The sequence below is a fragment of the Sphaerodactylus townsendi genome, linkage group LG02 (genome assembly GCF_021028975.2).
Source record: "Sphaerodactylus townsendi isolate TG3544 linkage group LG02, MPM_Stown_v2.3, whole genome shotgun sequence".
Taxonomy (NCBI): Eukaryota; Metazoa; Chordata; class Lepidosauria; order Squamata; family Sphaerodactylidae; genus Sphaerodactylus; species Sphaerodactylus townsendi.
This window is the reverse complement of record NC_059426.1, coordinates 164249708-164307081: the sequence shown is the minus strand read 5'-3', so window position 1 is coordinate 164307081 and position 57374 is coordinate 164249708. Positions and strand designations below refer to the sequence as shown.

The 57374-nt window shown below is 50.3% G+C and overlaps 2 protein-coding genes across 3 annotated transcripts in view; one reads left to right on the top strand and one right to left on the bottom strand.

The window, feature by feature from the left end:
• Positions 1-6920: 6920 nt before the first annotated feature.
• On the bottom strand, positions 6921-45475 carry LOC125426386 (ATP-dependent RNA helicase TDRD9-like). Its single transcript, XM_048484643.1, has 10 exons — positions 45378-45475; positions 45153-45259; positions 33760-33860; positions 29703-29924; positions 29333-29455; positions 28270-28350; positions 23619-23786; positions 16681-16784; positions 8119-8180; positions 6921-7039 (listed from the first exon to the last, which is right to left on the bottom strand). Exons 1-10 carry the CDS (start codon positions 45473-45475, stop codon positions 6921-6923), a joined length of 1185 nt encoding a protein of 394 aa, XP_048340600.1.
• A 10077-nt stretch (positions 45476-55552) lies between these two features.
• RD3L (RD3 like) overlaps positions 55553-57374 on the top strand; it is a 4196-nt gene continuing 2374 nt past the window's right edge. Inside the window, exons 1-3 of one of the 2 annotated variants that reach the window (XM_048485821.1) lie at positions 55553-55726; positions 56661-56774; positions 57295-57374. The exon at positions 57295-57374 is cut by the window's right edge and continues 227 nt beyond it. In XM_048485821.1, coding sequence (XP_048341778.1) covers positions 57303-57374 — 72 coding nt within the window. In that variant the 5' untranslated portion in view covers positions 55553-55726; positions 56661-56774; positions 57295-57302. The remainder of the gene's footprint in view (positions 55727-56660; positions 56775-57294) is intronic. The other variant, XM_048485820.1, reaches the window with a different exon arrangement.

Here is a 57374-nt window from a genome sequence, read left to right as displayed (position 1 = left end):
GGGGTGGGGGGGGGGGGGGGTGGGGGGGGGGGGGGGTGGGGGGGGGGGGGGGTGGGGGGGGGGGGGGGTGGGGGGGGGGGGGGGTGGGGGGGGGGGGGGGTGGGGGGGGGGGGGGGTGGGGGGGGGGGGGGGTGGGGGGGGGGGGGGGTGGGGGGGGGGGGGGGTGGGGGGGGGGGGGGGTGGGGGGGGGGGGGGGTGGGGGGGGGGGGGGGTGGGGGGGGGGGGGGGTGGGGGGGGGGGGGGGTGGGGGGGGGGGGGGGTGGGGGGGGGGGGGGGTGGGGGGGGGGGGGGGTGGGGGGGGGGGGGGGTGGGGGGGGGGGGGGGTGGGGGGGGGGGGGGGTGGGGGGGGGGGGGGGTGGGGGGGGGGGGGGGTGGGGGGGGGGGGGGGTGGGGGGGGGGGGGGGTGGGGGGGGGGGGGGGTGGGGGGGGGGGGGGGTGGGGGGGGGGGGGGGTGGGGGGGGGGGGGGGTGGGGGGGGGGGGGGGTGGGGGGGGGGGGGGGTGGGGGGGGGGGGGGGTGGGGGGGGGGGGGGGTGGGGGGGGGGGGGGGTGGGGGGGGGGGGGGGTGGGGGGGGGGGGGGGTGGGGGGGGGGGGGGGTGGGGGGGGGGGGGGGTGGGGGGGGGGGGGGGTGGGGGGGGGGGGGGGTGGGGGGGGGGGGGGGTGGGGGGGGGGGGGGGTGGGGGGGGGGGGGGGTGGGGGGGGGGGGGGGTGGGGGGGGGGGGGGGTGGGGGGGGGGGGGGGTGGGGGGGGGGGGGGGTGGGGGGGGGGGGGGGTGGGGGGGGGGGGGGGTGGGGGGGGGGGGGGGTGGGGGGGGGGGGGGGTGGGGGGGGGGGGGGGTGGGGGGGGGGGGGGGTGGGGGGGGGGGGGGGTGGGGGGGGGGGGGGGTGGGGGGGGGGGGGGGTGGGGGGGGGGGGGGGTGGGGGGGGGGGGGGGTGGGGGGGGGGGGGGGTGGGGGGGGGGGGGGGTGGGGGGGGGGGGGGGTGGGGGGGGGGGGGGGTGGGGGGGGGGGGGGGTGGGGGGGGGGGGGGGTGGGGGGGGGGGGGGGTGGGGGGGGGGGGGGGTGGGGGGGGGGGGGGGTGGGGGGGGGGGGGGGTGGGGGGGGGGGGGGGTGGGGGGGGGGGGGGGTGGGGGGGGGGGGGGGTGGGGGGGGGGGGGGGTGGGGGGGGGGGGGGGTGGGGGGGGGGGGGGGTGGGGGGGGGGGGGGGTGGGGGGGGGGGGGGGTGGGGGGGGGGGGGGGTGGGGGGGGGGGGGGGTGGGGGGGGGGGGGGGTGGGGGGGGGGGGGGGTGGGGGGGGGGGGGGGTGGGGGGGGGGGGGGGTGGGGGGGGGGGGGGGTGGGGGGGGGGGGGGGTGGGGGGGGGGGGGGGTGGGGGGGGGGGGGGGTGGGGGGGGGGGGGGGTGGGGGGGGGGGGGGGTGGGGGGGGGGGGGGGTGGGGGGGGGGGGGGGTGGGGGGGGGGGGGGGTGGGGGGGGGGGGGGGTGGGGGGGGGGGGGGGTGGGGGGGGGGGGGGGTGGGGGGGGGGGGGGGTGGGGGGGGGGGGGGGTGGGGGGGGGGGGGGGTGGGGGGGGGGGGGGGTGGGGGGGGGGGGGGGTGGGGGGGGGGGGGGGTGGGGGGGGGGGGGGGTGGGGGGGGGGGGGGGTGGGGGGGGGGGGGGGTGGGGGGGGGGGGGGGTGGGGGGGGGGGGGGGTGGGGGGGGGGGGGGGTGGGGGGGGGGGGGGGTGGGGGGGGGGGGGGGTGGGGGGGGGGGGGGGTGGGGGGGGGGGGGGGTGGGGGGGGGGGGGGGTGGGGGGGGGGGGGGGTGGGGGGGGGGGGGGGTGGGGGGGGGGGGGGGTGGGGGGGGGGGGGGGTGGGGGGGGGGGGGGGTGGGGGGGGGGGGGGGTGGGGGGGGGGGGGGGTGGGGGGGGGGGGGGGTGGGGGGGGGGGGGGGTGGGGGGGGGGGGGGGTGGGGGGGGGGGGGGGTGGGGGGGGGGGGGGGTGGGGGGGGGGGGGGGTGGGGGGGGGGGGGGGTGGGGGGGGGGGGGGGTGGGGGGGGGGGGGGGTGGGGGGGGGGGGGGGTGGGGGGGGGGGGGGGTGGGGGGGGGGGGGGGTGGGGGGGGGGGGGGGTGGGGGGGGGGGGGGGTGGGGGGGGGGGGGGGTGGGGGGGGGGGGGGGTGGGGGGGGGGGGGGGTGGGGGGGGGGGGGGGTGGGGGGGGGGGGGGGTGGGGGGGGGGGGGGGTGGGGGGGGGGGGGGGTGGGGGGGGGGGGGGGTGGGGGGGGGGGGGGGTGGGGGGGGGGGGGGGTGGGGGGGGGGGGGGGTGGGGGGGGGGGGGGGTGGGGGGGGGGGGGGGTGGGGGGGGGGGGGGGTGGGGGGGGGGGGGGGTGGGGGGGGGGGGGGGTGGGGGGGGGGGGGGGTGGGGGGGGGGGGGGGTGGGGGGGGGGGGGGGTGGGGGGGGGGGGGGGTGGGGGGGGGGGGGGGTGGGGGGGGGGGGGGGTGGGGGGGGGGGGGGGTGGGGGGGGGGGGGGGTGGGGGGGGGGGGGGGTGGGGGGGGGGGGGGGTGGGGGGGGGGGGGGGTGGGGGGGGGGGGGGGTGGGGGGGGGGGGGGGTGGGGGGGGGGGGGGGTGGGGGGGGGGGGGGGTGGGGGGGGGGGGGGGTGGGGGGGGGGGGGGGTGGGGGGGGGGGGGGGTGGGGGGGGGGGGGGGTGGGGGGGGGGGGGGGTGGGGGGGGGGGGGGGTGGGGGGGGGGGGGGGTGGGGGGGGGGGGGGGTGGGGGGGGGGGGGGGTGGGGGGGGGGGGGGGTGGGGGGGGGGGGGGGTGGGGGGGGGGGGGGGTGGGGGGGGGGGGGGGTGGGGGGGGGGGGGGGTGGGGGGGGGGGGGGGTGGGGGGGGGGGGGGGTGGGGGGGGGGGGGGGTGGGGGGGGGGGGGGGTGGGGGGGGGGGGGGGTGGGGGGGGGGGGGGGTGGGGGGGGGGGGGGGTGGGGGGGGGGGGGGGTGGGGGGGGGGGGGGGTGGGGGGGGGGGGGGGTGGGGGGGGGGGGGGGTGGGGGGGGGGGGGGGTGGGGGGGGGGGGGGGTGGGGGGGGGGGGGGGTGGGGGGGGGGGGGGGTGGGGGGGGGGGGGGGTGGGGGGGGGGGGGGGTGGGGGGGGGGGGGGGTGGGGGGGGGGGGGGGTGGGGGGGGGGGGGGGTGGGGGGGGGGGGGGGTGGGGGGGGGGGGGGGTGGGGGGGGGGGGGGGTGGGGGGGGGGGGGGGTGGGGGGGGGGGGGGGTGGGGGGGGGGGGGGGTGGGGGGGGGGGGGGGTGGGGGGGGGGGGGGGTGGGGGGGGGGGGGGGTGGGGGGGGGGGGGGGTGGGGGGGGGGGGGGGTGGGGGGGGGGGGGGGTGGGGGGGGGGGGGGGTGGGGGGGGGGGGGGGTGGGGGGGGGGGGGGGTGGGGGGGGGGGGGGGTGGGGGGGGGGGGGGGTGGGGGGGGGGGGGGGTGGGGGGGGGGGGGGGTGGGGGGGGGGGGGGGTGGGGGGGGGGGGGGGTGGGGGGGGGGGGGGGTGGGGGGGGGGGGGGGTGGGGGGGGGGGGGGGTGGGGGGGGGGGGGGGTGGGGGGGGGGGGGGGTGGGGGGGGGGGGGGGTGGGGGGGGGGGGGGGTGGGGGGGGGGGGGGGTGGGGGGGGGGGGGGGTGGGGGGGGGGGGGGGTGGGGGGGGGGGGGGGTGGGGGGGGGGGGGGGTGGGGGGGGGGGGGGGTGGGGGGGGGGGGGGGTGGGGGGGGGGGGGGGTGGGGGGGGGGGGGGGTGGGGGGGGGGGGGGGTGGGGGGGGGGGGGGGTGGGGGGGGGGGGGGGTGGGGGGGGGGGGGGGTGGGGGGGGGGGGGGGTGGGGGGGGGGGGGGGTGGGGGGGGGGGGGGGTGGGGGGGGGGGGGGGTGGGGGGGGGGGGGGGTGGGGGGGGGGGGGGGTGGGGGGGGGGGGGGGTGGGGGGGGGGGGGGGTGGGGGGGGGGGGGGGTGGGGGGGGGGGGGGGTGGGGGGGGGGGGGGGTGGGGGGGGGGGGGGGTGGGGGGGGGGGGGGGTGGGGGGGGGGGGGGGTGGGGGGGGGGGGGGGTGGGGGGGGGGGGGGGTGGGGGGGGGGGGGGGTGGGGGGGGGGGGGGGTGGGGGGGGGGGGGGGTGGGGGGGGGGGGGGGTGGGGGGGGGGGGGGGTGGGGGGGGGGGGGGGTGGGGGGGGGGGGGGGTGGGGGGGGGGGGGGGTGGGGGGGGGGGGGGGTGGGGGGGGGGGGGGGTGGGGGGGGGGGGGGGTGGGGGGGGGGGGGGGTGGGGGGGGGGGGGGGTGGGGGGGGGGGGGGGTGGGGGGGGGGGGGGGTGGGGGGGGGGGGGGGTGGGGGGGGGGGGGGGTGGGGGGGGGGGGGGGTGGGGGGGGGGGGGGGTGGGGGGGGGGGGGGGTGGGGGGGGGGGGGGGTGGGGGGGGGGGGGGGTGGGGGGGGGGGGGGGTGGGGGGGGGGGGGGGTGGGGGGGGGGGGGGGTGGGGGGGGGGGGGGGTGGGGGGGGGGGGGGGTGGGGGGGGGGGGGGGTGGGGGGGGGGGGGGGTGGGGGGGGGGGGGGGTGGGGGGGGGGGGGGGTGGGGGGGGGGGGGGGTGGGGGGGGGGGGGGGTGGGGGGGGGGGGGGGTGGGGGGGGGGGGGGGTGGGGGGGGGGGGGGGTGGGGGGGGGGGGGGGTGGGGGGGGGGGGGGGTGGGGGGGGGGGGGGGTGGGGGGGGGGGGGGGTGGGGGGGGGGGGGGGTGGGGGGGGGGGGGGGTGGGGGGGGGGGGGGGTGGGGGGGGGGGGGGGTGGGGGGGGGGGGGGGTGGGGGGGGGGGGGGGTGGGGGGGGGGGGGGGTGGGGGGGGGGGGGGGTGGGGGGGGGGGGGGGTGGGGGGGGGGGGGGGTGGGGGGGGGGGGGGGTGGGGGGGGGGGGGGGTGGGGGGGGGGGGGGGTGGGGGGGGGGGGGGGTGGGGGGGGGGGGGGGTGGGGGGGGGGGGGGGTGGGGGGGGGGGGGGGTGGGGGGGGGGGGGGGTGGGGGGGGGGGGGGGTGGGGGGGGGGGGGGGTGGGGGGGGGGGGGGGTGGGGGGGGGGGGGGGTGGGGGGGGGGGGGGGTGGGGGGGGGGGGGGGTGGGGGGGGGGGGGGGTGGGGGGGGGGGGGGGTGGGGGGGGGGGGGGGTGGGGGGGGGGGGGGGTGGGGGGGGGGGGGGGTGGGGGGGGGGGGGGGTGGGGGGGGGGGGGGGTGGGGGGGGGGGGGGGTGGGGGGGGGGGGGGGTGGGGGGGGGGGGGGGTGGGGGGGGGGGGGGGTGGGGGGGGGGGGGGGTGGGGGGGGGGGGGGGTGGGGGGGGGGGGGGGTGGGGGGGGGGGGGGGTGGGGGGGGGGGGGGGTGGGGGGGGGGGGGGGTGGGGGGGGGGGGGGGTGGGGGGGGGGGGGGGTGGGGGGGGGGGGGGGTGGGGGGGGGGGGGGGTGGGGGGGGGGGGGGGTGGGGGGGGGGGGGGGTGGGGGGGGGGGGGGGTGGGGGGGGGGGGGGGTGGGGGGGGGGGGGGGTGGGGGGGGGGGGGGGTGGGGGGGGGGGGGGGTGGGGGGGGGGGGGGGTGGGGGGGGGGGGGGGTGGGGGGGGGGGGGGGTGGGGGGGGGGGGGGGTGGGGGGGGGGGGGGGTGGGGGGGGGGGGGGGTGGGGGGGGGGGGGGGTGGGGGGGGGGGGGGGTGGGGGGGGGGGGGGGTGGGGGGGGGGGGGGGTGGGGGGGGGGGGGGGTGGGGGGGGGGGGGGGTGGGGGGGGGGGGGGGTGGGGGGGGGGGGGGGTGGGGGGGGGGGGGGGTGGGGGGGGGGGGGGGTGGGGGGGGGGGGGGGTGGGGGGGGGGGGGGGTGGGGGGGGGGGGGGGTGGGGGGGGGGGGGGGTGGGGGGGGGGGGGGGTGGGGGGGGGGGGGGGTGGGGGGGGGGGGGGGTGGGGGGGGGGGGGGGTGGGGGGGGGGGGGGGTGGGGGGGGGGGGGGGTGGGGGGGGGGGGGGGTGGGGGGGGGGGGGGGTGGGGGGGGGGGGGGGTGGGGGGGGGGGGGGGTGGGGGGGGGGGGGGGTGGGGGGGGGGGGGGGTGGGGGGGGGGGGGGGTGGGGGGGGGGGGGGGTGGGGGGGGGGGGGGGTGGGGGGGGGGGGGGGTGGGGGGGGGGGGGGGTGGGGGGGGGGGGGGGTGGGGGGGGGGGGGGGTGGGGGGGGGGGGGGGTGGGGGGGGGGGGGGGTGGGGGGGGGGGGGGGTGGGGGGGGGGGGGGGTGGGGGGGGGGGGGGGTGGGGGGGGGGGGGGGTGGGGGGGGGGGGGGGTGGGGGGGGGGGGGAACCTGCGGCTCTCCAGATGTTCAGGAACTACAATTCCCATCAGCCTCTGTCAGCATGGCCAATTGGCCATGCTGGTAGGGGCTGATGGGAATTGTAGTTCCTGAACATCTGGAGAGCCGCAGGTTCCCTACCCCTGTTCTGGGGGAAGGGAACTACAGCCTGGAGGCAGCAGAATTTCTCGAGTCCTCACTAAGTGACCTTGGGACAGCCTGGGTTTCTGTAGCACAGCCTCTTTGAATGATGACAGAGTTCAGGCAGGGATATACATGAGGAGGTCACTTTCAGGACACAAGAGCTTTAAAAGCGAGAACCAGCTCTTTCACTTATGCCTGGAAACCAACAACTGAGCCATGATCTCTCCCCAAACAGGTTCTGTGAAATTACGTCCAGACTATCTTACCCCACTCCTCCCGTTCCATGCCACCCATGCAATTGAGATTGGTTACTCTAGGGCACAGGTGTCAAACTCGCGGCCCTCCAGATGTCATGGACCACAGTTCCCATCATCCCCTGCCAGCATGGTGCTGGCAGGGGATGATGGGAACTGCAGTCCATAACATCTGGAGGGCTGCGAGTTTTGACACCCGTGCTCTAGGGCATGGAAGAAAAGAGAGAATCCCATTCTGGCTCTACTGGGTCAGGGCGGCTTCTCCTTTGGATTCTACACCAAGCCTAAAGCAGATTCCAACCCACCTTCTATGGACCATATTTGTAAGCAGTTCGTGCATGTAGTTGATTTCTGCCAGACCTAGAGGATTGAAAAGAAACCCAATTTATTTCGGTTAAACATTGCCCATTTATTCTAAGCTACTAAAAAAAAGTCGCTACAGTCATCTGGGAGACACTCTTGAGTGCAAGCAGTTCTCGCCCCCATAAACATTCAGTTGTCCTCCAGCTAGAACTAAAGTTGTACTAGCTTTAAAAGGGGCTTGGACAGATTTAGGGAGGAGAAGTCGATCTATGGCTAACAATCTTGATCCTCCTTGATCTCAGATTGCAAATGCCTTAGCAGACCAGGTGCTCGGGAGCAGCAGCAGCAGCAGCAGCAGGCCATTGCTTTCACACCCTGCACGTGACCTCCCAAAGGCACCTGGTGGGCCACAGCGAGTAGCAGAGTGCTGGACTAGATGGACGCTGGTCTGATCCAGCAGGCTCTTTCTTATGTTCTTATGTTGCTTTGACGCTCCAGCAAAATGTCTGTATTGTGGCTTCCCTCTGCATTTCCCATTTCTGCTATCAAGACTGTATTACCTGTAGCACCATTTTCTGTAGCTCTCCCACAGTTGGCATAGGTCCACTATTCGCTGCATCTTAAAAAAGAGGCAAGAGATGTGGACAGCCATATCTAAATTTAGATGGCAGGGGGGACACACGTGTACAGCAGTGGCATACCATGGGGTCATGGGGTATCTCATGTCCCTGGACAAACGGCGCCAAGTCCCGCCCTCCTCCAAGCCTCCCTGCAGGCTGGCTCCTGACCTCCCCAGGCCCCAGAGAGAGCAGAAGCTAGCCTGCAGGGAGGTGGGGGAAAGGGCTCGGCGGCAGGCGGCCGCAGCACCCGCCTGGACTGCTCACTGCGGTGCCCCACCTTCCCAGCCTCCCTGCAGGCTGGCTTCTGCCCTAGAAACCAGCCTGCAGGGAGGCCAGGAGGGTGGGGCGCCATGATGGGGATAGAAGGGATATAAGAGAAAGGGGGGATATAAATCCAAACTCTTCTTCTTCCCTGTTTCAAGCCCTGGGGCATATACAAGAGTAACTATACTGAAGTGGACATTTTAATGAAAGCAAACAGGTGGCTGTCCAGGAAAAAAGAATTTGGGAACTCACCCGGCAAGAACACCAACACGCTGCCTCGCTGCGACAGAAGATCAAAAGACTGCTTTTCCATCCTGATATTCAAAAGTTACATCTTGCATTAGTTCCACACCACATTCCTTAGAGAACAGACCAGCTACAGATGCTAGCAAACATCCTGTTACTATTATTCAGTTAATTGAACAAATGACAAACATCACTTTGAAAGAATCCCCCCATAACCTTGTCAGTAGGAGAAGCATATTTACTCTATGCACGGTCGAAAGATTTCACAGCCAGAATCAACTGGCTGTTGTGGGTTTTCCAAACTGTGGGGCCGTGTAGCCTGGTATTTTTTGCTCATAATGTTTCACCCGTATCTATCGCAGGCATCTTCAGAGGCACGTTACAGTGAGGTTTGCCCCGCCCCTGAACTCCACCTAGAGCAGTGGTTCCCAAACTTATTTGGCCTACCGCCCCCTTTCCAGAAAAATATTACTTAGCGCCCCCTGGAAATTAATTTTTTTAAATTTTAATAACAATTAAACAGATATATATATAATATATAATTGTATTTATAAACCACCCCATCCCCTAAGGGCTCTGGGCGGTGAACAACAAATATTGCAAAACAATATAACAATAAAATTAAAATATCATTAAACATCATTAAAATATATAAAATTACAGCGTTCTGTATGAATCATTTGGCATCCAACGTTAAAACTATCAGTAAAAACCCCTCCCAGAGAGGGGGAGGCATAGATGTCACAATTCCCAAGTTGTTAAAGGGAGGGACAGGAGGGGCGCACACCATCAGCGGCTGGCCTCCCCAAAGGCCCGGTGAAACAACTGGTGGTGGCGAACCTTTGGCACTCCAGATGTTATGGACTACATATGTATTAATGTTTCTACCTGTGGCCATCACCGCCCCCCTGGATCACTGCAGCACCCACCAGGGGGTGGTGGCGCCCACTTTGGGAATCACTGACCTAGAGTTTGGATGCTGGACTCAGCTTGCGCAGGTTGAGCTTTGAGCCTGCTGTTTAAAGCTCAGCCCAACCAGAATGATCCCAGGCCCAAACTAAGTGCGGAATCTGACTGGCTCCAGCTTCATATTGCTGGCTCGGCTCCTAAGCTCCACCTGTTTGGAGCAGAGGCGAAGCTGGGCCAGAGTGCACCTGGTGCGCATTCTGTGTTTTCTGCACACACCCCTCTCCATGGCACCCTGCCCCTCCTGCTCCCCCCTTACCTAAATGTAGGCTGGGGAAATGGCCTGAGGTAAAAAAATTACAAAACTTTTTTCAGTTTCCACATTCTGGAGAGTTTAGTATTGTAAAACCCAGTCCTCAGTCAATGGGAAACAGTACCATTTTTAAGTTGTTATTTTAATTAAAATTATTAAGTTTTATTTGATATTATTTTAGCCTCTTCGCAAGCCACCCAGAGTGCTTTGTAAGTCAGACATACAGACAAGCTATGTGTCTTCCAAATAAATAATCTGTTCCTTTCTGCTGGTTTTTAATAGGGCACAAAACTCCGTCCTGACAAATTATGAAGCTAAATCCCTCTGACAAGAGATAGTTTCCAATTACGACCCTTTCTGAGGGCTTCTTGAAGAGAAACTACCGTTGGCCTCATTATACCGGAGTACCAAATAAATCAGTGCAAAGATCAGCAAACGGGGACCTTTCACTTCTTAGGAACTTATACAGAATGACACGAAATGCTACTAATATAGCCTCAGTTGTGTTTTAATTAATGGTAGTCCAGATGCAAAAAATGTTTAATTTAATGTATAAACTTTACACTTCGTAGCACAGGCACAGAGTTAGAACAAATGCTACTTTTAAAAAAAAATTACTGATGTGTTCTTATTTCCAATGCACAAAGACTTCAACAAACTACAGATCAAATGGACGGAAAAATACTGGGAGCATCACTCTGGGAAATGAGTGTAGTACAGAAGCATTCAATTCAGATGCCCACTCAGCTACTAAAGTCATTGGGTGATTGTTGGCAAGATACTGCTTCTCAGACTAACCTATTATTCTAAGCCCGTGGTGGCGAACCTTTGGCACTCCAGATGTTGTAGTTCTGATTCCCATCATTTGATCCAATTGGCCATGCTTTCAGCGGAGGTTGATGGGAATTGTAGTCCATGTCTCCTCTGGAGATACAAAAAAGAACCGCCATCGTCATTCTAAGCCAGTAGATCCCAACCCTTTTTCACTTGCATACCCCTTGGCAACCCATTTCCCTAAACTTGTACCCCCATATCAGTAAACCCATTACCGCATTTTTCTCACATACCCTCAAATGCTCTGGCACATATTCCAGTGTGGTGTAGTGGTAAAGAGAAGGTGGATTCTAATCTGGAGAACCGGATTTGACTCCCCACTCCTCCACCTGAGTGGCAGAGGCTTATCTGGTGAACCAGATGTGTTTTTGCACTCCTACATTCCTGCTGGGTGACCTTGGGCCAGTCACAGTTCTCTCCAAACTCTCTCAGCCCCACCTGCCTCACAAGATGTCTGTTGTGGGGAGAGGAAGGGAAAGGGGCTTGTAAGCCGCCTTGAAGAAGAAGAAGAAGAAGAAGAAGAAGAAGAAGAAGAAGAAGAAGAAGAAGAAGAAGAAGAAGAAGAAGAAGAAGAAGAAGAAGAAGAAGAAGAAGAAGAAGAAGAAGAAGAAGAAGAAGAAGAAGGAGAAGGAGAAGGAGAAGGAGAAGGAGAAGGAGAAGGAGAAGGAGAAGAAGAAGAAGAAGAGGAGGAGGAGGAGGAGGAGTTTGGATTTATATCCCCCCTTTCTCTCCTGCAGGAGACTCAAAGGGGCTGACAATCTCCTTGCCCTTCCCCCCTCACAACAAACACCCTGTGAGGTGGGTGGGACTGAGAGAGCTCCGAGAAGCTGTGACTAGCCCAAGGTCACCCAGCTGGCGTGTGTGGGAGTGCACAGGCTAATCTGAATTCCCCAGATAAGCCTCCACAGCTCAGGTGGCAGAGCTGGGAATCAAACCCGGTACCTCCAGATTAGATACATGAGCTCTTAACCTCCTATGCCACTGCTGCTCCTCCTTACAGGAGAGAAAGGTGGGGTATAAATCCAAACTCTTCTTCTTCTTCAGTCAGAAAAGAGGAAGACCCAACATGAGATGACCTGAGTCAAAGAAGGCATGGCCCTCAGTTTGTAAGACCTGAGCAAGGCTGTTAACAATAGGATGTTTAGGAGGTCATTCACAGAGTCATCATAAATCGGAAGTAACTTAGCACTTAAAACACACGTACTTGAAGTAAAGCTTCAGGAGGGTTCAGCTCCTTTTGGGTGATGTCACAAGCACTAGCCCATACGAGCCTGTAACACTCACACAACCCCACTCCGCACAGCATTTCAATCAGAACAGAGGTGGTTAGTGGTTTTCATAAAAGGGCCATGGAGACCTTTCTACAATATCTATTTGCTAAAGGACCCCTGTGCCTGTTGCAGAGGATTCTGAAATACACAGTAGAGCACAAGTTGGAATAAGGCACTGGCCAGGTGTGCCAGGTTTCTCCACAGTGTGAACTCACTCGTACAGGGAGGAACAGTAATAAGTAGGCAAGATGTCTTCCATAGAAGCCTGTCTATCCTTACAGTCTTTTCAAAAATCCTGAAGAGCAATCAAGGTTTCCTTGAGCATAGTCAGGAAAAAATATATAATAATAATAATAATAATAATAATAATAATAATAATAATAATAATAATAATAAGAAGAAGAAGAAGAAGAAGAAGAAGAAGAAGAAGAAGAAGAAGAAGAGGAGGAGGAGGAGGAGGAGGAGGAGGAGGAGTTTGGATTTATATCCCCCCTTTCTCTCCTGCAGGAGACTCAAAGGGGCTGACAATCTCCTTGCCCTTCCCCCCTCCCAACAAACACCCTGTGAGGTAGGTGGGGCTGAGAGAGCTCCGAGAAGCTGTGACTAGCCCAAAGTCACCCAGCTGGCATGTGTGGGAGTGTACAGGCTAATCTGAATTCCCCAGATAAGCCTCCACAGATCAGGCAGCAGAGCAGGGAATCAAACCCGGTTCCTCCAGATTAGATACACCAGCTCTTAACCTCCTACGCTACTGCTGCTCCAGTTAGACTAAAGAAACAGATAGTGCATGAAAAATTGTTGGAGCAGCTGTTAAAAGATCTAGAAAGGTTCTGTGTTGCGCTGAGAAAGGGTGGGATATAAATAAAATATAAATAAATAAAAATATGACCTAAGGTACATAGTCCCAGTTATAGAACTGTACCAAGACTGTCAAGGAACCACCATACTTTCACAGCTGTAACCTGAAACCTATTTGTTCCATTTACAGACTCTCTCCTGGTGCAGTGGTTAAGAGCAGGTGGACTCTAACCTGGAGAACCTGGTTTGCTTCTCCACTCCTCCACATGAGCGGCAGACTCTTATCTGGCAAACAGGATTTGTTTCCCTCTCCTGCACATGAAGCCTGCTGGGGTGACCTTGGGGTAGTAACAGTTCTCCCAGAACTCCCTCAGCTCTACCTACCTCACAAGGTGTCTGTTGTGGGGAGAGAAAGGGAAAAGGAGTTTGTAAGCCACCTTACAGTACAGGAAGGCAGGGTATACATCCAAATTCCTCCTCCAAGTCTTCTCCCAATTAGAGTTCAATTGAATGAAAACCAAGTGTAAGGCAGTAGCTGGCCTATGCAGTATTTTTGTTCACAACCATGAAATTAGATGCCTCCCAGAACTACATGGGGGAACGGGCAGGCTGTCTCAACCAAAAGGATCAAACATTTTCATGCCACGAAAGCGATCATTAGTACAGAAGGGGTTTTGTTTCAGTTTGCTGTTCCACGTCACGGCACAGAAACACAACAGCTGACATCTAGCACAAATTTAAAAAAATACACACAAAGAATGTCCTTCCAACATTTGAACTGTTTATAATTAGGAGACAGCTCTGCTTCCCCCGCCCCCCCCAAAAAAGAGACTTTCAATGAGTTACCTTATCCCTGATGCATCGTTTTATTACCGATCCACGAAATGCGATTGCTAGTTGGGACCGTGATTTTAAATTATTTCAGTATGAGGCTTTCGCATTTCTGTGCATTTCTACATAGATGAAAAGCTAAAGCTACAAAATGCTACGGGACACAACAAATCAAATTGCTTTAATCTGTTCCGCACTCTGAACTAACACTGCAACCTACACCTACCTCAAAGAAACTTCACATCAGAAGGGAACAAGAGAAATGACATTATTCTTAAACTGAACATCAAGACTTTTTTTGCTGCGTCTTTTTAAAACAGCTCTGTCCATTATAATTTTTCCATGCTACACACACATGCACAGAGTTCTGCCCTGCAGTAATAACACGACACTTTCATCCAATAAGGGTTAGAGAGCCATTCAAGCTGTCCTCGAGAATCTTTTCGGTATTGAAGACAAAATTTTAAGAACACTAAAATCCAAGCGCTGGTTGATCAGAACAGAATTCAAAGCAGCTGTGAGAAACAGGCACTGAGCAGGGGATAAATATCTGAACATTTCCTGGAATGGAAATAGCTAGACTGCAAAGATCTGTGTTGCCCGATTTGGACTTTAGTATGTTAAGATGAATTCTGAATTCATGGAAAAGGAATATATTTTATAGGGGCCACACTCCTTTGGTGCATTGAAGAAAGGCCTGTTAGGGCCCAGCCTGGTCTGAATGGGAACCCAAGGAAGAAGAGGGGGCAGTGCTGGTTCCAGATTCTCAGGCACTACTTGTAGATGCAGAGACTGAGCAGCCAGAAGTTCCTGCAAGACCAGGTCCTCAGGCTCAGGCAGAGCATTCAGGCTGGGATCCACAGCCAGGTCCAAACTCTAGAGATTCCCCAGCAAGAGCTTAGCTCTGGGACTCTTCAGCCCCTTGATACAGAGCCAGAGGGGACCCTGAGAGCTCCCTCACCCCACTTTTATCTCCAGACCCCAAGGAGCAATGCAGGAGGAGGCTACATGCTAGCTTACAGCAAAAGAGACACAGATATGGGGCGAGCTGGAGTAGATGCAGAGTCTTTTCAGGAGCCAGACTAAAGCAACTCAGTTGCAAGAGGTTATTGCACAAGGGAAGGGAGGCTGTCTATAAAAGAGAGGCTGCAGCTGAGCAAGCTTGTGGCAGCAACGTTGTGGTTTGGTTTGCAGGCTACTGTTTCTTGTCTTGTCTGGATCCCTGCTCTGTGCATGTTAAACGTCTGAACGTGCCAAGACCTGTGTGCGGACTATCCTTGGTTCCTGAGGGCCTGTCTATGACAAGACCTTTCTTCCTAACTCTTGATCAGCGTGGGACTTTTTAAACCAAATTAAAGATTCTCTTCTTTTAAAAAATCATTAGCTTTACACATAAAGCTACAACTACTTGTCTGGAACGAGAATGGAAGAGAATGGGCTGTTAAGCTTTGAATTCGGACATATTTTTGGAACAGAATGGGAACAAGGTGGGAAGTGATGCTTAACGGGTTTCTGGCTAGCAAAAGCCAGCTGTTCAATCACTGCAAATTACACAAGTTGATGTGGAGGTCCCAATCCTGTGCAACAATCAAGTAGGAGTTCCAAGTTCTCCTCCATTCCCACAGATGTCATGCCCAGTTTGGACCAGCGTGTTTGGAGGTTCAGTCTGTCTCCAGCACTGTTTTCCTGGCCTAAATCCGCCATGTTAGGAATATCTACATTTATCCTAGGGGTACTGGACAGATGCTGAAGCACCTGCTTGTTTCCCACTTGATCAACCTGTATATTTGTTTATGGATGTTTTACAACGTTCTAGCACAAACTGGAAGGAAGGAAGGAAGGAAGGAAGGAAGGAAGGAAGGAAGGAAGGAAGGAAGGAAGGAAGGAAGGAAGGAAGGAAGGAAGGAAGGAAGGGAGGGAGGGAGGGAGGGAGGGAGGGGAGGGAGGGAGGGAGGGAGGGAGGGAGGGAGGGAGGGAGGGAGGAAGGAAGGAAGGAAGGAAGGAAGGAAGGAAGGAAGGAAGGAAGGAAGGAAGGAAGGAAGGAAGGAAGGAAGGAAGGAAGGAAGGAAGGAAGGAAGGAAGGAAGGAAGGAAGGAAGGAAGGAGAACAACCCTTTATTCTGTTGTTCACTGACATTTTGGACTACAAACTCAGCGGCATGCCAAGCAGGCAGAAGGCACGCAAACCTATGTCTGGACATAAATACTTCAGAGTGCATCTGAGCTTCACATGAATACATGTTCTTCCACAGCACGAACAATAAAAAAATGCACACAGACAATTATTTTTTCCTTTGACATGCAAGTTTGCTACCTGCAAGCACTTTTGTTGGTTGAATTTAAGTTAAAGCAGAATATAGTAAAAGGGCAATAAAGACCCAGATACCGGTGACTTGCTTAATAAGAAGTTTTTCAAGCTAAAGGAAGGGTAAACATGGAGAATACAAACTCTAATCTATACTGTTGTATTTCTATGTTTGTCTCAGCACATGGGAAAAACTGCTAAATGGCAGGCCCGGAGCAAACAAGCTAAGTTATAACCTCAGACGCGCATGGTCCTGGACACGCTGTCAATGGCTACTAAACTGGCCAATGCCTAATCAGTTGGTCAGCTCATTAGAATAGGACCTCAATATCTTGTTTACGTACAAACAGATAGTGAACACTTTCATACTGTATATACTCGCGTATAAGCCGAGTTTTTCAGCCCTGTTTAAAGGCTGAGAAAAGCCCCCTCAACTAACTTGCAGAAGTCACCATTTTCTATCAATCCTGCAAGGAGGCTGGGAAGTAGGGACAACCTCCCTGCCGCCATTGCTGCCCTCCTCCGAGGGTGAAGGGGGCTTCGTCAAACCCCCGGAGGCAGAGGGAGCTCCTTATTTGGGCAGTGACATCAGGAGGAGTCACTGCCCAAATAAGGAAACTCTGCCTGCAAACTAGGTTTGAAAACAAAAGCCAACTTAATAACTTGCAGGCAGAGAAGCTACTTATTTTGTTGCAGTGACTCCACCTGATGCCACTGCCCCTAGTCAGCCTCCTTCTGCCTCCCGGCTTTCCACCCTCGGCTTATACCCGAGTCAATAAGTTTTCCCAGGTTTGGGCAGTAAAATTAGGTGCCTCGGCTTATACATGAGGAATTAGAAGCTTATGCACGAGTATATACGGTAATTGGTTAGAACATACATTTGCAATTCCCAACAACTTATTTATTTATATCCCGCCATCTCTCTAGCGACTCAAGGCGGCTTACAATAGAAACATACACAATAAATACAAACATTAAAACATCATAAAATCTAAATTTAAACAAATACAACAGATGGCGTGAAAATCCGACATGGGAGCATAAAGAAGCAAGTTCACACATCTCAGCCAGTAGAGGACCAGAGGGAATGTTAAAGGGGGCGGGGGGAGGATGTCCGGCTGGCTCGACATATATTCTTCATCTGCAGTTTGAACTGGCCAGATTGAAAACAGGATTGCGACTTAACTGCTGTTTGTGATAAAACTAGTCCCTGGATTCCATTTAGCACTTGGACAAAACTCTAACCTGCAGGCCACCAAATTCCATTGATTTAACACTAACAGAAGTAAGGACCACTTAACGACATCTTACCCGCTCTCCCTCATTTCCAGCTCATCAAACCACTGGATCAGACTGACTGCAGCTTGGTACATCTCTTTGGATATCAGTGGTTCTTCCACAACCATCTGGGGAATCTAGGGAAAGGAGAGAGAAACCATTTAAGTACTGGTTATTCACCGCCTTTCAACAGCACGATGAGCAGAAGCGGCTGGCAAAGACCAATGGAGACAGATTAACGAAATTGGGTGAAAAACTGGAGCGAGATGAAGCAGGAAGTTTGGGAAAGGCTTTGATAATAGAGGTAATAAAGGGAGGTGTTTGTTTTAAAGATTCCCTCCAAAGAGGAAAAGACACAAAGAATGGAATTACAAACTACTTGGGCCGCATGGAAGCTTCATGCCCCCACAGAAGCTTTTGTTATTTTCCTATTAAGTATCAGTATCCCTATAGTTATAATGGCTTTAGTTCCTTGTATAGTGTTCCAGGGAGAGAATTTTAGTTGGATCCTGCCCCTTCAAGAAATTTCCCTAGAGGCAGTCTTCCTGTTATTACCCAGTAATCTCCCTGTTTAACTCAGTCAGTCTAAGGTGCCTAGGGAGTTGGAAGGCTGTAATATATGTTACGTCTTTGGTGCACAGACTAAAGCGTGTATAATCTAGAGAACATAAAGTTAAGGTGTCAATAGAAAGTAGTATCCAGACAAAAGGCGGAAGGAACCAGGAAGAAGCATAGGCAAGAGGACTTTCTTGAGAGGAACCGAGAAAGGATAAAAGTCTACAGCTTCAAATTTGCTCCAGTCAAGCAAGTATTTTATCTTAGTCAGACCCTGGGAGGAGTTAGGGTCTCAATTCTTCTAAGCAATAAACCTTGTTTTTGAACTGTTACACCTTGCTTGTGTGTCTCCCAATCTGTTCCACCCAAGAACAGGGCACCTTTGGATTGTTTTACTTGTGGAACAGAACAGGTGCTCTCTTCCTCCATGCTTCTGAGATGACCCAAGGTGCCCTTTAAGACCTTCCATATCATGATTCCATGAACAGTAAAACAAACTTACACTGATTTATTGTACATTTATTCCTCATTGTATATTTACTCCTCATTTATTGTGTATCGACTTTATTGTCTATTTATTCCCCATATGCCTTTCCGGCGGCTACTGTTTAAAAAAAGCTTATAAATGGACTCACTGGACCAAAGTGAAAATGGAAGGCAATGCACTTTACAGAGATGTGAACTATAACATATCCGCATTCTCAGCAACTACAAAGCCCATGATGCAGTGGTCATTAACTCAAATCGATCTGTCAGCTTATTCTTCCTTTAAACAGTACACACTTATTTCAAAGCAGCGAGAGCACTATGTCGTGGCTCTTTATATAAGGGTTGCGTGTTCATCTTCTTCAAGGAATTTTCCACACTTCCGAGCAAAGCCATCAGTTGAAGTTCCTGGGCTTTGAGAGCTTTCAGAACTCATCTTCTCACCTGGCTGAAGCTCCTCTGCTGTCCCTGAATATGACAGAGCTGCCACACTGTTTTACGGAGGAAGGTCGCATTCTGATAAGAATCAAAGTCCACAAGTGTTAACGCAACTGTCTGAAGCAACCCATCCGAGTCAAGATTTGTTTCTGATGAACTCGGTTTCACCTTTTATGCAGTTTCCGCACCAAAACAATAGAAAAATCAGGGATGGATGACAAGGAAACGGAGAAAAACTCAGCAAAACTCTCCTTCCACCAAGATGTCCCAAACGCAGACCCCCCCATCAAGCCAGCTGCTCCATTCTCAGCCAAGATCATGGTCAATGAAACGGAAGTGGGGTGGATCCTTCTTCATACTACCAAACCGCAGGGCAGAGTGTGTTTATTATAAATTCAAATATGGATACCCCACTTTTCTATTTGCATGAAGTTTGAAGCCTTCCTCCAACTTAAATGACTCTTCCGCTGGAAGCAGAGCCACTTAAGATCGAGGACGGTTCCATGGAGAAAACCTGGTTGTTTACTGTAACTGGTGCTCATCTAGGACTTCAGTGCAGACACATACATGGGGGCTGCGCCTGTGCAGGCCAGCTGATTCAGAAGAATTCTTCTATCCCATAGCAACCTCAAGGCATGCTCCCCTCCCTGCATAATCAGTGACAATTCCTTCCCGCCCAAACTGCTGGATCCACAGCACTACGTATTCTACTGTCATATGCTTCCCAGAGCAAGCAATACTTATACTACATCCTCCAAATGCTCAAACCGCTTCACATGCACTACTAAGACTAGTCAAGGTAACACACATAAACAAAACTACTGAAGAAAATGGAGGCTGTACATTATTCTAGATCCTTCTCCCTAGAACTCAATTCATAACATACTTTTCTGCATTTCCACAATCTCCCCATCCTTTACCACTTCCTGCTAAACTTATATATGGTGAATTCTGTTAAATAGAGGCCAGTCAAATACATGGAAAGGGAAGTAGATACACAACTGCAATTTCCAGCAGTGACCATGTATTTCCCGTTCGCATCTTGGTTGGCACTTTGCAATTATAGTGACTGTAATGAAGTACACCACTAATATCTTTATTTTTTAGATATGGAAGCTGAGGGTAACTTGATGAAACACTGCGTGAGCTCCTAATTTGAACCAGGGGGCCTCTCCAGATTAAACTGTTCGGGGTACTGTGCAGTACAAGTCAACAAGAAAGAAAGGAAAGCACCTCGCAAATGACTCAAATGACTCAAATACAGGGCAACGCAACCTAGGACCAAATGTCTGTTAAGGAAGAACAGCGCAAGACAACAGACAAGGGGGCTCATTAACCAGAGAGGAACAGACTAGAATGTTCAGAGTTCAAGGAATACGTTTTGTTCATTTTTAAGTCACTACACTGAACGTTGCTATAATAATAGATTAGCACGGCTACTCCTCTAATGTCCAATGAACGTACCCAGAAGGAACTGTAGAATATGCGTCACTATGTTGTCCATAGGAAGAGAAAAAGCTCAGTACTGGTGAGAACTCCCAACTCCCAACTATTTAAAACCCTTTTATACTTCCTACAAATCTGAGTGTGGAAACCAAAGAAATATACCATAGGTGCAAATGAAAACAAATCGTGGGTATATGTACTTGTCCATCTATCAACAGCCAGGCCTAGCTTGTTCTTTTTTTTTTAGGGGCGAGAGCAGGCAGGGGACTGGAACACCAGGATGGGAAGCGTGGCAATTGGTGGGAAACGAGTCGTCCCCCCACCAGCTCCATCCTTAGCCAATTAGGTCTTAGCATTACTTTATTTATTTATTATATATATACACACACACACACACACACACACACACACACACACACTTTATTTATTTATTATATATATATATATATATAAAAAATACAGCCCTCCCCCGAAGGGCTCAGTTCACCCAGACCCAGTGCTTTGTCTGTCCTTTATAGCTTGCAATTTAAAAAAACTTTTTAAAAAATTAAAACAACTTTTTAATTTTTTAATTTGATTTTTTGTTGGAAAACACACCCATTTCTCATTACATCAGACACCATATTTACAAAAAAACACTAGTGTGGTGTAGTGGTTAAGAGCAGGTGCATTCTAATCTGGAGAACCAGGTTTGATTCCCCACTTCTCCACCTGAGTGGCGGAGGCTTATCTGGTTATTTCATTTCTGACAGAAGGAAAAGGGTTTATTTTGTGTTTCCTCAACGCAGACTTCTGCCCGGCTGAGCTGTGCCCTAGCTGAGTCTCTGAAGAACATTTTACTTTTTATTATAAGTGTAAGGTGGGAAAAAGCATAACGGGAAGAAAAATAAAGTTAGAAGTCATTGGTTATGCTACTGCATCAATATGATAACTGACAAAGGGGCTGCTCAGAGAAAGTCTTATCTGACAGTTTGAACTTTTGGGGGAAAATCTCAGGGCACTGGTGGGCAGAAGAAAGGCACTTCGGTGTAAGACAGCAGGCAATGGCAAACCACCTCTGAACACCTCCTGCCTTGAAAACCTCAGGAAGGGTTGCAATAAGTCAATGGCGACTTCACTTTTCACCACCATCCAATCTACTTTAATGACGTTAATTTCACCATTCTGATTACCTCAGCCATTCTGTTTTGCTAGGCTCATGCTCTGTCAGATTTAATCTTGCCACCGTGTGCCCATTTACCATTACTGCTTGCACAGATGCATAAATCATTATGTTCTTCAGTAGAAAAAGAATTCAGGTCCAAGAGGTAGACTAGAAGGTGACGGGCAGCATATCAAGTCTAATTAAATAAATAAAAATAAATAAACACAGCACTTCCAAGAACCACTTCGGATAACTTTTTACAAAAATCTTGCCCTGAAATACAAAGCTACTACGTAACACAATAATGACACAAGATCCTGAAATAAAGAAGAGGACCTAACTACACAAAAAGCATGATAATTTGCCATATTATAAAGTTGGAAAGTAAGATCTTACAAATAGGGAGCTATTTGACCTGCACCAGCTGCTCAGCATGAGACCCAGCTGTTCTTTGTATAACACAGCACAAGATCTGTCTTCGAGAACATTTACAAAACCATAAAAAATACGAAGAAAGAGTAATCAACTTTTCTGTTCCCTAACTGACATCAAAGCCATCTTTCACCTGGCTTTTTAAAACATTTTGCAACATAAGCCAATTTGATGGGGGGGGGGTTGATATGTTACAGCAAACAACATTTTTCTGCCTCCTTTTTCTTAGGAATTCCAAGGGGTTTCCTCCCCCTTCCACATATTCCACTGTTCCTGAATTGCCCTAAGGTATAAACACAACCGCCTGTACCATTATATTTGTTCTGCCCTGCTAAGCAAGCAAAAAGGATGAAACCAGGAAGGGCTGAATGAGGGGTGGGGGTGGGTGAAAATACAGTAGGAAGAGTCTTTTTAAAAAATCCTTAAGAGGATTAAAACTGAAATATGTGTGGTCCTAAAGAAAATCAAAATCAAAAATCAAAACTCCAGAGCACTTTTGTGATACTTGGGGGCCAAAAGGTACAAATTGCAGAAAGTGAAGTTGCAATTGACAAGATGTAACCTGACCGAAAGACTTCCTGGATCTCTTTCAGTGCGCCCCCCCCCCCCCCCATCCCCAAGAATCTTTCACAGACATCAGATTATATAATCTCCACCTCCACGGTGTACATGGGAGTTGACATATCACTAACATTTATACGAACACTGACAGGCAATTGTTATAACAAGAGGATTTCTTTAGATCCCCCCCCTTTCAGGACTGCAGGAGTCTATTAACATTCCTTTGATTGTCACCATGTGTGTAAACTATGGCATCTCCTGAGAGTATAAAAACCAACTAATTCTCGCCTCTTCTGAGGGTCCTTCCCTTCCAATAAATTACACCATTCACCGATACATTCACATTAAACTGACAATTTAGAATTTTAAGCACTTAAGAGGAAAAAAAAATTTAAGAAAAGGATAGAGAGGGCTGTTAACGTATAAACTTAATAGAATTTGCAGAGTAGCATTAAAGAGTCCAATACATAGTTTTATAAAAATGAATTTACTAGCTATTAGGGAGGGTTACATGGAAGAAAATAAAGAATAACATTCTATTCTGACACTACACTTGGTTACACTTTACTGCCTCGTGGTCACGTTGTGATGGCGACTCTAATGCAATGCCATTTGCTCAAACAAAGAAACAGACTTTACTTTATAACTTTCTGTCTACGTGACTAGGTGTGTCTTAAAAAAAAACCTCACTTCCCATGGTGTGTAACTGCACAGGGAGGACTTTTAAAAACCGGGAAGAAATCACTTCCCGGGGCAGCCGTTCACTTGTGAGCAGGTGCAATCCACGTTTCAACTAAAGAATTGCAGATAGCGCGATTCTTGAAAACCCGGGGGGGGGGGGGGGGGGGGGGAGAAGACTCGTATTTGGAGTGGGATCTGTGCGAAGGCCCCCCCAACACAGGTTTTATCCTGTGGTTAGCCCGGGTTTATTGGCCTGTGCGGATAGGACCTAGGGGCAAACAAAAAACAAAACAAACCCTGCACACTTAAAAAAAAACCACTTGGTTTTCAGCAAACCTCAGGAAAGGTGTTAGCAGCTGCCATGGTGCCCCTGAGGACCACGTTGGGAACTGTTGCTATCAAATGGAACAGTTAAGCCCTATTCAGGCAACAAACAAAATGGAAAGCTGCAAAGAGGACCTTGTGGGGAAGAAACGTGCCTTTAGTCCTTTCTCTGCCCACCAGACGGATACACACCATTCCTCTGCTACCACCCCTGTGAAGCTGCTTTAAATTAAAAAGAGGAGAGGAAGAGAAGTGATCAGGAGTTACAGCCATGCAGCTTCCACAGAACAACTAGATGTGTCAAAGGTGTGAAAGGATAAAGGTTGACATCCTCATCATCATCATTATTATTATTATTATTTATTACGTTTGTATACCGCCCTCCCGCAAGGGGCTCAGGGCGGTGAACATAGAGTACATAAACAGAGCACAAACTAAAATCAATAAACAACCAGGAATAATTAAGTTATAGCTCTGTACATATTAAAACCAAACCCCATTAAAACACAGCGTTCTAATTACAAAACACAATAGACGGCGTCCCACAACCTAAACCCCTTGGGGGGTGGGGACGGCAGGGTCCACTGGTGTTATAAAAGGAGGGGGGCTATCAGCATCCGGCCTCCCCAAAAGCCCGGTGGAACAGCTCGGTCTTACAGGCCCTGCGGAACTCAGCAAGATCCCGCAGGGCCCGGACAGCTGGAGGGAGAGCGTTCCACCAGGCAGGGGCCAGGGCTGTAAAGGCCCTGGCCCAAGTGGAGGCCAGCCGCATCATTGAGGGGCTGGGGACCACCAGCCGGGGACCACATAAGACAGAGAAAACAGAAAGAAGCACCCGGCTTAATTTTACAGTCAGTGACTGAGGGATGGGGGAGCAGAAATCAATGCTTGTTCTTTGCCGTACCCTGATGTGACCGAAAATCGCCTTCAAGTCGTCAAGGTAGTAATCCTCAATCGCATGGGGCTTGCCTTCCACTTCAAACACGTAGGCAGGACATAGCTTGTCACGAACTGGAACTGCAAAGTAGTTGGCAAATTCTTGGCAATTAATGGTTGCAGACATGAGAATCACCTGAAAAAAAAAATCGGAAACCAGTGAGCCTGAATTACAATGTTTCATTGAACTTCCAGGACAAGGCTAACGCCACAGGGGAAGAAAATTTGAATTGTCTTCTTGATTTAGAAGAAGAAGAATTTGGATTTATATCCCCCCTTTCTCTCCTGCAGGAGACTCAAATGGCCTTACAATATCCTTGCCCTTCCCCCCTCACAACAAACACCCTGTGAGGTGGGTGGGGCTAAGAGAGCTCCGAGAAGCTGTGACTAGCCCAAGGTCACCCAGCTGGCGTGTGTGGGAGTGCACTGGCTAATCTGAATTCCCCAGATAAGCCTCCACAGCTCAGGTGGCAGAGCTGAGAATCAAACCCGGTTCCTCCAGATTAGATACATGAGCTCTTAACCTCCTACACCACTGCTGCTCCAAATTAATATGGTCCAAATTAATATGAGAAAAAAATTGATAAGTGTAAGGTTTTTCCATGCCAGTCAATAATTGAGACTCTAGAACAGTAGTTCTCAACCTGGGGGTAGGGACCTCTTTGGGAGTCAAACGACCCTTTCACAGGGGTCGCCTAAGACTCTCTGCATCAGTGTTCTCCATCTGTAAAATGGATAAATGTTAGGGTTGGGGGTCACCACAACATGAGGAACTGTATTAAAGGGTCGCAGCATTAGGAAGGTTGAGAACCACTGCTCTAAAAGGGTTCAAGAGCTTTGCTGAACTGTGTCAGTCGCCTCACTGCAGAAAGCCAGAGCTGAAGAGCCTGGTTTCCACAGCCACATTTATCTCAAACTTTTCCCGCTCGCCCAGCCCCCCTCCCAACTTTTCAGTTTTACAGAACAACAGAATAAAGAGGTGAGAACAGCTTTGTTATGGGACTCAAGTATCTCAAGGACAAATTTTGAGTTAAGGAGTACTGGATGAATTGGTGGAACAAACGGTCAGCGAAAGGAATGGCAGGCAAAGATTTTTATGATATTTCAGGGCTTTTTCGACATGAGATGGGTTGACTCAATAAAAGGACGTCTGGAGATTGTTTTCAAGTGGCCGATTTCCAGGCACTTGTGTAATTGCTTTAGTGTACAATACGGGATCCAAGATACATCGACAACATGCCAGTATCAGGCCAGAGAATACCCATGGCCATATTCCGCATCCACTGCTGCCCAGTGATAGCAGCTGGCATGTCCGGTACCTATCCTTGCCAAGTCCCAAGGCCTACTGAGTCTGGTTTCTAAAGGCCTCCTGCCAACATTGGACAGGCAGGAATTTTGTTAACACAGTTGAATGATGTCTCCAGTCCTCTGATGCATTTTTATCCTAGCAACAAAAGCCTCAGTATAACTCAATTATGAACAGAGTCCTCTTAGGACTGTTTTGCCCTGACCTGAATGGCCAGGCTAGTCTGAGTTTTTCAGGTTTCGGAAGCTAAGAAGGGTCAGCCCTGGTTAGTACCTGGATGGAGGACCCACCAAGGAAGCCCAGGGTTACTACTGTCATGATGGTGCCGTTGGAGGAGAAATCGCTTTCGCTTTTGCAGGTGCAGTGTTATCACTTCTAGCTGTGACCTTGGAGTTCTGTGGCTGGGGAGAGGCTCCAGGCTGGACAATGCAAACTGTCTGCTTCTCAGGTGGGGGTGGGGATCTCACACTCATATTATCAAGAGTTTGGCACAGTTTTCGCCAGAACTCTTTTTCTATGTTCCTGACATGTCTGCAATAAAAGCCTTGAACTACTCAAGTGAACTGTTGTCTGAACGGGGAATCTGACAACTATGCAGAGACAAGCAATGACAAACCACCTTTGAACGTCTTTTCACTTGAAAACCCTACTGGGTTGCCATAATCCGCCTGCGACTAGACAGCGCTTTGCACACAGAGGACTGCTTTAGGGAGGACATGCTGAACGTTCTTGGCTATCCAGGAGAAGAAGAGTGGATTTATATCCCCCCCTTTCTCTTATGTAAGGAGACTCAACGGGGCTGACAATCTCCTTTCCCTTCCCCGCCCCCCCCCCACAACAAACACCCTGCGAGGTGGGTTGGGCTGAGAGAGCTCTGAAGAACTGTGAGTAGCCCAAGGTCACCCAGCTGGCATGTGTTGGAGTGCACAAGCTAATCTGGTTCCTCAGGTAAGCCTGGATGTATCCAGATTCATTTTTTCAGCGGGGAATCGAGTGATGTTGGGAGGTTTCGACCCAAGTGTCTTCCAACAAGAAAGTCAGCGGCTTCCAAAGAGGTGCTTCCTGCAGCTATTAGAAGAGTTTGGATTTATATCCCCCCTTTCTCTCCTGCAGGAGACTCAAAGGGGCTTACAATCTCCTTGCCCTTCCCCCCTCACAACAAACACCCTGTGAGGTAGGTGGGGCTGAGAGAGCTCCGAGAAGCTGTGACTAGCCCAAGGTCACCCAGCTGGCATGTGTGGGAGTGCACAGGCTAATCTGAATTCCCCAGATAAGCCTCCACAGCTCAGGCGGCAGAGCTGGGAATCAAACCCGGTTCCTCCAGATAAGAATGCATCTGCTCTTAACCACTATGCCACTGCTGCTCTGGGGAGAGGGTGGAAGTGGAAGGGTGGGCTTTACATGGCAATGAAAAAAGAAAAGCTCTCAGGACGTGGCTCCTCTATTCTCACATCCATAAGGGAAGGCAGACGATGTCCGTCCAAACTCTTCAAACACTTGGTCAGGTAGCTGTCTGTACGAACACAGAGAAAAGGCAGCTGAATCATTTACTACATTTTTATATCGCCTCTCTGCCGAAGAGCTCGAGGGTGTGTAAACTGGTCTCCCTTCCTCCATTTACCCCCACAACAACCCTGTGAGATAGGTCAGGCTAAGAGACTGCAACTGGTCTGACGTCTCCCAGCAAGCTGACACGGCAGTGGAGATTTGAAGCTGGGTGTACCAGATCCACGTCTGGTTCCACGTCTGGTTCCACACTTGCCATAGCTCTGGAAGAAACTCGTACAACCCCGCTCAGATTCCGCATTTGCAATTGCAAACGACCAAAAACAGTTCACAGATTGGTCCAGACACAACACACTCGCTATTTGAGGAGGAATCTTGACACGTTCGACCTGTTCAAGGTCTTGGGACCTTCGTACTCGCTGGACTGCATCTCCCTATATTGCCCCAGATGTTACCTTCTTGGTAGTCCCTGCCCCCAAAATTTCAGACCAGCCTCTACTAGAGCCAAGCCCTTTTCAGCCCTGGCTCCGGCCTGGTGGAACTCCCTATCAGCTAACACAAGAGCCATGTGGGATCTTAGTTAGTCCCACAGGGCCTGCAAGATGGAAATGTTCCATCATTTATACTTGCTATGTTTTATATGGAATTTTGTATTTGTATTATTATGCAGTTTATGTGCCCTGAGTCCAGCTTTGGCTGGGAAAGGGCGAGATAGCAAACATCATCATCATCATCATCATCATCATCATCATCATCATCATCATCATCATCATCAATCAATCAATCAATCAATCAATCAATCAATCAATCAATCATGAGGCACAAGATGAAGCACAACTCAGCGGCCAAGATGATCCACTGGAATTTATGCAAGAATTACAACATTACGGCAGCTGAAAACTGGTGGGAAGATTGTCCAGAGAAAGTCATTGAAAATGAAAAGGTCAAGATCTTGCGGGACTTTCGAATCCAAACGGACAAAGTGTTGGCACATAATACACCAGGCATCATAGCGATCCAGGACAAGATAGTGACCGTCACTGACATAGTAATACCTGCAGGGTCGATGAATAAGAACACGAGAAGGTCACTAAATACCACAATTTGAAAATCAAGATTCAGCGAGTATGGCACAAACCAGCTGGTAATCAGCACCCTGACTGCCATTCCGAAAACACTAGGGTGGCACTTGAAACATCTTCAAAAGGACAAAATCAACACCTATCCAAATCAGAAGGCAGTCCTGCTGGGATCCAAAGGAATAGTACGCCGATACATTACAATGTCCTAGGTCTCTGGGTGAGGCTCAAATTGTAATGAAAGGCCAACACCCAGCTAAAGAACTGGCAGCTGTGATATTAAACAATAACAATTGTAACAAACATTACAAAAATTATGAGCTAAAACACTCCGAGTTTCATATGAGACTTCAAGTCACCTCTAGTTTTATTTATTTATTTTATTTATTTATTCGATTTGGTAAACCGCCCTACCCCCAAAGGGCTCAGGGCGGTGCACAACAAACAACAATACAATAAAACAAATAGAATAACCCCAGTTAAAATACAAAACCTTAAAACTATAAAACTACGGCAGCAGTAGTAGCCTTCAATAAATAATTTGATTAATAATAGAAGACGTCTGGCACCCAACCCCAGTGATCAAACCCTGGGAAGGGAGGGGATTGGCAGATGGTCCAATAGATAGCCAGTGTGCAGGCTTTAGGATCCAAAGAGGTGATACTTGCATAGTTAGTTTGGAGGGTCAGATCAAGAACTGATCCAGTTCAAATCCATTTCCCGCTTACCTTCACAAATCGCGAATTGGTGTGCAACAGCTTCCGAACCACTAACAGCAAGAAATCCATCTCCTCTGTGCGCTCATGCACCTAAAAATGATAGCAGAGGACAACATTAGAAAGTGAGCTTGCTTTAATTCTCAGAGCCCAATTTAATACGCAGACCTCACCGTTTCCTGACCATGGCCTGGAATGACATTCATGCAAACCATAGTTAGCTTTAAACCAGAATCTGCAAATAAATAAACACTGCCTAAATCCCTGGCTAGAAAATTAACTGTGATGAGTGCTTTGGTGTCCTACAGATGTCAGTTTATAAATGCCCATTTATGCATAACAGAGGTAGGTAGGAGTTCAGGAGTTCTTCTGTACAAGGTCTGCACTTAATAACCTAAAAGCATAAAATCTGAGCTTGCAAGGGAGTGATTGTCACATTCCATTTGTCACATGTTCAATTCACCTGTGGCAGAAGGACCGGGGGATCCAGCCTTCCTGCATAGGACGAGGGAACTGGGCAGCTAGGTGGAGAAGAAGCACAGAGCTACTAGCCACCCAGTGGGCCGTATCTGGCCAGAAACCAGTGCTGCGGGATGAAGATGGCTGGTCATCTCAGCAGCCAGTGGAAGTAAAGGGCTACCACTGAAATTAAACAGGCAATGGGCTGGAATAAGTGGCAGAGGCTGGAGTAATGGGGTGGGCCCCACTGAAAGCAGATTTGGAAGGCCATCAATTGGAGTGGAGGCCAGAAGGCACAACCTGTTGATGGGGAAAATGAAATAAATCTCCTTGGGGTCTGTACTAGGAAGCACCGAGAGGCCTGATCTGGACTGATAGCTTCTTTGTTATGGAAGACCTGACATGGAATGGAAATGGTAACATCACCACACACGTTGCAAACCACACCACACATGAAAGCAAAGATATTTGCTTTCTAGGAACAAAATAGCTAACATTTGAAGACTGAAGCATTTGCCTGAACGATGTTCTTGTGCAGAGCATTGGAGAGATACATTTTAAGCGTTTTTAAGGAGAAATTTGATCCTTTTTTTCTTCCCCACTCCAAAAAACTTACTTCATCTATGAAGACATGTGTGAATTCTGAAAGGCTTGTGGCTCCAACTATTTTCTGAAGAAGAACTCCAGTCGTCACGTAAGTCAATCTTGTATAATTTGATGCCACTCTTTCTAAACCAACCTAGAAGATCAGAAACCACATTTTACTCCAAAGATCCTCAGAAGCCACCATGAACAGAAATGGAACACATGCAATATTCCTACTACCCACGTTTCAAAGTGTTAAATAAGAATCCAAAACTATCAAAACAATTTTTAGAGACGGAAGCCAGAGTCGTGTCACGAAGTTCTTGAGTCCACAGCACAAGGTGAATTTTCCATTTTGAGCACACTGTAAATTTTACATTTTACAAATCACACAGCCGTACCTGATATCCGACTAGCTCCCCCAGAGGCCATGACCGCTGCTTGCTGATCCACCTCGCAATACTGCTGGCACCAATTTTCCTGGGCTGCGTAACTGCAATATTGCAGTAGACAGAGCGTTGCATACTGCGATCCAAGACATACTGAGGAAGCTGAGTGCTTTTGCCACTACCAGTAGATCCGCGCACAATGACTACCGAGTTGTTTTCAATCAAGGAAATTATCTGAACGAAAAAGAAATTGTAAAAAGTGAACACTGTAACTTAAGGCATATCAGTAAGGAATGCAAATCTAACAAAAAGTTCCTACTCCATTTTTGTCCTTGCTGCGTTTGTACCCCTTATCAGCTCCTTTATCAAGAAACAAATCCCACAACGGGGTCCTCTTTGTCACAACCGCAGACTTGATCAATGAAGGAATCAATACTTCGAAAGTAGAATTCTCATTTATTGATGGCAAACGTAGAAAAGCTGTAGACGGAAATTGTCACGGCGTGGAGTTTCTGTAACCCTGCCCTGTATATATACCCTGCCTTACTGGTGCTTCACGCTGGACACTTTGCCTGGCTTATTCCTTACACTGTATTATACAAAGTACCAGTTTTACGCGCGTCTTTGTATGGAGTGTGGATAACGCGAGACAGGCCAAGTTGAAAGCAAGCCTAAGGCAAAACAATCTGTTTGCAGAGATCTATGAGTTACTCCAGTAATAATATAGTGAGCTCCCAAAGGCACCTGGTGGGCCACTGCGAGTAGCAGAGAGCTGGACTAGATGGACTCTGGTCTGATCCAGCTGGCTTGTTCTTATGTTCTTATGTTCTTATAACCTGGACGCCTCATAACAGGGACATGAATCTTTGATTATTCCACCCTGCCAGAATACTCCATTAACATAATGGAATCTGTAGAACTCCTGAACACCACACCTCGTTAAGCTGTTCTGATACAATGAATCCTGGAAGCCCCTGATACTGTGCTCTTGAGAAACCATTTCTCCAAACAATTGCCTCCTCCCTGCATTTCCCCCACCTCTCAGATACGATCCCCCTAACAACAAGATCCCTTCCTGATTCACTCAAGCATCAGCCAAATTTGAATACTTAAGGCAGAGACTTTAGGAAGCACCTCTGCATAAACCATTCAAGGTTTCACTGATATAATCTAGGACCAATTGGCCCCATTGTCCTGGGAAGTAGAGATAATAGATAGAGCTGTTAATTAGCTCAACCCCGCAAAGTCCCCCAAGGAAACCCCAAGCAGTTGCAAAGCAAACGTAAACCTAAGTTTGAATTTCCACTTTTACCTGTGCAAAGGGGTGTAAAGTTCTGCTCACTCAGAATCTCTCAGTGCTCATTTCCTAACCCTGAACCACCCTTGGTCAAGTTGGTGTGAGACACGATATATCGTCCTTTGCTTGGGTTTCTATGCTGGCATAGAGATCCTTGCCTTCTTCTGGAACTTCTCTGCAGATCTTTGGTAACGTATAAGTCCCCTGCTTCCCCAACTCCCATTCTATCATCCAACCTATCTTTTCCTCCCTATCTATATACTTAGTAACCGTGTGTATGAGCCTTAACTGTGTGATTGTTTGCAACCAAAACTTATATAAAAATATTTAAACTACAATTTGGTCTCTTTTGTGAATTCTCTGCGGATACGTTTCAAGCCGTTTCTGGTATACATAGTCTAAAAAGATCCCCTCCCAGCCTACCTCTTGCATTGCCAAGCCGAGTAATTCCCCATTGCTCTATAAAAATAAGTTCGTACACTGTTAAGCTAGGTAACAGTACATTACAACAGGCAAAGCATTATATCCCCCAGCACAGATATTTCTGGCCCACCACCCTCCCCCACTTCCCTCAGATAATTAGCATAGCTATGAACAAGATTTTTTTGGCATATACATCATCTCGGAAGAATATGCCAAGGAACAAAAAAAGGCAAACATGAGTTCAAAAATTTGCATGGGCATTATCACCCTCCTGATCACGACAGCCTAATCTTGGCTGACCTTGAAAGCTAAGCAGGGTCGGTCCTGGTTAGTATCTGGATGGGAGACTACCAAGAAAATTAGGATTGCAATGTGGAGGCAGGCAATAGCAAATTACCTCTGCTACTCTTATGCCTTGAAAACCTCCCAGGGGTTGCAATAACTCAGCTGTGTTGTGACAGCAAAGAATAAATAACAATAACCACATTATGGTGACAGAAGCCAAAACAGGGGTGTCAGGAAGGAGAAAATCCTTGAAAACACCCATTTTGATTTAGAGAGAGAGACTGACCAACCAACTGATTAAGACTCAGGATTTTTATTTAGGATTTTCCTGCAAAAGTTGGAAATCTGATACAGAAATCTGATCCCAATTTACCAAAAGTCTTGCTATGGGAAATTGTCAATACTCTGTGTGAAACCAGGTACATATGGCCTGTCTCATAATATCAAACAGCATATGACTGTTGGGAAGCCTGGATGCTGGGAGGCGCCCCGCCCGGTGAGCACACTCCCGGCCAGGAGTCCCCTCTCAGCTCGACATGCCGAGCTCACAGGTCGTTCACATGCCCACCCTCTCCTCCTGGCTAATGTGCATTGGGCAGAAACAGCTGACTTGCAGACTCTCTGGCTCCTGCGAATACATGCCTTCACTGACCACGGTGGTGCAACCCTTGCCTGTAATCCCCAGCTGGTCCCATTGTCTCTTACCCTGATAAGCTTCATAATAAAAGGTGAAGGGAGAAGGCGCTCAAAGAGAATGCTGGACGCCTCTCCCCTGCCGGACCTGCAACCCGTGTCTGTTGTCCTTCATCAGAGGCATATCTAGGCAAACTGGAGCCCGGGGACAACACCTGAGCTTGGCGTCCCCCCGCCCCGGCCCGGCATAGGTGGCCACCCTCCTTCACGACCAAACAATGATTTTTTGCATTAGCTCACAAAACACCCCCCACCCCCAACAAAACATACATGGCTCTCTCCCCATTACTTTCCTAATTGTGTCCTCACACCAACCCTGTGAGGTAGGCTGCTAGCCTGAGAAAGAGCTCCAAACCAGTGCAAGGGGAATTAACTTTTAAGCATGTAAAGCTCTCACAAGTCACCCCCATCAGAAGGTTTACCAAACCCAAACGCCAAGCATCATCTCTCAGTTCTGCTGCTGCTGGGCTCCCCTCGCTCAGCTTGCCTTTTTCTGTGCCTCAAGCCGCCGCTCAAGGCTGCCGGCCGGGAGAAGCGCTTCTGAGTAATGCCACACACACTTGAATTTAAGCGTGAATAAGGCACGGCTATGGGTCAGAGGGATGGGAGGCGGAGCTCCCCAGTCCTGTTCCTGGGAGCCCAGTGGGATTTCTCCTCCACCCCCTGGACACTCCAGGCCACCGTACAGAGTGGGCGGGGCTACAACAGGCACTGAGAGCAGGCTGCTTCAGTGCCTGCTTGCTAGGGCTTGCTCAATCACTCGCTGTGTAGGAGGATGTTTTGGCGCCCCCCACGTGACCTCAATCGATGCGCCTGGGGACAAGGGGTACCCCATGTCCCTAGGCAAGTACGCCAGTGTCCTTCATATGATAAGCCAAGGCATGCAGAACTGAGGAGTGTGCAAATTCTCACAGACTAACAATCCCTTTATCGGATAAATAAAGGTAGGATTCGCAGTGTGAAAAAGCATAAACTGTATTATTAGCGTAAACCCAAACAATCATGGTCAAGTTACATAACAGAGGGAAGGAAAGTTATGCATCTGTTATGAGACAAAACCTTTTCCAGATTCCTATCACAGATATGTCTTGCTGAAGGCTTTCACAGAAGGAATCAACTGGTTGTTGTGGGTTTTCTGGGCTGTGCGGCTGTGGTCTGGTAGTTTTTGCTCCTAATGTTTTGCCCAAATCTACGGCTGGCACTTTCAGAGGCATGTCATGGTAAGATGTGTTTCTCTCACAGCTAATCAAATGTCCTATGGGATCTCCTATCTCAAACAGTCAAATCAAGCCACACCTCAGTGGATGGGAGGGGAAACAGGAGTGGTGAACTTTACAAAGCCAAGATTCGAATCAAATGAACCCCACTTACCTCTTCTTTGTACCTTGAAATAGGCAAATTAGGGTATGTGTAATTGTCAACTGGTTTGCAAGCCACAATGTCCGATCCATTTGGGGATGGCTGAAGTGGAGCTGCAAACAGACACATGAATATATGCAAAAAAAATCAAGCTGAATCGTTTTGGGTAGGCACAACGGTTCATGCAAAACAATTCACAAAGACAAGGCCAGCAATGGACACCAGGAACAAACCAGCACGAGAGGGTGAAGTACATGTAAATGCCTTCTAACAAGCAGCCGTGTTCACGAGTTACAGTGAACACAAGCACAATCTCTTTCCAGCATATAAAAGATACAGATAGTCCCCTGTGCAAGCACTGGGTCATTACTTACCATTGGGTTGGTGTCACATCCCAACATTTACTATACTCTGTTTCACATAAAGACGTTAGTTCGGTCAGTTGAGGTACAGGGTCTAGAAAATTGCATGCTTCCGCATTAGAATATCGTCCCGAACTGATATGAGAAATGGGGTGCTGTGTAGTTTCCCGGCTGTATGGCCGTGTCAGAATCTAGAAAGTATGCTCTCCTGACGGCTCAAACGCAGACGTGGCGCTGGCATAACGCTTCAGAGGATCCACGGAGATGCCAGCCACAGATGCAGGCGAAACGTCAGGAGAGAATGCTGCTAGAACACGGCCATACAGCCCGGAAACCACACAGCACCCCAGTGATTCTGGCCGTGAAAGCCTTCGACAATAGATATGAGAATTATTGTTCATTTTTACATGCTGCCTTTGACAAAACCATTACTAAGTGAATTTATAACAAAATGGATTTGCACTTTCAAACGGATGGGAGGGGAGTAAGGTTAGGTGGGCACTAGGACCCAGGTGGAGTATTCTACAAAAAGGAAGGTCTGGCATGCTTTGTTCTGTGGTGGAGGAATATACAATCTCCTAACATCATTACATGAAACAGAGCATAGGCAGTTTATGTTTACCGGGTGGCTCACCACTGCCTTTCCCAGTCCTCTATACTTTACCCAAGGCAAGAAGGGTACTCATTTTTACCAGATTTGGAAGAAGGGAAGGCTGGGACACCTTTGAACTAGCTACCTGAAACCAACTTCTTGTGTCAGTGACTCAGAAAGCTCAGAGTGCGATGGAGCAGAGCTCTCTGACTGCAAAAGTAATTTCTGCAGCTTCATGCATTACTCCATACTATGGGGCCTCGGTCCTGTTCTATATATGCTTCACGATTTTTCCTTCACACACGAGGAAATAATTCTCATGCTAGCTATGTTGCCCAATGCACCTAACAGCTGAACCGCGGCAATTCTATAAAATCATAAGTCTTTATCCGAGTGGACGGGATCCCGGTTTCATTGGTAAAGCTCTTCCATACAAACAAATACACAAATGCATATATGAATTCACTGGAGCATGTGAATAGGGCTACAGACTCAACCATTGGTCAATTGCATTTTGTAAAGTTCACTCTGAAGACTTCTTCCAAGATCTCAGGCAGAAAAGGATCTTTCTTAGTACTGGCGGTGGAAAGTACTGTTAAGTCACAGCCAACTGATAGCCAGTGCGATGCAATGGTTAAGGCCCCTTCCACACATGCAGAATAACGCACATTCGATCCACTTTCACAATGGTTTGAAAGCGGATTTTGCTATTCTGCACAGTAAAATCCAGCTGCAAAGTGCATTGAAAGTGAATTAAAAGTGCATTATTCTGCAGGTGCGAAAGGGGCCTAATCGATTAGTAAGGGTATTTGCATAATGGTTTGCCTCATTTACAATCCATTTTATTGCTTCCTGCGGAGAGACATCCTGTGTCGGGGTGGTGTTCTGGGGATGGACTCTAGACCTTTTACCATTTTGGTCGCCTTCCTCTGGACACGCTCCAGCTGGGAAGGCAAAATGAGGGATTACTCCAACATAGCTATACTGACTAATCTTGTAAACAGAAGACCAAAACATGAATTTTATGAGAAATGGGAGTTGTAGTTTAAGTGTTATACCATACTGCCTTAATAATAGGTTATGGGAAGAGATCAGAAACACTATTAATTATATTAATTTTATGTATACTTTCTTTTTGCAGATATGTATTAATAGATAAGGAGCCGCGTGGCGTAGTGGTTAAATGCTTGCACTGCCACTCACACGGTCAGGAGTTCGAGCCCGCTGTGGGTTAGATATCCTGGCAGCTGGCTCATGGTCTACTCAGCCATCCATCCATTCCTTGGTCGGTAAATGAGTACCTAGCTCATAGCTAGGGGGAAAAGAATAGCTGGGGAAAGCAATGGCAAACTACCCTACAAAAACAGCTTGCCTATGAAATCACTGTTTGCAGTGGTACCCCAGGGTCGAACAAAACTGAAGGGGAAACTTTACCTTATTAATAGATAATTTAAGTTAAGTATGTATAATCATACCAGAATAAAGACTCTTTAGATTATTGTAATAGTTTACTTCTCTCTCTCGTATATGAAATTATATATATATATTTTTTTCATCTATTGATTTAAAAATATATGTAATAAAGATTATAGTTAGAATCAGTTATGCTATTCAAAAGATTGACAGTCAAAGTTGTTCTTACCCAGTATAGCCAATGCGAGTTCCTTTTCACTAATAAGATTTTGAATGCAGATCCAATTATACTCAATTTTGAGATGGATTGTATTTGATTCAGATTATCTAAGATGACGTTTTTATTATAATTATTTTTAATTATGACTGATGTTAACATTTGTCTGCTTTTAACTTTTTTCTTTTTCTGTATCTTTTCTTTTGATGAAACCATTTTTTAAAAAAGACTTGGGCTCATTCCGCACATGCAGAATAATGCACTTTCAAACTGCTTTCAGTGCTCTTTGAAGCTGTGCGGAATGGCAAAATCCACTTGCAAACAGTTGTGAAAGTGGTTTGAAAACGCATTATTTTGCGTGTGCGGAAGGGGCCAATTTTTTGTCACAGAGGGTCAGCAACCATACTTGGTTTTCACACTGACGTCTTCCTGTTCTCTACATCTGACATGGAATCAAATGAGACTGGGGAGCAGCCATAGTACCTTCTGTTCATAGAGTGGCATGGCCTTGTTCAGAGTTCAGCCTGTACCAGGTCTGGGATTTTTTTTTACTAAAATGAGGCTCTTCATTCTATAGCAACCTTCACACAATGCATTTTGCTTATCCTGGTTTAGAGGAAGTTATAAATAGCCTGGATCCGTCTCTGTTCGATGCATGTTTTCATAGGCAAGCACAGAAAACCTCCCACGTTTTGAATCGGGATTTAATTGGATTGTCACCTACTTGCTGAACATGCAACATTCGCGGCTCCTGCAGCATCCCAGCGCTCTGGCGACAAAACGAGGACTTTACGCAAGTCTGGCACACAGATAGGCTCAAAAAAAAATCTTCTGCCCCTGCTGACACAACGCTCGGCTGCTTCAATTATTTCACAATACAGATAGGATTAGACGGCAGAAGCGCTTGGTGGATTTTATCGGCTATTTTTTTTCAGCACCACTCACAGAGTGATTTCCTCTTTTGAAATGGGGAATACAAAAGGTCCGCTTTCATTTCGACACTCCGATTTTTGGGTGTCCTTGCTTGTAATAACTGCCCTGCAGCCCGAACATCAGGGTTAAGGGCAGAGGTGGGATCCAGCAGGTTCTCACAGGTTCCCGAGAGTGGGTTACTAATTATTTGTGTGTGCCGAGAGGGGGTTACTAATTGGGTCTGCTTTTCCGTTAGAAATTCCATTAGGTCCAAAAATCATAAAGTCCTGTTGTTTCCTATGTGGCTGGTTAGCGAAGGTCGAAAACGGGATCATTCTCCCTGTTGGGCTGTTTTAAAAACATGTTTTAGAAATATGGTAAAGTTCCTTGTTTAAGGAAAGTCTCCTTCTTTTGATTTCCCACAAGCAAAACAAAATTCAAGTATTAGAAAGTATTAAGTATTCGACAGGCAGTCCATTAGAGGAGAAGTAGTTGTTTCTGTTGGCAGTAGACGAGAGGACTTGCTATAATGAGTTTAAATTATGGACAGAAAGATACCAGCTGGAAGTTAGGAACTTTTTTTTACAGTAAGAGTTTTTTACAGTAACAAGAGAAATTATTAATGCCCCGTCCCTGGAATGCCCGGCCATGCCCTGTCGTGCTCCGCCCAGCCCCATTGGCGCTACGCCACTGTTTGAATCCCACCACCATGGGAACCTGTTACTAAAATTTTTGGATCCCACCCCTGGTTAAGGGGCCACGACAGATAAAAAGAATTCAAGGGTACAGATTTTTTTCAAAATGGTCATAAGCAGCTGCTCTTGGGCAGGGGGACATATGGAGTCAAGTGTCCCCAGGCTGCGGTCATTTAGGGGGGTGGAAAATTGCCCCCCCCACCACACCCTCTCCTCCTTTCCCCCAGGTCCATACACTGACTTCAAGACCTTGTGCAAAAAAACACTGTTTGGTTATGGTGGGGGAGGGCGGCCGCCCCATGGGGGGGGCGCGCGCAGAAAACTCAGATTTTGCACTGGGCTACATTTTTCCTAGATACGCCTCTGTTCTTTAGCAGAGAGGTCTTTCATGTCACCTACTGCCTGGTCCCTTCAAGGGGCTTTGAGGCGACTGAACTGGGACCTTTTCCGTGCCAAGCAGAGCCCTAGCACCCAGCCACAGGCCCTCCCCTAAACGCTTTTATCCCGCGAAGTGTGAAGGGCTAAAAATACGTTGGTATTTGCAAGTGTCTGTCGCAACCAGTCACGAAAGGGTTAACATTTGTTTGTATGTAAACAGGAGGCTGAGGTGATAATTGTAATGAACTGACCCGTTGATTAGCTTTTGGTCAGCTGAACAGACACTGCTTACATGGTAGTGAGCCCGTGCTTCAGAAGTTACAAAGCTAACTTGTTTTCTTTGTGCTAGCAAAGATGTACAGAACAGAATGGATGTGTAGTCAAGATGTAGTCTTAAGTGTACAGTCAGCACTGTGAATATGTAACAGAGCAGGACAGCATTTATTTGATTTTGTTCCATGTAACCCTATCCTTTACATTAGTAAACAGTTATATAAAGCAACACAAAGTATCTCTGGCTCTCTTCTTTCTACTGCACAGGTGTCAAACTCGCGCCCCTCCAGATGTTATGGACTACAGTTCCCATCAGTGGTGGGATCCAAAAATTTTAGTAACAGGTTCCCATGGTGGTGGGATTCAAACTGTGGCGTAGCGTAGCGCCAATGGGGCTGGGCGGGGCATGACAGGGGTGTGGCTGGCATTCCTGGGGCGGGGCATTCCTGGGCGGGGCTGTGGCAAGGACGCAGCCGCTGCGCCGGTCCTTGAGCAGGAAACGAATGCATGCAGGCGCAGGCTGCCACGCACGCTGGTGCACCTCCTGCTAGACTGCTTCAAGTTCTGCGCGCTACTGCTGAAAGGAGGGGCGTAACTAAGGCAAAAATCACCAATTAGTAACCCCCTCTCGGCACACACAAATAATTAGTAACCTACTCTTGGGAACCTGTGAGAACCTGCTGGATCCCACCTCTGGTTCCCATGATCCCCTGCCAACATCATGCTGGCAGGGGATGATGGGAACTGTAGTCCATAACATCTGGAGGGCCACGAGTTTGACACCTACTGGATACTGCTTAAGTATCTCTGCTAATTGAGTATCTCTTTGTATGCATACCTACAAAATACTATTTTGAAAAAACTGTGCGTATACCACTAAACAAGGAGGGAAAACGGTGTTGTAGTCAGTTCCCTCAGACGGCATATCATCTGGCCTTAAGACTGCTGAAGGTAACCAAAGGACACCCCAGCAAAGATTCAGGCCTGCAGGCAACCACCGAACTCTGTCCTCACAAAGGCAAAGCGACTGTCAAGGAAACAACCTCATGGCAACTCACGAGAGCACGTGGTATAGCACTGTACTCTCTACCTGCTTACCTCCCGGCAGAAATACTATAGAGGGTACCTTGTTTTGTTTTGTGGGACTACAACAGAAGATTTTTATCCATCTCTTCAAACTGGATGTGTGTGTTAAGCGCCATCAAGTCACGTCCGACTCATGGCATGCCTAAGAATCAATGACATATGTGAGCAGTGAGAACTTTGTTCCTGTATGCAGTGCACTCCGAGGATTGATATTAGGATTTGTGGAGAACTTAATAACATAAGAAAGAGGCTGCTGGATCAGACCAGAGTCCATCTAGTCCAGCACTCTGCTACTCGCAGTGGCCCACCAGGTGCCTTTGGGAGCTCACATGCAGGATGTGAAAGCAATGACCTTCTGCTGCTGCTGCTGCTGCTGCTCCCGAGCACCTGGTCTGCTAAGGCCTTTGCAATCTCAGATCAAGGAGGATCAAGGTTGGTAGCCATAGATCGACTTCTCCTCCATAAATCTGTCCAAGCCCTTTTTAAAGCTATCCAGGTTAGTGGCCATCACCACCTCCTGTGGCAGCATATTTCAAACACCAATCACACATTGCGTGAATGTTTCCTTTTGTTAGTCCTAATTCTTCCCCCCAGCATTGTCAATGAATGCCCCCTGGTTCTAGTATTGTGAGAAGGAGAGAAAAATTTCTCTCTGTCAACATTTTCTACCCCATGCATAATTTTATAGACTTCAATCATATCCCCATAACATGCACGAGGAGTCTGTTTGACTTCTACGGAAGTGTTGGGAGGTCCTTAAATGGTCTTTTCTGCTAAGTCAGAAGCTGTGAAACAAGCACTAACCAGGGTCTTGTCAAGTACTTTTAGTACTTCTGCACATGCAGAATAATGCACTTTCAATCCACTTTCACAATTGTTTGCAAGTGGATTTTGCTATTCCGCACAGTAAAATCCAGCTGCAAAGTGCACTGAAAGTGGATCGAAAGTGCATTACTCCGCATGTGCGGAAGGGGCCTAAGAGAAGCAGGAAGAACTTTAAGCCAAGTATGTAAAACTCAGCACACAAGACACAACAGGACAACGTGTGTTCCCCAAAGGACTTTGTAACCTGTAACAGTTATTCTAATGTATAATAGTTTTAAGTGCTATTAATCCACCATGTGTGCTACAAATTCTGTTGGGTTTAGAGTATTAATTTTCAATATATTGTAATTGAATTATCAGGATTTAATGATGCACTGGAGTGGTGTTTTTGTGAACAAATAGCGAGTTAACACTATATTTTCAAGTAGAAATTCTTAAATGTTAATTCGTTTTCGTGGGACATATTTTGTTGTTTTGGCATCGTATGTGGACCACTTCCCATTGTACTGTTTGTTCAGATTCTGTGAATTTAGGCAGATCATGAGAAGGAAGGGATGAGTCTTACATACTCAGGGCAATGCTGATTGCCACTTTGGAGTCAGGAGGGAATTTTCCTCCAGGCCATATTGGCAAGAAGTCGATCTATGGCTACCAATCTCGATCCTCCTTGATCTCAGATTGCAAATGCCTTAGCAGACCAGGTGCTCAGGAGCAGCAGCAGTAGCAGCAGCAGCAGCAGCAGGCCATTGCTTTCCCATCCTGCATGTGAGCTCCCAAAGGCACCTGGTGGGCCACTGCAAGTAGCAGAGTGCTGGACTAGATGGACTCTGGTCTGATCCAGCAGGCTAGTTGTTATGTTCTTAATCCTGGAGATTTTTTGTCTTCCTCTGGGCATAGAGCAAGAATCACTGGACATGTGGGGAGAAGTAGTAGTGAATTTCCTTCATTGTACAGGGGGTTGGACTAGAGAGCCAGTGTGGTGTAGTGGTTAAGAGCAGGTGGATTCTAATCTGGAGAACCAGGTTTGACTCCCCACTCCTCCACCCAAGTGGCGGAGGCTTATCTGGTGATGTGTTTCCACACCCCTACGTTCCTACTGGGTGACCTTGGGCTAGTCACAGTTCTTCGGAACTCTCTCAGTCGCACCTACCTCACAAGGTGCCTGTTGTGGGGAGAGGAAGGGAAAGGAGTTTGTAAGCCACCTTGAGTCTCCTTACAGGAGAGAAAGGTGGGGTATAAATCCAAACTCTTCTTCTTCTTCGAGATGAGCCTTTAAGACACTTCCAATTCCATGTTACAATTCTGCTAAATATTCATAGCATTTACAGCCTCAGGATAGCTTCCTGCTCACGAAAATCAATCCATTTCAAAGGTGCTTATCTTTGGCTGGATTGTACCCTTAAGAGAACAACATTTAGTCTTATGCGGCTTTCCAGCCTGGTTTCTGAAGTACATTCCCTGGGAAAGCTCTTGCTCACCACTGCACACTGTCACCACATGGCGATGCTAGCTGGCTGGCTGCCCTCTGGCAAGTTCACATATGTCAGTACAGAGACATCAACAACTCCGCATGATTTGACCAACGCTAGAGGAGCTTTCCAGATGATGGGAGCGGGGAGGGAAATCTGGGAGTCGCGACCCCTGAAAGTTTGTCTGAATCACCTTGGAATTATGAAAAATCCTCCCCGCGCTGTGAAAAACCAGTAGCTATAAAGTGTTTACATCGGAAACTCTCGGAAAGGGAACGGACTGTCTATTGTTTGCTTGCAAGAATTCTGACTTAGCAAGGTTTATTCTTCATATTAAAATCCTCTTCAAGAAGCATAAATTACGGTGTTAATTTTTTAAAAAATTCTACGTATTTTATTTATCTTATAATAAAAAAGGCTGTTTTTATGAAATTTAGAAAATGGGCCACTGACGAGGACGATGCATCAAGACACATTTTCATCGCTTATGCTTCACAATTGTTCCACAGATTGCAGACATGTTCATTTATTAAAGAACTACCAGTAAAGTGTGTTGAACAAAGACATATAACAGATGCTAGAAAATTGGTGAGCTGAGGGAGTCCACAGAAGTGCGGGTGGGGGGGGGGGCAACTCCTCCTGCCTTTCTTCTCTCCTTGGCCTGGCCCCACCCAGTGGTGTATGTGCTGAAAATGGTGCCCAGGGCAAATACAAAAATTGTGCTCCCCCCAAAAAAACTATGGTGGAGAAACAACAAGAGCAGCAGATGAGTGGGAGAAGCGGGAGGGAGGGAGAAGAAGCAGTTGGGGGGCAGAAGTAAAGTTTCTCCCCACACAACCACTACATTCCCATCCTTGGTCCAAAGACAGATTTCAACCCAATGGGGGTAAGAAGAGAACAGGTTCTGAATATATTCTTTTAATATGGTTTTAATGTGAGCACAGATAGCAAATTAGGAAGATTTCATTTTTTTAAAAATGAATGGCCGGATACAAATAAATTCCCAAAAGTCCATCCTGTATATGTCAGTAGATAAATATGACTAAGATCTATTCAGCCTGGGGAAAGAACACATGTCAATTATCTGCAAGCTGACTTCCTTTGCACCTGTTGGATCAGAGTCTATAGTAGTACTCATACGCTGATTTTGCACGTTCAAAATGCCCCGTGGTAGATCTGGAAGCGTGCCTGCCATGAGGATCTTTGCCTTGCTGTTGACTCCACTCTGCTCCCCGGTTATTCATGGGATTTGTGGCAGGGCTGGCACGTTATGCCCCAAATGTTTCCGCACTAGCCCGGTGCTTCTCTACTTGCACCAGGGGCTCTTCCGCAATGTCTTCCACGCATGCACGGACAACCTCCATTTCCCGTGTTCTGACTGGGTGAACTTCTCCCCCCATCCCCTCTTTCACTCGCTTTCACTATATTTAGTTTTAAATGACTCTATTTTAGTTTTAAACACAAAACAGGTGCTGACGAGCGCCACCCTCGCCCCCGTCTGAAATCCTTGCGTGTGCGATGGAATCGCCATCTCACACGTCTCCTCTGTGTAAAAACTAGATCTAAAATCCTTGCGTGTGCAAGAAAACTGCCGGCCTCCCTTTCACGGCACACACTGCTTTTCTGTTTAAGGTTTCTCCCTCCTTTCTAAAAACCAAGGTTTCTCCCTCTGTTTTTCTTTTTCCCACTGCAAGGGGAGCGCCGTTTCTCGGCGCCTGTCCATTGGTGGGGCGGGCCAGAGTGGCAAGGCGGGAAAAATGGCCCTGGTTCTGGACATGGTCCACCCACCCTAGTGGAGGGAGGAGAAGGGAGGGGTGACATGCAAGGGAGGGGCCCCGGCATCTGGACCTGGCCCACCCACCGTAGCAGAGGGAGGGAGAGGTGGCATGCAAGGGAGGGGAGGAAAGGGGAGGGGCCTGGCATCTTGACATGGCCCATCCACCCTAGTGGAGGGAGGGGGAGGTGTGCCATGCAAGGGGAGGGAGGGAGGGATGGCATGCAAGGGAGGGAAGGGGAGGGAGAGTTTTGCACTCGCAGAAACACTATGGGGGAGTTTTCCACTCGCGGAATTCACCAGAGCAACAAAGGGGAATTTCAAAAGAACCTCGACATTTGCGGTTCAGGAAATTCACAGCGCAAAGCCAGTGCCCCGGGGCGGCTCCGGGGCAAAAACATGGCACCCACACAGCAACACTGAGGGCTGTGCACAACTCCCGATTGGATTGGGGCATTCCCCATGCCAACAGAGGAGCAATTTCGCTGTTCAAAATCAGCCATACGTGCAATGTATAATTCCCTAACTACACTTTTGCCCTGACTTCTATGGTCTAGGCCAGTGATGGCGAACCTATGGCACAAGTGCCAGAGGTGGCACTCAGAGCCGTCTCTATGGGCACACACGCACAGAGTTCATCATGTGGGGGGGGGGCCGGAAAATCAACCCCCCCACACACACACACAACGCCCCGCGGTGAGCAGGGAGGACTCGGCTGGCAGGCCTGGTGCCTGTGCTCCGGGTGGCTGATGCCCAAGGGGGGGCAGAAGTGACGGAGATGCTAGAGAGGTGCAGAGCGGTGCGCGTGGGACTTGCTGGAGGCTAGAGCAGGCTGGCCCCTGCTTGAGCGGGTGGGGCGGAGGCAGAGGGGTGGGGTGGAGGCACTAGAGCAGCGCAGGGCAGAGTGGCGGGTGCACGCAGGACTAAAACCTCAGTATTCAGGTTAAATTGCTGTGTTGGCACTTTGCGATAAATAAGTGGGTTTTGGGTTGCAATCTGGGCACTCTGTCTCGAAAAGGTTCACCATCACTGGTCTAGGCTAGCTCAACATTGTAAAATCTTGGAAGCTAAGCAGGGTTGGCCCTGGTTAGTATTTGAATGGGAGACCACCAAGGAAATCAAGGGACGATATGCACAGGCAGATGACCAACCTCACCTTGAAAACCCCATGGGGGCTACCGTAAATCAGCTGTGACTTGATGGCCTTTTTTACCACCACCACCAATACTTTCACTATGATAAATGATTATTAAATTATTATTATTATTATTAAATAATAATTATTTAATTATTATTAATAAATATTATTATTTTATAATAATAATAAATTGTTTATTATTATTATTATTATTATTATTATTATTATTATTATTATTATTATTATTATTATTATTATTATTAATTTTTACCTGATTCACATGGAGGCCAACTGTTGCCAGATGCACCAAGTTCTTCTGCCTCAAGCTGCCGATATTTCTCCACGTATTCAATGCCAGTACTCTGTTGTGCCTGTATTCTAGGGGGAAGGGAGAAACACAATATTACCCAGCAATAAGAGGTCTTCATACGTTTCTTAAATAAGAAACTGACACACCGTTATCGCATTCTAATGGTCTATCCCAACCTTTTCAAACCTGTGGATACCACTGGAATTCTGACCCAGGGTGGTGGGCGCAGCCAAAATTAGGTCACTGCAGGAGGCGGAGCCAGCCACACTGTCAGGGAACAACATTATGAATAATTCTAAAAGTAACTCTTCAACATTTCAGGCAAAAGCTTTACACAACAGAATGTTTTTTAAAATGAACATATCGTTAAAAACATTTTCTGGCATACACACAGCTTATCTTAAGCCAAGGAGGAGTAGAGGTGGTACCTTCTCCTGAAGCAATTTTTTTTAAATTGCACAGGTAATCAGATCTCCAACGGTCAATTATAAGCTCTGTTGGGGGAAAGCCCCACTTACTTTTAAAAAACTTTTGGTAGGTTCCAAGAAAAGTTGTTGATGGGTGTCAAGGAGGCCACGAGCCCCACGCTAGGGACCCGTGACCAGTAGTGGGATTCAGCTGGTTCGCACCGCTTCAGTGGAACCGGTACCTAATTTTTTTTGTTGAGTTTGGTGAACCGGTTGTTAAAAGAGGCTTTCAGAGAAGCTAAAAGCCCCGTCGCCCCCTCTCCCAGGGGAGTGAGGGGGCTTTCAGAGCAGCGATGGCAAGGCCCCATCACACCTCCGTTGCCCCCACAAGAAATTCCTCCGCAGTAGGTAAGTGGGCAGCAGGGGGGTCACGTGGTGGGGGGGTGTGTGAAACAGTTGTTAAATTATTAGAATCCCACCACTGCCCGTGACTTATCTACTACTTCCTCTTAATTGCTAACTTTTAAAAATAATGAATGAACAGGGAAATTGGCGGGTTGGATAGAGCATGGACCGGCAACGGGATATGTAGGGGGATTGGGACAGGAAAAAATGCAAAACTTCCAAATGGCAGATTTCCCTTTTACCGCTGACAATACGGCACAGCAGCAATGGCAGAACCAGGCAAACTTCATCCCTGGGCGGAGAACACCTTATGGCTTGCTAATCTAAAAGATAGCATGCACTTATCTGCATGTCCCATTTTTCAGGTTCCAGGTGACTAATGGGAAGAACTTAAGGAAGGGTACAGTTCCTTTTTACTTCAATCCTTACCATAGCAGCATCTTAACAGAACTGCTTTTAAGTAGCCTAAATCACTTGAGCAAGGTATTACTATATATCTATTCCACCTGTGATTGGCCGAGGATGCCTCTTTAATGTGCGTTAAGTGCTGTCAAGTTGCTTCTGACCTATGAAGATCCTGTGAATAAATGTCTTCCGAAACATCCCATCGTTAACAGCTGTATGATCCAGCAGTTATGAGCAGTTTGTTTTCTCTGCTCATACCAAGTAAAATAGCTCTTAAATATTCATTCATTCATTCATTCATTAGATTTTTATACCGCCCTATCCCCGAGGGGCTCCGGGCAGTGTACAACACAAATTCAATACTATACCAAGCAGGGGAGAAAACTATACAAATACACAATAACAAATTACATAGGCTCCATCTAAAATAGGCATTAAAACTTACTAAAATTCCATTAAAACAGCGGTTAATACAATAAAAGGCACCCAGTAAACCCTCCCCAAAAAAGAGGGGAAATACTAAATGCTCTTAAAATACAGTCAAATTAGTGAAGGAAACACCAGCTTGCCCCCAAAAGGGAAGACCTTTGAAACACTGGAAATAATTGGCACATTCATGCTCTAACAACTCTAATAGTTTCACCTAGGATGGCAGCTTTTTTTAAAATTCAGGCACCAGAAAGGCCATCTCTTGCCTGAAGCTGTATAAAGGCCCCAAATTGTGAAAAGTTGTACCTCCACCCCTCAAAACTAATCCTTTTAAAATGAAGTAGAAAAGGTCTTTTCGCACATAAAGGCCAGCAAGAACGGTAACAATACGGCAACCAAGCAGACTGTTTCAAAACGTGTTATTTCAGGGGTCCCCAACCCTTTTGAGCCTGTGGGCACCTTTGGAATGCGGACACAATGTGGTCAGCACTGCCACAAAGTGACATCTACAAAACGACTGCTGCAGGTCGAAGAGTCAGTCATACAAAGGCTGCTGCACCTTATCTTTACTGGCACAATGAAGATTCTTATGCGGTGGTGGCAGCTGTTGCCAATCAAATCTCCAATGGCCAATCAGAAGTCTTGCTGGGCAAAAGCCCCACCATGCTCCATCCACTTTCTAAAATAGTTGGGGGGCTCCAGATGTGAGAGGGAACCATGTCACCCGTGCAGTGGAGTGAAGGGAAATGGCGCCCGGGTCCCGCCCCCTGCTCTGCCCCCCCCACAGCGCCTCGCTAATACCCCAGAGGACAGGATCAGAATTCAAAATGACTTGGACAGATTAGTGAGCTGGGTCAAAACTATCAAAATGAATTTCAACAGAAATAAATGTAAGATACTCCACTTAGGCAGAAAACCTGAAAGGCAAAGATATAGGATGGGTGACACCGGGTTTGACAACAGTACACGAGTTAGCAGTGTGATGCAGCAGCCAAGAAAGCCAATGCGATACTGGGCTGCATCAACAGAACTATAGTCAGTGTCAAGAGCAAGGGATGTAACAGTCCTACTCTGTTCTGTATTGGTCAGACCTCACCTGGAATACTGTGTCCAGTTCTGGGCACAACAATTCCAGAAGAATAGTGACGAACTGGAACAGGCCTAGCAGAGAGCAACCAAAATGGTAAAAGTCTGGATTCCATGTCCTTTGAAAAGTGACTTAGAGTAGTCTGGAGAAGAGAAGGTTAAGGGGTGACATGATAGCCATGTTTAAATATTTGGAGGGCTGTCATGTTGAAGATGGAGCAAGCTTGCTTTCTGCAGCTCCACAGACTAGGACAAGGAGCAATGGATTCAAAGTACAGGAAAACATTAGGAAGAACTCCCTAACAGTAAGGTTGTTCGGCAGTGGAATACGCTGCCTCAGAGAGTGGTGGAGTCTCCTTTGCTGGAGATTTTTAAACAGAGACTGGATGACCATCTGTCAGGAGTGCTTTAATTGTGTATTCCTGCATGGCAGGGTGTTGGACTTGATGGCCCTTGTGGTCTCTTCTTAGTTCTCCCTCAGGTTCAGAATACTTAAGTTAGACCACTTACTTAGGTCTAGGTTTTCCAATTCATGCAATATTTATTTAAAGATTTATCAAAACACCTTTTGTCTCAGGAGTGTCAGAGATCTGCCAAGTTTGTGGGTCTTTAAAAAAAAAGAGAGTAATATTTCACCGATTTCAGTCTAATAACATTCAGAACTTAAAAAACACACCCTTAAATAAGCCACACACACACACACACACACACACGCATGCACCAGACTAGCCCTTCTAGTGCAGATTTTTCATCATACAAAATGCTGGTCTTAACTTACAACGCGCTCTGAAGCACAAAGCGACAGGGTGTTAAGAATGGCAAGCCAAGGATAAGTGTTTAATCGAAATAAATAAGATGCACCAAAACCACAGGAAATCACTCTCCAAATTCAAGTGCTTACGACAGGATGTCCTCTTTCACAAACCCGGCTCACTTTCCAGACCCTTATTTTTCCACTTTAATACCCCATTTGCCATTCCGACATGAATGCATTTGTTACTGACGTGCTGGAAACCTCACTTAACCAATTGCAGTTGACCCAGAGGGCAGGCTCTCATGTGTATAAATGATCTTACACACACACACACCCCACATCACAGCCCTCTTGGCCAACCAGCGATGCCTCTCTTTTGTATAGCCTTACAGCCACATCTCACATTAGAGAGATTAGAAGTATATTATGCCCCAAATGAGACTGCTACTGAAAATGGAAGCCCCAGATTTCTTGTTTCCTCTTCCCCCTCAGTGGCTCAGGACTCCACGTCGCTTTTCCCCAGTGGGGCACCCATCCCATGATCCAGAAAAGTACATGAGACCAACAGGTTGTGGGTGAGCTGTGGTACCTCATGCTGAAGAAGCGGCAAAAAGGCAGATAAGGAAGGCTTTTATCTCACTGCAGACACACTTGAGGCGGGCTAAGGCTCAACACTGGTGGGAAGAACAAGTCTCCAAGCTAAGAGGTTTTCCAGTAATTTAAAAGGTTATAGCTATATATTTAATATAAGATAAAGGAAAATGTAATTGCTGACCCATGAGGAGACGTCATATCATGATGTTACTAGGCCGACTATATTGATGGGTTAGTCTGCCTTTGCCTTCCCCAGTCGCCTACACTTCACCCCAGAGACGTAGTTGGGCCAGAGTGCGCCCAGTGTGCACCTTGTGTTTTCCGCCTCACTAGTTCAGCTCTGGAAAAGGATCTCGTTCCCTTCAGGTTATAGGGTGGGAACTACACTTTCCATGAGACCATGGGGCTCGCAAGGTCTCCTGGGAAGTGTAGTTCCCACCAGGCCGTTTTCTGTCTGAAGGGAACAGGCCGCTTCTCCAGCCTGTACTGTTTCAATAGTAAGGTAAGTGGGTGGGGCCGCAGGGGGGCAGGGCGGGAGGGGGGCATATTTTCCAAGAACTCTACATTTCACTCTTAGATCTGCACTGCATTGAGGCCTCTGGCACCATAACAAAAAAAGAGGATACCAATCAGGAAATAGATATACCAAACGTTCCATCAAAGCAAGTGTCTGCATGCAGAAAACTAATACAGAAGGGAGAGGAATGGTTGAACTACTTTTCTACTTGAAGTCCATTTTAAAAAAATGGTGCAATTTCCCCACAACCAGCCTGAATTGGTTCAATTGAGGCTAAATGATAGTTTGGCCTTTTCCCTGCCATGCTATTTTTATATTTATGGTGGAAAGTGCTATCAAGTCACAGACAATCCCATAGAGTTTTCAAGGCAAGAGATGGAACAGAAGTGGTTTGCCGTTGCTTGGGCCCACTTAGCAACCTTGGACTTTCTTGGTGGTCTCCCATCCAAGTACCGGCCAGAGCTGACCCTGCTTCGCTTCTGAGATCTGACAAGATCAGGCTAACAATTATTTCACATATTGTTAAGTATTTAAAAAAAACAGAGAAGCTTAGAAATGTTCAACTATTTCATTTCCATTTTTCTCCTTGCAAGAGATTTGCTGTAATAATTTAGGGAAACGTGCCAAAAATGTGATCTAGCCCCACCTCAGTCTGCAGTTTGAAATGGTACTGTCCATTCAACACTGCTGGATTTTTCCACATCCTTCAACTTGGGAGTTTCTCTCTACCTGATCTGCTTAGAGCTGGTGAAGTAACACAGTCAGACAAATCCACAGATAGCCAAAAAGAGAAGAAAAGTTCATATGACAGGTCTACTTCATGCAACACAGCACAATATTTTGCTTCTACTCTCTAATTTAGAAGAAGAAGAGGAGGAGTTTGGATTTATATCCCCTCTTTCTCTCCTGCAAGGAGCTCGAAGGGGCTTACAATTTCCTTTCCCCCCCCTCACAACAAACACCCTGTGAGGTGGGTGAGGCTGAGAGAGCTCTGAAGAACTGTGACTCGCCCAAGGTCACCCAGCTGGCATGTGCACAAGCTAATCTGGTTCCCCAGATAAGCCTCCACAGCTCAAGCGGCAGAGCGTGGAATCAAACCCAGTTCTCCAAATTAGAGTGCACCTGCTCTTAACCACTACGCCACACTGGCTCTCGTATTTACTTGTATGTTAACATAGGATTGTTTCCCTCAAATTTTGAAACTTAAAAAAAAAGGCATCTTTGGTTTAAAGCACAAATGCTGGTCAAAATAAATAATATCGAAACCAAAAAAGTGTGAAATGTATTTCTCCCCAAGGGCAAGAGGCTGGATGAGTTCACATATTTCAGATGCGTTTTACATGAATTCTAAAGATGTTGGAAATATGAATATAGCCATTAATCTGTTAAATAAACTCGTTAAACTTCATATTATTGTCGTAAGGCTTTCACGTTTACAGGTTAGAGCTGTGTGCTTTAATGTATGCCAGAGATTTCCTGACGCCAGCCTGTGGCTGGCATCTTCAGAGGATCCTCTGAAGATGCCAGCCACAGATGCAGGCGAACCGTCAGGAGAGAATGCTGCAAGAACATGGCCATACAGCCCGGAAACCACACAGCACCCCAGCTGTTAAACTTCATTTATACCTCTTTTCTCTCCAAACTGGTTTACAACATTCTCACCTTTTATTCTGACAAACCTGTGAGGTAGGCCAGGCTGAGATTGTGTGACTGGCCCAAAGTCACCCATCAAGCTTCCATGGAAGTCAGAGGATTCAGACGTGGGTCTCTCCAATCCTACTCTAACAGGCTAACCCAGTGGTGGCGAACCTATGGCACTCCAGATGTTCATGGACTACAATTCCCATCAGCCCAATTGGCCATGCTGGCAGGGGCTGATGGGAATTGTAGTCCATGAACATTTGGAGTGCCATAGGTTCGCCACCATTGGACTAACCATTATGCCACCCCACACTGGCTCTCATTAGTGGAAACTGTGCTCCGCTCAAATGCGATTGCAGCTCATAGACAGGCAGAGAATCACATCTCAGAATCGCAGGACAGACGTCAATTGGTACCAGTCTTGCTAATTTAAATGGTTTTGACAAGACAGTGAAAGTTATTGAACCCAATAAGCCGTCAAAGACCAGAAATCAACTTTACAAAGTGGGGGGAATAACTCCTTTTGTTCCAGTTCTATATGCGCTGCAGCGTCTAATGGGATTTTAAAAGGGCAATCCCTGTCCCAGATTTTTAAATGTGAAAAAATATATATAATAAAAGCCTTTGGCAGAAACAAAGTCCTTTCGAAGTACTGGATAACTTAAAAAAAAAGAAGCTTACCGCCCCCTCCCCATCCAAACAAGATGGCCATCAACTTAACCTTGTCAGTCAGTTGTCATGCCCAAGACATCACAGGGATGCCCAAAGACAGTACCCAGCCAACGCATGCCAATCACAATCCCCATTCAGGGCCATCACAGCATACCAGTGTACTAAGGAGTTGTGACACCAACTGAAATAATTTGCCCGTGGATTAGACCAGTGCTTCCCAACCTTCGTTCTCTCCATACTCCTTGGCAACCCATTTCCCTAAAATTGTACTCCCACATCAGCAAACCCATTATGTAACTTTTTTGCGTATCCCCAAATGCTCCGTGCTCCCGGGGATACATGTACCCCAGGTTGGGAACCACTGATTAGAGGAAGAACTACACCACGGACAGGTGAAACACAGTAGAAAGAGATCAAAATGTTGGAGTGCCAGAACCCACAGAGACTATTCGCCCGAGCTCTTTTTGCAATCCAATGCAACTGTGTTGAAGTAGATGGGTTTAAAAATGGCAGCGGGAAAAGAAAGAGGCAGAACAAACTGTTTTAGTTTGGTAGCCTTTCAAGCAGCTCGACATGAAGGCCTGTAATGTAAGAAAACACTAATTATCAGGATAAAATGATGGCCAAGTTAGGAAGCCAATAGGGTAGTTTTAATCAGTTCCAGTGGGGGGAACCCCCCTCCCGACAATACTGCTCAAATTGGGATGACGTTCTTCAGGGAGAGATGCAAAACGTCCTTCATCCTAGAGGGAATTAAAATCTATACTTGCAGAGTAGGTAGGCACAGGTAAGTGTGAATTGCATGTGAATGAGGATCCTTCAGTCAAAAGATGTGCACCAGGTGTGTTTTGTCAAAACAGAACAGAAGCATTTCTCCCTCTCCCACCCTATCAATCTTCATTTTGGTACCAATTTTCTGACATCTAACTGACTTGATACACTGAAAGTTGGCCAGTGGAAATACAGCGTTGTGTAGTGGGTGACTAACCTTGAGAATCGGGTTTGATTCCCCACTCTTCCACATGCAGCCTGTTGGGTGACCTTGAGCCAGTCACTCAGAACTCTGTTGGCCGGCCTACATCATAGGTCAGTGGTGGTGAACCTTTTCGAGACCGAGTGCCCAAATTGCAACCCAAAACCCCTTATTTATCGCAAAGTGCCAACACGGCAATTTAACCTGAATACTTAGGTTTTAGTTTAGAAAAAACGGTTGGCTCCGAGGCGTGCATTACTCGGGAGTAAACTTGGTGGTAGTCGGTGGCTTTGCTTTGAAGCAACCGTGCAACTCTTCCAACGGGTGAATCACAACCATAGGAGGGTTTACTCAGAAGCAAGCCCCATTGCCAGCAACTGAGCTTACTCCCAGGTAAAGGATCATGCTTTAGTTCTTCGTGTGAAAATCAGTGGGGTTTAACAGTGCTTAACAGGGTTACCAATACTGCTTCCCCAAAACTAGGTCTTAGGTTTAATGCTAATAATGGAGCCCAGCGGCCCAGACCAGCCTAGATGAGTGGGGGGATAGGGTGACTCTGTTTGCGCGTGCCCACAGAGAGGGATCTGAGTGCCATCTCTGGCATCCGTGCCATAGGTTCGCCACCACTGTCATAGGTGTCAAACTTACGCCCTCCAGATGTTATGGACTATAGTTCCCATCATCCCCTGCCAGCATGATGTTGGCAGGGGATGATGGGAACTGTAGTCCATAACATCTGGAGGGGCATGAGTTTGACACCTGTGGCCTACATGGAGGCAGGCAATGGCAAACCACCTCTGAACACCTCTTGCCTTGAAAACTGTAAGCCTGCTGTAATTTGACCGGACTTTTTACCACAGAGTGAGGAATCGTGATGGGGGAAGCCACCTTAGCTCTGTTTATACCCGTTTCACCAGCATCTCAAAGCTGTCTAAGGCCTCGGGTGACCACAGAACATAGAAAAAGGGGACCTAGAGGTAACCTCCCATTCACTTTCAGATCCAAGGAACAGATGCCAAAAGGCTAGCACGAGCAGCAGCTTTGACAGACTCAAGAGGTAATAAATGGCCACCATCCATTAAAACGCGATAGGATTTTAGAAGAGGCCAACCTGTTCTTCTGAAAATCTGAAAGTCCAACTACATTTCCCTGACTTTGCCTCTTGGCACTGAGATTCAGAAGTTTACTGCCTCCGGATATGGAGGCTGCCTTTAGTCACCTTGGATAGAAGCCACATAGAGACCTATCTTCCTTGGATCAGTGTAATTCACTTTTAGCTGGAAGAGTCTGCGGCTATCACCACATCCACTGGCAGCAAATTCAACCTTGTAATCACTTGTTGTGTAAAAGTAGTAGTTCCTGAATCTACTGCTCATTAGCTTTACTGGATAGCCTAACATTTTGTAAGAGGGAAAAACGGGTTCTCCTTCTATTCTCCCTTCATAGTTGTATAAACTTGTATCAGGTCTTCTTAGTACATCTATATTTTCCATATCACTGGGGTTAGGGGTGCAGTGAGGTCTGCAATTTGGAAATCCAAGCAAAATCTTTCGGCCCTCCCTTTGTTCCGGAAAATAAGTCTGAATTTTTTTTCTTTTTCTTTTAAGCATTTCTGAGTTTCCAAATTTTTCTGTGTCGTCTGCTGGCCTTCGCGTGTTGCCTGAGGCTTCTGCAAAACTACCCCCCCAAATTCCCATTGAATTTCTTGTGCCAGCCAGCAATATAACAAAACAGCAATGGCAAGGTGACCAGATTGTCACCTTCGTAAACCGGGACCTGGGTGGGTGGCCGCACGCGCACAGCCGTAGGAGCGCACTGCCTTCTGGGGCGCTCCCCTGTTTCCTGCCCTGTCACAGGGCAGGAAAAGGGGAGCGCCCCAGAAGGCAGTGCGGCAGCCTTCCAAAAATCGGGACGGTTCAAAAAACCCACGGGACAAATTGGTTGAAGGCAGGACTGTCCCGCCAAAAGCGGGACGTCTGGTCACCTTGAACAATGGGGAAAGTTGTGATGTGGGAGGGATAACTGTAGTCTCTTTTCTACAGTGGAAAGCAAATCGTAATCCAAGGTACTATGGAACAGTTTTACTTTGAAGCAAAAAGGCAGGCGTTGTGAGTACAATAGAAAGGTGCAGCGACCCAGCAACTGTGATGGAGAAGAGGTGGCAAGAATCGTTTTAATTTCACCTGAGAATCTGAGATGGCAGTTCTGTCACTGGGAGTCCGTCTACGTAACACCCCCCTGCCTATTTTCAAGCACCATACAAAATGCAACGTGAAAACTTGCCAAATGAGAATGATGAATACTGACACCCGAATTTTCCCAACATATAAGTAATATCAGCTTTAATAACGACCACACACGTCATCTCTTTACGTCCCCTGACATCTAGGCCAGATCTGTACAATCCCATTTTCTACTACAGTTCAATACAGGGGAGGGGGAGGGGCACTCACGGGGGAGTTGACTAGCAGAAACCTATACATATAAGAGACTATCATCGCTGAAAATAGCAGGCGGACGAGAAGAGCTGGACACAAAAAAATGGATCTTAAAGCGGATATTCCTCATCTGACTCTTCTGCCTCAGATCAGCCGTCCAACAAAAGCAGACCAAAGAAATCACTAGATTGTAAAGAAGGATGAAAAATCTATGGTAAGACATTCATATTTTGTTTCTCAACTGAATGGAGATCTGGTTTTATATTTGCTACCTTTTGGCCTCCAGTTGGGATTTTACTGCAAAACAAAATTCACACACCATCACCAATTTAAAACGAACACACACTCTCATATTTTTCCCAAGTAGATTTTAGACTGGCTGCTTGTTTATATACCTGCAAAATGGTTTTTTTTTAATGCAAACAGTTGTGGAGTACAAATAAGACCTGAGTAAATACTAAGAGATTAATTTAATCAGGGGAAGCATAGGCTAAGAATTTCTCTGTGTACAGTGCCTTGTAAGTAGGTAGATTTCAACTGGCACAAATCCACATCGTTGCAAGGATTTGCCCGTTACAAAATTTTTTGATACAGCTGTGAAGAGGTAAACAAAGCAGTCTGAGCGATTTTCTCCCCACACCTCAAGGAGAGATTTTTTAAAAATCCAGCATCAAAAGAACCTGAAAGTTTAGTTCGACAACCAAAACATCGATGTGGTTATTTTTAGAGCACAAGAGGCACAAAAATACGACATTAAACTGTGACCTCTAGCTATGCACATCCTAACTACGCATCACCCGACAGTCTTAACTTTAGCCCGAAGCTCATCTGGCATGGCTTCAGAATATCATTATGCGTTCATTTACTTACAATACTTTGTACACGCTGAGCAGCTACAACCAGGCTTCTGAAACGGTCATCTTTCTAAAAACGAAACACCACCACACAAGGCTACTACTAAAAGGTAAAAACTCTGTTCAGAAGACAGAAGCTTCCACTGGACTATTTGGAAAGAATCTGGGGAGAATATACGCTTGAGCATATAGAATTTCTGTTATGATAAAGTCCGGGAAGCCAGGAAGGATCGAAAGCTGTATGGGTGAAGCCTACAACATTTCAGCGAGCAATTCATCTCTCTCTTTTAACAGGACGTGAGGCACATCTGTAAAAAGGGATATGCTGGAATAAACCAACCGTATTCGCTCCAGCACAAACACAGCTCCAGTTTGGGTCACAACCACGCGTTCCAAGAAGTACAGTAAGTAGGTGAACCATTGCTTTCCAGAAGTAACTTATGAAATAATGTTCACAGAAATTGAGTAGATCCCCACTGTTCGTTATCACAAGCAATTGGATGCCTTGTATTAGAAATCTGGGGGTGGATTAGAACAAGTCGGGAATTTTAAGAAACTACCAATTCCATCCGTTGCAGCATAGCGTGTGTATCCACAGGCATTATGACAGTTCAAAATAAAAGTGGAATAATTTTAACAGGAACAGAAACACTTTTCTGTCTTTGTTTTTAAGAAAGTTTTTAAGAAATCTTGGATTTCTTGGAAATGTGGTTACCTATGCTTTAAATCTATTCCATAAAATTCACACAATAGTGCATAATCCAAGAAAGTCCATTTGTACTCAAGGGATTTTAATTTATTGAGATACAATTTGAAGAGATTATGTGTTAAACAGGCAGGATTTTGCAGTAAATTGGGATACTCGCAAGAACTTCTCAGTTTAGCAGTGTCAACAGTTTAATCGTTTCTTCGGGTTCTTTCCAATCAGGTGTCAAAATGCCATTCTTTGGCTGGATGAAATGGCCAAAAAATTATTCTTACAAAACCAGACAATACCCAGGCTCGGAA

Bases quoted from the DNA above. Each gene is read 5' to 3' on its own strand.
- LOC125426386 (XM_048484643.1), bottom strand. From the start codon at position 45,475: ATGTTGTTCCCTGACAGTGTGGCTGGCTCCGCCTCCTGCAGTGACCTA. The intron at 45,260-45,377 runs GTTTGAAAAGGT...CCTTCCCCCTAG, and splicing joins AATTCCAGTGGTATCCACAG to AATACAGGCACAACAGAGTA. The intron at 16,785-23,618 runs GTACGGCAAAGA...TCCTTTCCCTAG, and splicing joins CGATTTTCGGTCACATCAGG to ATTCCCCAGATGGTTGTGGA.